This window comes from Pan paniscus, chromosome 14 (genome assembly GCF_029289425.2).
Source record: "Pan paniscus chromosome 14, NHGRI_mPanPan1-v2.0_pri, whole genome shotgun sequence".
NCBI lineage: Eukaryota > Metazoa > Chordata > Mammalia > Primates > Hominidae > Pan > Pan paniscus.
Genome location: NC_073263.2, coordinates 6,964,043 through 7,036,131, shown reverse-complemented (window position 1 = coordinate 7,036,131; position 72,089 = coordinate 6,964,043). Strand labels below are relative to the sequence as shown.

The following is a 72,089-nucleotide window of genomic DNA, read 5'->3' as shown; positions in this document are numbered from 1 at the left end:
TCCTGGCTGCTTTCTGCCCTTGAACATAAAGTCCTCCTCAGCTGGTCTATGGTCTACCTCTTGGCAACCAAGAATCCTGCAGTCCCATACAAGCCCTGAGGCATGGACTGGAGCCCCAAAGGCAGTGCACACCCTGCTTCTGAGCTTGCTGCTCATTTCCTCTGTGTGGCTCCATTTTTAGCACAGTTGTTGCATTGAGGCTTGTGTATGCCGGGCAAGGCCAAGCTGGCTCAAAAAGCAACCAGCCACATTTGCAAGGGTGTGCTTGAAGTGGTTGGACTAGCAATCAACGTCGCCCACTCAAGGAAGCAGGAAATGCGTGTTTGTACCATGCATTTCACTACAGGTACATTTCCCCTGAGGTTGGTGGCTTAGGTTTTCTTCTAGATTTTTTACGGTTTTAGGTCTTACTTCTAACTCTTTCATCCATCTTACTTAATTTTTGTTTAAGGTTTATGGGTGTGGCCAGTTTCAGTTTTCTGCATTCGGCTAGCCAGTTTTCCCAACACCATTTATTAAATAGGGTATCCTTTACCCATTGCTTGTTTTTGTCAGGTTTGTCAAAGATCAGATGCTTTTAGATGTGTGGTGTCATTTCTGAGGCCTCTGTTCTGTTCCATTGGTCTATAGATCTGATTTGGTACCAGCCCCATGCTGTTTTGGTTACTGTAGCCTTGTAGAATAATTTGAAGTCAGGTACTGTAATGCCTCTAGCTTTGTTGTTTTTGCTTAGGATTGTCTTGGCTATGTGGGCTCTTTTTTGGTTCCATATGAAATTTAAAGTAGTTTTTCTAATTCGGTGAAGAAAGTAACCGTAGCTTGTTGGGGATAGCAATGAGTCTATAAATTACTTTGGGTGGTATAGCACTCAGGCACAGAAATGTCCTTGTGTTAGGCAATACCATTCAGGACATAGCCATAGGCAGAGCCTTCATCACTAGAACACCAAAAGCAATGGTTACAAAAACCAAAATTTACAAATGGGATCTAACTAAACTTAAGAGTATCTGCAGCGCAAAAGAAACTATTAGAGTGAACAGGCAACCCACAGAATGGGAGAACATTGTTGCAATCTATCCATCTGACACAGGGCTAATATGCAGAATCTACAAAGAACAAATTTACAAGAAAAAAAAAACCATCAAAAAGTGAGCAAAGGATATGAACAGACACTTACCAAAGAAGACATTTATACAGCCAACGAACATGTGAAGCAAAGCATATCATCACTGGTCATTAGAGAAATGGAAATCAAAACCACAATGAGATACAATCTCACACCACTTAGAATGGTCATCGTTAAAAAATCAGGAAAGAACAGATGCTAGAGAGGATGTGGAGAAACAGGAAAGCTTTTACACAGTTGGTGGGAATATAAATTATTTCAACCATTGTGGAAGACAGTGTGACAATTCCTCAAGGATCTACAACCAGAAATATCATTTGACCCAGCAATCCCATTACTGGGTATATACCCCCCAAATTATAAATCATTCTAATATAAAGACACATGCACCTGTCTGTTTATTGTGGCACTGTTCACAACAGCAAAGACTTGGAACCAACCCAAATGCCCACCAATGATAGACTGGATAAAGAAAATGTGGCATATATACACCATGGAATACTATGCAGCCATAAAAAAGGGATGAATTCACGTCATTTGCTGGGACATGAATGAAGCTGGAAACCATCATTTTCAGCAAACTAACAGAAGAACAGAAAACCAAACACCACATGTTCTCACTCATAACTGGGAGTTGAACAATGGGAACACATGGACACAGGAAGGGGAACATCACACACCAGGGCCTGTGAGGGTGGGGGGCTAGGAGAGGGATGGCATTAGGAGAAATAACTAATGTAGATCATGGGTTGATGGATGCAGCAAGCCACCATGGCATGTGTATACCTATGTAACAAACCTGCATGTTCTGCACATGTACCCCAGAACTTAAAGTATAATTAAAAAAAAAAGAAATGTGCTTTTAATTAAGCTTTTAATCATAGAACTTGTGAAGAAAATCCTTTTGAATCTTTTATTACCACATCATAGCTGGGACAAACTGCTGACACTTTAAAAGTAACACAAATATCAAACAGAAAGAACTAGACTTAGGAACCAAACTCAGGTTTCTGTAGTGAACAGGGCAGAATCTTCACATTGGGACACCACCACTACTCCTTCAGTTTGGCCTTGGCTAGCAAAAGGATGACCTTTTTATGTAGATGAGACCACTTATGTAAAAAAAAAGGTTTAAAAAATAATTTCTGCTAACTGGAATGCTTTTTGTTGTTGTTTATTTGTTTGTTTTTTTGCAGCCATAGGAGTTTTAGCCAATTCAGAGGCCTTGCTCCCCACAATTTGGAACATTCCTTTGGATTTGACGAAGTCAGGAAGAGATGGGAGAAAAGTGAAACAACAATAATAAAACCCCAAGCATAAACAAACAAAAAGAGTTAAGCAAAACAACAAATGCACAATTCATATGATTACTGAGTGTTCTAATGGTAAGGAGAAATTAAAAGCAGAAATTAAAAGCAGCTGGTGAGTAATCTTAAATTTTAGTCATTAAGGAAAAATTTTAAGACAAAACTCTAATTCAGCTACTTACCTGGAAATAAGGCTCAGGCTGGTGATCGTTCTCTGCCATCTTAGAAGCTGGAAAAAACTTACACTCACCTTCCCTGTCAGAAGCAAGCTGAAACTCAGGAAAGGAGGTGCCTGCTCTCCATCATCATGGAAGCAGGAAAACTTGCCTTCTTTGTTGGAAATGAGTAAAACTTCAGAAAAGGAGTTGTACAGCAAAATCAACCTTAGATCTCAACCAGATTTTGGGAGATCAGGGAACCTCTGCAGGGGAGAAGCTCCACAACCTCAGCAAATTATCCTGTTGATTTGGGCAATAAAGATAGCCCAGGTTGGTATCAAGCAATAATGAGATTTATCAAAGGTCAGGACCACCTTTGTATGTCTTTCTCTGTCTTTTTTTATCTTTATTGGTATATACGTTTTGTCAAAACTAGGAGTGCAACACGTGCTTTTTTCTGTTTTCCGTTTGCTTGAAAGATTTTTCTCCATTCCTTTATTTTGAGCCTATGTATGGCACCGCATGTGAGATGGGTTTCTTGGAGATGGCATACTCAAATGGGTCTTGGTTCTTTATCCAGCTTGCCCCCCTGTGTCTTTCAATCAGAGCATTTAGCCCATTTCCATTTAAGGTTAGTAATGGTATGTGTGGATTGGATCCTGTCGTCATGCTGTCAGCTGGTTATTTTGCAGACTTGTGCATGTGGTCGGTTTTTAGCATCACTGGTCTGTGTACTTCGGTGCATTTTTGTAGTGGCTGGTGATGGTCTTTTCTTTCCATATTTAGTGCTTCATTCAGGAGCTCTTGTAAGGTAGATCTGGTGATAATGAATTCTCCCAGCATTTGCTTGTCTGAAAAGGATCTTGTTTCTCCTTCACTTATGATGCTTAATTTTGCTGGACATGAAATTCTGGGTTGAAATTTCTTTTCTTTTTTTTTAACCATTTAACTCTCTAGCTCTCATTTTAACCATTTTAACTCTCTAGCGGCCTTTAACACTGTTTCTTTCATTTTGACCTTGGAGAATCTGATGATTATATGTCTTGGGGATGATCTTCTCGTGGCATATCTTACTGAAGTCCTCTGGATTTCCTGAATTTGAATGTTGGCCTGTCTGGCTAGGTTTCGGACATTCTCATGAAGGATATTCTGAAGTATGTTTTCCAAGCTGGTTCCATTCTCCTTATCTCTTTCAGGTACATTAATCAGTCATAGATTTGGTCGTTTATATAATCCCATATTTCTCGGATGTTTTGTTCATTCCTTTTCCTCCATTTTTGTCTGCCTGTTGTATTTCAGAAAGCCAGTTTTCAACCTCTGGGATTCTTTCCTCTGTTTGGTCTATTCTGCTGGGTGGTCTTGCACACGAGATGGAGCTGGTCTGACCTCAGCCCTCCTTAGACTGCTTGCCTCTCCAAGGACCCCAGCCTGGCCACACCTGCCTACAGGACAATCTCTGGTGCCCATACACACTACAATAATTTTCATAATGCAATCACACATAATCACCATGTGACTCCATTATGAAAATTCTTGTAGTGTGCTTTTCAGCTCTGTTAGGTCGGTTATGTCTTCTTTATACTTGCTATTTTGTCTGTTAGCTCCTGCAATGTTTTACAATGATTTTTAGCTCACTTGTATTGCATGACAACATACTTCTTTCACTCAGTGAACTTTGTTCCTACGCATATCCTGAACCCTGCTTGTATCATTCCAGACATCTCAGCCTCAGCCCAGTTTTGAACACTTGCTGGAGAGTTGATGCAGTCATTTGGAGGAAAGAAGGCATGCTGACTTTTTGAGTTTTCAGTGTTCTCACACAGATTCTTTCTCATCTTTATGGGCTTATCCACCTTCCATCTTTGAGGTTGCTGACCTTCGGACAGGGTATTTTTGTTTTATTGTATTTGATGATCTTGAGGGTTTCATTGTGGTATAAGGTGGAATCAACCAACTGGCTTTGTTTTTGGAGGATTTTGGGGGGGCCAATGTGCAGCTCCCAATTCCTGGACTGTGTGCTTTAACCCTAGGGAACTTGTCTTAGGCCCCAACTTTGTTCTCTGGCTCCTCGAGGTTTGGAGTCCACTGCACTGAGGGGACCGAAGTGTGGCAACTGTGGCGGAATGCTAGTGGATGCAAAATTCCCTGCCTCCCTGCGGGCGTTCACCCAGTGGTGGAGGCAAGACAGCTGGGGTGTGGGCCAGGGCTCCCCTGCTGTGTGTGTGTTGCACTGGAGGTAGTGTTGGTTCAGGGTGAGCTGCTGGCCAGTGCAGACCATGGTGCCTTCTCTGTGACCCTCAAAGAAACAGTGGTCGCTCAGGGTATAAGAAGGTCCCTTTTTCTCTGCACAGGATTAGCTCAAGGGTGAGGTGCTGGCAGAGGTGGGGTTCTTGGTTCTGTGCCCACCAAGGCTCTGTCTTCAATGGCAGTTGGTGTGGGTTGGTGTGTGTGCTGCACTCCTGTGTGCTGTCAGGGCAAGTACAGCAAAACCCACCTGTGTAAACACACACAGCAAAGTGATGTAGGAAGTTTCCATATAAAGGGCTGCAGTATGGAGAGGTAATGTGCAGACTGGTGCATGGCTGTTGGGGCCACCTTGCTGCAGCTCTCCACTGATCAGCTACGGTCCACTAGCACGGAAGCTATGCTGTGGGCATCCGAGAGTGCCCTGTAAGCAGGTGTGGCCAGGCTGGGGTCCTGGGAGAGGCAAGCAGACTAAGGAGTGCTGAGATCAGACCAGCCCCATCTCATGGGCAAGACTGCTCAGCAGAGATCAAGTCTCAGAGGAGAACTCTCTCAAAAGTGAACCCCCAGCACAGCATAGCTGCTTTACACAAACATGGCCAGGCTTCTTTTCTAAGCAAGTCCCCCTTTTTAAGAGGGGAACTCTCGGACCTGATCTCTGCTGGGCAATCTTGAACATGAGATGGGGCTGATCTGAGCTTAGCATTCCTAAAGTGCTGGGATAAAGTGTCTCACAAGGGCAAGTGGAGCCTAGAGAGATAGCTGTCCCTGCCCTCTGGGCTCCACATCACCTGACTTGCTGCTCCACCACTCTGCTTGTCTCCTGGGTGCTCCATCCCAGAGAGATGAGAGTTAGCAATCACTTAGCGTAATCAGCCCAGGATGGAGGGTCTGTGTTGTAAGCCCAAGCCAGGGTTCCCTCTCTGGTGATGAGCAGTGTGGGGTGTGTGGTACCCGTGGGAGATGGACTGGCTTGTTCGTTGGGTCAACTGCAGCTTATTGGAGGTGTCGATATGGCACTTAGGGTCTTTGCTCTCTTGATATTCTGAGGGTAGCAAGGGCAGTTCCACTGCAGAGACAGTGGCAGAGGGAATTTCATTTGCTCCTGGAAGCTCTGTCAAGGGAATTGCTGAGTTGCTACTGGCTTGATAGCTCCAATGGTGGACTGGCTGGAGACCCAGACCAGGAGAACTTGTCCATCAAGTAGACTGTCCGGCCACTTTTCTGTCAGGCTGCTGTGGTATGCTGGGGGTCCCTCCAGTCCCTATTTGCCTTGTATTTTCCAGGGAAGATGATAGCCTGCCCCTTCCTCTGGGAGCTCTGGGCCACTGAGGTACGAACTTGTTGCCGATATGAACACACCTATAAGATGTGACTGGAGGCAACTTGAGAAGTCTTATCTAGTCAGGAGGAACAAGAACAGGGACTTGCTTAAAATAAAGTCTGGCCACGTTTTTCTAGAGCAGCTGTGCTATGCCGGGGTTCACTTCCACTCCTTGTCGCCTCAAACACTCTGAAGCCCTAAGGCTGAAATGGCTGAGTTGCCCCAACAGCAAAGATGACAGTCTGGTCCTCCCCCTGGGAGCTCTGACTCAGGGAGGCCTGAAACCTCTGTCGGCCAGAGAACAGCAGTGAAGGTAGCTGGAGACCCTGGTTGAAAGGCTTCACTCACTGATTAGAAATGTGTTCGGGGACTGACTTAAACAAGAGTCTGGCCACGTTTTTGTAGTGTGGCTGTGCTGTGCTGAGGTTCCTCTTCCACCCCTTGTCACCTTGGGCTTTCCAAAGCCCGCAGTCCAGAATGGCTAGTCACCCAAACAGCAAATGTGGTGGCCTGCCCCTCTCTCTGGGAGCTCTGTACCGGGAACACTTCAAATTTCCATTGGCCAAGGAATGCTGGTGGCCGTAGCTGGAGACCCCAGTTGGGAGGTCCTTTCCAGTGACATGCAACAGGGTCAGGGGCCTGCTTACAGAAGCAGTCTGGCCATGATTTGGTAAAGCAGCCATGCTGTGCTGTGGGATCTCTTCTGCCCCTGGTCGGTTTGTACTCTCCAAAGCCCTCAGGCTGGAATGACTAAGTTGCCTGAACAGGAAAGATGGCGGCCTGCCCCATCTATTCTCTCAGAGTTCATCTTGTTTGATGGAGCTTAATTTTTAGCCTGTTCATTTTACTGTCTACATTAGACTTGTTCTGAAAGAATCTGTTATCTTTTAGGTTAGATATATGAGAATTCATTGTTTTCTGTAAATAAATCTGTTCATGTCTTGTTCTCTGGAAAGAAATCTCTTTCACCTCTCTGACTTTGGTCACAATCATGTAGAGCAGTAGCCAGTCTACAGTGACATAATTGAATTTCCATTTCCAGTGTTTCATTTTTGTGTCTTACATTGTACAGTTCAGAACTGTGCACTTTATTCCCAACTGTCAAAATGCTAAGCTGTCCACTGTACTGAAATTCTGTTTTTGTTAATTCTTCGTCATTCAGTTTTTTTTAAGATGTGCACTTTTATCCAACTTTTCTCAAGGCAGAGTACAGGTAAGCCCTGGCTGCCTCGAGCCACTCTCAGGGAGACCAAAACCCTTCATACATTCCAAGTTGGAGTACAAAAAAGTGGGGCCATGAAGGCTAGTCATTCAAAACAAAACAAAATTTAAAAGTATTAAGGCAAAGATTTAAAAAATTTTACATTACATAATTTACACAAAAGCAATGCTATCGCCTACCATGTGTGAACTCGGGAGAGAACTGGGCCATTCTCCTTAGAGAGAAGTAGGGAGGCTTTTAGGAGGGCAAGGGGCTTCCTGAAACAATGCATCTCACAATATTTGGAATGACTATTGAAAAGAAAAACATTGTACAATCGAAGTCCTTGGCGACATTGTAGAACTAGCAGGTGCTGACCCCTGAGCCACAACCACAGTTCTGGGTTTGGGGTTTGGTAAAACCACCCCAAGGACAGAGTTCTGGGGCCGGGCTTTGGAGGAACCAAGGCGCCTCCCAGGGATGGTGTGTCACTCCTGCTTGCCATGAAATGTGCACACAGGCTGTCCCCTTGCCCATCCCATCCTGCTGGACAGGATGGAGGAAGTGAGGGAACAGGCAGGGTGGACAGCTGGAATTCAGGGAGAGGCAGGTGCATGCTGGGAGGTCAGGACCTGTGAGGGCTGTGGGGGCATCAGGTGGAGTGGGCTCCAGGTGCACCCTCAGTGCACAGGGCAGGTCTCAGGCCAGGCTCCCTGGACCCCGGCTGGGTGATGTGGTCACTCCCTGGTGACTGCTGTCAGACCCTTGCCACCCTCCCTGGGCAGCACCGTCCCATCCCAGAACTGGACTTTCTGAGTCCTAAAACAGGACAGTGCTGCCCAGGCCTGACAGACTGGGAGGACCTGTGAAGTCCTCCATCCCTAGACCAGCCTCCCAACAGCAGGGACAGTCTCCTACCTTTACCTTCAGGGCACTGACTGATACATCTCATTCTAAGGCAACCAAGGCAGAGCTGAGGACCTGTGCCAGGCTGGGAGCCAGTCCTCTCCCTAAATGGGCCTTAGGGAAGCCTCATCCCTGTCCCAGTGCACTGCAAGTTTCAGCCCAGGAGACACATAGGGAAGGGAGGACGGGGCCTCCCTACTGGCTGACCCTGGAAAAGCGGGACCTGGGAGAAGAGGGAGTGCAGGGCTGGCAGGGGATGCTCCAAGCCCATGAAGAGCTCAGGCTGCACCAAGGGGCTGCCCCTCCTGGGCTGGAGGCTGTGCCCTCTACAGTATCTGAGGAAGTCCAGTCCTGAGATGGGACAGTGCTACCCAGGGTGGGTGGCCAGCACCTGACAACAGTCTCCCAGCAAGTGACCACATCACCCGGCCAAGGTCCAGGGAGCCTGGGCCAAGACCTGCCCAGTGCGCTGAGGGTGCACGTGGAGCCCACACCACCTGACGCCCCAACAACCCTCATAGGGTCTGACCTCCCAGCATGCACCTGCCTCTCCCTGAAACCAAGCTGCCCACCCTGCCTGTTCCCTGGCCTCCTCCATCCTGTGCAGACCATAGACTGTGACTATCTCTCTGACCACTCTGGCCCTTCCTTTACCTTTGTCCTGTCAGAATCTCTGAGCAAGATCTCCCAGGTCCATCCAAACACCTGCTTTGTCCACTTTTGACGGGCCATTGAACACCACTGGGCCACCCCAGCTGTCCACAGGCTCCTCGATAACATGCATTTGCCCTGACATCTCCCAGCAGTACTCAGCAGCCCCCACTGACCAGGTCCCTGGTGACCAGATCCAGCATATCACTTCCTCCCTGACCACACCCTCACTGATTAGAGCCCCATCACCAGGCCTCACTAACTAGATTCCCGCTGCCAGGCCCACAATGACCAGGACTCCACTGACGAGGACCTTACTGGCAAGGCCTCACTGATGAGGTCCTTACTGACAAGGCCTCACTGATCAGGTTCCACCGATCATGACCCCATTGTCTGGTCCCACAGACGAAGCCCCACTGACCAGGCCTGCAGGGAATAGGCAGCCAGTGACCAGGCCCCTGCTAACCAGGACTGAGGTGACAAGATGCCCCTGACTGGGACCCTAATGACTACGCCCCACTGAACAGGCACACACTGCTCAGATCCCCGCTGATCAGGTCACCCCGTAGACCAGTGCTACAAAAGCCACCAATGATCAAGTCCTCTCTGACCAGGCCCCCACTGATTAAGTTCCACGGACCAGCCTGCCCTGACCAGGGCCCCACTGACAAGCGTCTCTGCTGACTAGGTCCCAAGGTCTCCACTGACCAAGTCCCACAGCCCAGGTAGGCACTGACCAGACACCAAACATTTGTCTACCACTATCAACCCACTCACCAATACATGCACTACTAGATCCCTCTAATGAGACCCACTCCAAGCAGACCCCTGCTGACCACCCCCCACTAAATAGGCCTCACTGACAAGTCCCAACTGACTAGGTCCACTGAGCAGGCCCACACTGATCAGGCCCCTCCTAACCATATCAGAAGACCAAGAGGCAATGAGATGTTTCATATGGCAGGAGTAGGAGCAAGACAGAGAGGGGAAAGAGATGTGACATCCTGTTAGACAACCAGATCACATGAGAACTCACTGTCAGGAGATCAGCATCAAGAAGACTAACCAATGGTGAAGGATTCTCCAACCACACCACTGCCCACTTTTTCCAGGCAGAAGCCTCCTGCAGAGGCAGAACCTCTTATGAAACTTCCACTATGGCAGTGCAGAAGGAAAATATAGGCTTTCAGCCCCCACACAGGAGGCCACGATCCTCCAGACTCCAGATTAATAAGCCCACCAACAACTCACACTCTCAGTATGGAAAAGCTACAGGCACTCAACACCAACTCAGCCCATGAGAGCAGCCATGGGGGCTACACCCTGCAAAGCCACAGGTGCACTCTCCTACTAGAGGTTTCCCATGAGCCTCTGCCTCTGGAGCAGGTTACTCCCACCCTCCCACCACTCTACTGACAACCTACTCCTCCCCACACTATCCCTCCTTTTCCTTCCACCCCAACCCCCTCCCATCCAAGATTAAGTCACCTCCCACCTGGCCCACCTCCAACATTAAGGATGACACGTGAGTTTTATACGGACACACAGCCAACCCATATTATTCTGACCCTGATTCCCCAGAACCTCATGTCCTTCTCACAGAGCAAAACACAATCATGCCTTTTCAAAAGTTTCCAAAAGTCTTAACTCATTCCGAATGTAAAAATTTCAAAATCTCATCTGTGACAAGGTTACAGTCCCTTCTGCCAATGAGTCCCTGAATTTAAAAGGGATTTCTTTTCCTTCAAGTTAGAACAGGCATTGGGTAAGGTTTCTCAATCCAAAGGGAAGAAGTTGCCCAGAAAAATAACACAAATGCAAGTCCAAAACCCAGCAGGACAGTATTCACTCAATCTCACAGCTCCAAAATCATCAAGAGAACTCACTGTCATGCGGACAGCATTAAGGAGATAGTGTTTACTCATTTGTGAAGAATCTGTCCCCCACCCTCACCTTTCACTCCCACTCACAAAATAATCTCTCCCATTCTCCCCACAACCCTACCTCCAACACCCACTCTTCTCCATGATTAAATCACCTCCCACCAGGTCCCACCTTTAACATTCCCCACTACAATTCCACATGAGCATTGGTAGGGACACAGAATCAAATCATATTATTCTGGCTCTTGCTCCCCAAATCTTGTATCCTTGTCACACTGCAAAGTACACTGATGACTTCTCTACTGTCCCCCAATTACTTAACTCATTCCAGCATTTACTGAAATGTACAAGGACTTACAGACCCCATGCAAGTCAAAAACCCAGCAGGCCAGTCATTGAATCCTACAGCTCCAAATCATCTTTTCTGAATCTACATCTCACATCTAGAGCACAGGTGTGTGATGCCTGGGCTTCCAAGGCCTTGGGCAGCTCTGCACCTGTGGCTGTGCAGGGTCTGTACCCCACAGCTGCCCTCATGGGCTGGGCTGATGTTGAGTGCCTGTAGCATTTCCATACTAATGGTGCCAGCTGTTGGTGAGTCTATGAATCTGGAGTCTGGAGAATGGTGCCTCCATATTTAGGGACTCCAGCCCTAAATTCTCCTTCTGTACTGCCCTAGTAAAAGTTTCCCATGAGGCTCTGCATCTTGGAAAAGATTCTGTGTGAACACCCAGGTTTTTCCGTACATACTCTGGAGTCTAGACAAAGGCTTGCAAGCGTCTAGTTTTGTGCTGTGTGCAGCTGCTGGCTTAACACTATGTGGAAGCCACCAAGCCTTGAAGCTTGCACCCCTGAAGCAGTGATGCAAGCTGTACCTGTGCATCTTTCAGCCAAGGCTGGAGCTGGAGCTTCAGGAATGCAGCCAACAGTGTCCTGAGGTTGGACATAGCAGCGGGGCCATGGGGCTGGAGAAGGAAACCATTCTTTTCTCTCAGGCCTCAGGGCCTGTGATAGCAAGGGCTGCTGCAAAAGTCTCTGAAATGCCTTCAAGTCCTTTTTAATATTGTATTGGCTATTAGCACTGAACTCCTTTTTATGCACATTTCTGAAGACTTTTTGAACTTTCCCACTGATAATCAGCTTTCCTTTTTGGCCACTTGGCCAGGCTTCAAATTATCCAAACTTTTAAGCTCTCCTTCTCATTTAAATACAAGTTTCACTTTGAGGTCATTTCTTTGGTCACATATAGGACCATAGGCTGTTCGACACAGACAGGAAACCTCTTAAGCTTTGCTGCCTAAAATTTCATTCCACCAAATACACTCTAAATTATCACCCTGATGTTCAAAATTTCACAGGTCTCCAGGTTAGGGGCATCGTGCAGCAACATTCTTTGCTAAGGAAAAAACAAAGGTGACCTTGACTCCTGTTCCCAGCAAGCTCCTCATTTTCATGTGAGACCTTCTAAGCCTGGTGATCACTGTCCATCCTTCTGTCACCTTTTTAATTATAACTATTTAACAAGTCTCTACACTGATCCAAACTTTTCCTCATCTTCCTGTCTTCTTCCAAGACCTCCAAACTCTCCAACCTCTGGCCATTACACACGTCTCAACCTGCTCCTACATTTTCAGCTACGTTTGTCACAGCCTGGCAATGTGGTAAAGGAAGAAAAGTCCATTTCAGGAGAAAAATTAATGCAGGCTTCAGACATTTGCCTGAAAAGAAGCTGAGTGCTGATTGCCAAGAGAATAGGAAAAAGGCCTTGAAGGCATTTCATAGTTCCACTTTATAGCATTATTTTTCTGCATAATCAGAAAGAAAAGAGGTTGAACTGGCTCATGGTTCTGCAAGCTTTAAATAAATCATAGAGGCTTCTGCTTCTGGGAGGACTCAGGAAGCCTCCCAATCATACCAGAAGACCAAGCAGCAATGGGATGTTTTATATGGCAGAAGTAGAAACAAAACAGAGAGAGGAAAAAGGTGCCACACGTTGTATAACCCTGTTATACAACCAGATTTCCTGAGAACTCACTATCACAAGGTCAGTATCAAGAAGATGTTGCTTAACCATTGGTGAAAGTTCTGCCCCCTACCACCCACACCCCTCGCTGTTTCCAGGCAGAAGCCTGAGGAAAAGACAGACCCACTAGGAAAACCTCTAATAGGGCAGAGCAGAAAAAGTATATGGGCTTGGAGGCCCCACACAGGAGGTTACCATCCTCAGACCCCAGAATCATAGACTCACCAACAGCTTGCACTCTCAGTATGGAAAAGCTACAGGCACTCAACAACAACCCAGCCTATGAGGGCAGCCATGGGGGCTACACCCTGCAAAGCCATAGGTGCACTGCCCTGGTGGAGGTTTTCCATGAGGCTTTGCCTCTGCAGCAGGCTACTCGCGCGTACTACTGCCCACAAACCTCTCACCACCCTACTGCCAGCCTACTCCTCCCCATCCTACCCATTTGTTTTCCCTTCCACCCCTACCAACCTCCCGTTTGTGATTAAATCACCTCCCACCAGGCCCAACCTACAACTGTCAGGAATACAATTCCCCATGAGTTTTTGTAGGGAAACACAGCCAAACCATATTATCCTGACCCTGACACCCCCACATCTCATGTACTTCTCACACAGAAAAATACAAACATGCCTTTTCAAAAGTTTCAAATAGTCTTAACTCATTCCAGCAGTAACTCAAATGTAGCAAGTTCAAGTCTCATCCAAGACAAGGCTGCAACCCCTTCTGCCTATGAATCCCTGAATGTAAAAGACAATTCTTTTCTTTCAAGTTACAATGATGGCACAGGCACTGGGTAGGCTTTCTTAAACCAAAGGGAAGGTTTTCCCAGAAAAATAACACAAATGGGACACAGGCCCAATCCGACTCCAAAACCCAGCAGGACAGCATTCATTTATCACGAGAACTCACTATCACACAGACTGCATTAAGGAGATAGTATTTAACCATTTGTGAAGGATCTGCCACCCATCCCCATGTTTCACCCTCACCCACACCATGAACCTCCATTCTCCCACATCCCCCTTCCAACCCCCATTCTCTACCATGATTAAATCACCTTCTACCAAGCCCCACAGTTAACATTCCCCATTATAATTCCACATGAGTTTTGGTTGGGACACAGAGCCAAATCATATTATTCTCCCTTTGGCCCCCCAATCTCACATCCTTCTCATACTGCAGAATACAATGATGCATTCTCTACAGTCCCCCAATGTCTGAACTCATTCCAGCATTTACTCAAATGTCCATTTGTGAAGGATCTACCCCCTACCCCTGCCTTTCACCCCCAACCCCACCACAATCGCCCCAACCCTCCCCACCCCTTAATCCCCCCAACCCTCCCCACCCCCCAACCATCTAACCTCCACTCTTCACCATGATTAACTAACCTTCCACAAGCCCCCACCTTTAACATTTCCCATTAAAATTCTACATGAGTTTTGGTAGAGACACAGAGCCAAAACATATTATTCTGTCCCTGGTCCCCCAAAGTTCATGTCTTTCTTACATTGCAAAATGCAATGAGGCCTTCCCTAGAGTCCCCCAAATCTTAACTCATCCCAGCATTTACTCAAATGTCCAAAGGCCAAAGTCTCCTCTGAGACAAGGCTGCCATATCTTCTGCCCTGAGACTCTGAAATACAAAGCAATTTAACCACTTCCAAGTTACAATGGTTGTACAGGCATTGGGTAAGCATTCCAAGCCAAAAAGAAGAAATTTCCCAGAAAGAAGCACAAAACACAGATGGGACTTACAAACCCCCTGCAAGTCAAAAACCCAGCAGGCCAGGCATTCCATCATACAGCTCCAAATCATCTTTTTGGAATCTATGTCCACATCCAGAGCACAGGGTTTTGTGATGGCTGGGATCCCAAGGCCTTGGGCAGCTCTGCCCATGTGGCATTGCAGAATCTTCCCCCTACAGCTGCCCTCATTGGCTAGGCTGGTGTTGAGTGCCTGTAGTTTTCAACACTAAGGGTGCAAGCAGCTGGTGGGTCTATGATACTGGGGTCTGGAAAATGGTGCCTCCCTGTATGGGGACTCCAACCCTATACTTTCCTTGTGTATTGCCCGAGTAGAGGTTTACCATGAGGCTCTGCCTCTTGGAAAAGCTTCTGGCTAGACACTCAGGATTTCTGATATATCCTCTGGAGTCCAGACCAAGGCTCTGAAGCTTCTAGTCCTGTGCTTTATGCACCTGCTGGCTTAACACTATGTGGAAGCCACCAAAGCTTGGAGCTTGCTTCCTCTGAAGCAGTGACGCAAGCTGTACCTGTGCATCTTTCATCCATGGCTGGAGCTGGAAAAGGAGCTGCAGGGATGCAGGCAGCAGTGTCCTGAGGCTGCACACAGCAGTGGAGCCATGGGGCTGGGCCAGGAAACTATTCTTTTCTCTTAAATCCCAGGGCCAGTGACAGCAAGGGCTGCTACAAAGGTCTCTGAAATGCCTTCAAGGCCTTTTTCCCATTGTCTTGAATTATTAGCACTGGGCTCCTTTTTATGCAAATATCCGAAGGCTTCTTGATTTTCCCCCTGAAAATCAGCTTTTCTTTTTGGCCATTTGTCCAGATTACAAATTTTCCAAATGTTGAAGCTCTGCTTCTCATTTAAATATAAGTTCCAACTTATGGTAATTTCTTTCATCACACATAGGAGCACAGGCTGTTCGACGTAGGCCGGACAACTCTTCAGCTTTGCTGCTTAGAATTTCATTCCACCAGATACACCCTAAATCATCACCCTAAAGTTCAGTTTCACAGATCTCCAGGGAGTGGTCACTGTGTAGCCAATTACTTTGCTAAGGCAAAAGAAAAAAACCTTGGTTCCTTTTCCCAGTAAGTTCCTCATTTTCATCTGAGACCTTACAATCCTGGCCTTCAGTGTCCATCCTTCTGTCAGCCTTTTAATCATAACTATTTAACAAGTCTCTGCAATGGTCCAAACTTTCCCTCATCTTGCTATCTTCTTCCAAGCTCTCCAAACTCTCTAACCTCTGGCCATTACCCGATTTGGAACCTGCTTCTACACTGTCAGCTATCTTTGTTGCAGCCTGGCAATATGGTAAAAGAAGAAAAGTCCATTAGCAGGGGAAACATCAAGATGGCCTCCAATATTTGCATTGTAAAAAGCTCAGCGCTAATAGCCAAGAGAATGGGGGAAACGCCTAGAAGTCATTTCATAACTTCACTTCACAGCATTAATTTTCTGTATCTACATAAAGAAAAGAGGTCTAATTGACTCACAGTTCTTCAGGCTGTAAAGAAAGCATAGTGGTTTCTGCTTGTAGGAGGACTCAGAAAGCCTCCCAATTATACCAGAAGGCCAAGCGGCAATGAAATACTTCATATGGCAGGAGTAGAAGCAAGACAGAGAGAGGAAAGAGGTGAGACATCCTGTTATACAACTATATCTCATGAGAGCTCACTATCAGGAGATCAGCATCAAGAAGATTGTGGTTAACTGTTGGTGAAGGATCTGCCCACCTCCCCATATCCACCACCCACTGTTTCCAAGCAGAAGCCTGAGGCAGAGACAGATCCCCGTGGGAAACCTCTACTAGGGCAGTACAGAAGGAAAATATGGGCTTGGAGCCCCCACGCCACCATCCTCCAGACCCAAGAGTCATGCACCCACCAACAGCTCACACCCCCAGTGTGGAAAAGCTTCAGGTACTCAACACCAGCCCAGCCCATGAGAGCAGCAGCAGGTGCTAAACCCTGTAAAGCCACAGGTGCAAAACCACGGGTGCACTGCCTTAGTAGAGGTTTTCCATGAGCCTCTGCCTCTGTGGCAGGCTACTCCCTTCCTGCTACACACCACCCTACAGCCAGCCTACTCCTCCCCACCTTACCCACCTGTTTTTACTTCCAACCCCACCCCTCTCCCATCCATGAATAAATCACCTCTCACCAGGCCCCACCTGCAACATTCGGGATTACAATTACATGTGAGTTTAGGTAGGGACACACAGCTAAACCATATTATTCTGACCCTGATCCCCCAAATATCATATCCTTCTCACAGAGTAAAATACAATCATGCCTTTTCAAAAGTTGCCAAAAGTCTTAAGTCATTTCAGCATTAACTCGAATGTAAAAAGTTCCACGTCTCACCTGAGAAAAGGCTACAGGCCCTTTTGCCTGTAAGTCCCTGAATTTAAAAGGGAGTTCTTTTCTTTCAAGGTACAATGATGGTACAGGCATTGGGTAAGTTTTCTCAATCCAAAGGGTAGAAGTTTGCCAGGAAAATAACACAAATGGGATCACAGGGCCAATGCAAGTCCAAAACCCAGGAGACCAGTATCCATTACATCTCACAGCTCCAAAACCATCACGAGAACTCACCATCATGAGGAAAGGATTAAGGAGATGGTGTTTAACTACTTGTGAGGGATCATCCCCCCACCTCCACTTTTCATCCCTCACCCCCAGCATAATCCACCCATCCTCCCCAATCTCCACCTTCCAACACCCAGTGCCCTCCATGATTAAATCACCTTCCACCTGGCCCCAATTTTAACATTTCTGATTACAATTCCACATGAGTTTCCATAGCGACACACAGCCGAATCTTATTATTCTGTCCCTGCCTCCCTAAATCTCATGTCCTTCTCACTTTGCAAAATACAGTGATGTCTTACTTACAATTCCCCAAGCCACTATGCTTTTTTTTTACAGCCTGCAGAACCATCAGCCGATTAAACCCCTTTTTGTTATGATCATACAGAAAATTAGTACTGTGAAGTGAAGCTATGAAACGCCTTCAATGACTTTTCCCCATCGTCTTGGCTAAGACCTCAAAGGTCTTAACTCATTCCAGCATTTACTTCAATGTCTGAAGCCCAAAGTCTCATCTGAGAGAAAGATGCAGTCCCTTCTGTTCCTGAGCCTCTGAAATACAAAGCAAGTTACCTATTTCCAAGGTATGATTGTCCAGGCCTTGAGTAAGAATTCCCACCCTAAAGGAAGATTTTTGCCAGAGAGAACAACGAAACACAAACGGAACTTACAGGTCCCAGGAAAATCCAAAACCCAGCAGGCCAGTTACTCAAACTTACAGCTCCAAAGTCATCCTTTTTTAATCCCTGTCCCACATCCAGGGCACAAGGGCATGAGGGCTGGACTCCCAAGGCCTTGGGCAGGTCTGCACCTGTGGCTTTGCAGTTTTCAGTCCCCACAGCTGCCCTCATGGGCTGTGCTGGTGTTGAGTGCCTGTAGTTTTTACCCACAGAGTGTACAAAGCTCTTGGTGGGTCTATGAGTCTGGGGTCTGCATATGGTGGCCTCCAGTGTGGGGGCTCCAACCCCATATTTTCCTTCTGCACTGCCCTAGTAGAGGTTTCCCAGGAGGCTCTGCTTTTTTGGCAGCCTTCTGTCTGGACATCCAGGCATTTTCATACATCTTCCAAAATCTATATGAAGGCTCTGAAGCCTCTGGGCTAGTGCTCTATGGACTTGCTGGCTTAAGACTATGTGGAAGCCGTGAAGCCTTATAGCTTGTACCCTCTGAAGCAGTGATGCAATCTGTACCTGTTCATCTTTCAGCCAAGGTCGGAGCAGGAGCTGCGGCTGCTGGGATGCAGGCAGCAGTGTCCTGAGGCTGCACACAGCAGCAGGGCCATGGGGCTGGCCCCAGAAACCATTCTTCTCTCCTAGGCCCCAGGGTCTGTGACACCAAGGGCTGCTGCAACCATCTCTGAAATGCCTCCAAGGCTTTTTGCCCCCATTGTCTTGGCTGTTAGCACTGGCCTCCATTTTATGCAAATTTCTGGAGCCTTCATGAATTTTCCCCCTGAAAATCAGCTTTTCTTTTTGACCGCTTGGCCCGGCTGCAAATGGTTCTAAACTTTTGAGCTCTGCTAGTCATTTAAATATAAGTTCCAACTTGAGGTCATTTCCTCAGTCACACATAACCTCGGTCACACAAGAACACGGGCTGTTTGATGCAGACAGGATCCCCCTTGTGCTATGCTGCCTAGAAGTTCATTCCACCAGATTTGCACTAAATCATCACCCTCAAGTTTAAAGTTTCACAGATCTCGAGGGCAAGGTCGCCCTGCAGCCATGTTCTTTGCTACAGCAAAACAAAAGTAACCTTGGCTCCTGTTCCCAGTAATTTCCTCATTTTCATCTGAGACCTTGTAAGCCTGGCCTTCACTGTCCATCCTTCTGCCAGCCTTTTAATCACAACTATTCAACAAGTGCCTACGATGGTCCAAAATTTCTTTCATCTTCCTGTCTTCTTTCAAGCTCTCCAAACTCTCCAACCTCTGGCTGTTACCCACTTCTGAACCTGCTTTACATTTTCAGCTATCTTTGTTGCAGCCTGACAATGTAGAAGAAAATGAAGTCCATTTTCAGGGGGAAACTTCAAGAAGGCTTCAGATATATGCATTAAAAAGAAGTCCAGTGCTAACAGCCAAGACGATGGGGAAATGTCATTGAAGATATTTCATAGCTCCACTTCGCAGTACTTTATTTTCTGTATGATCATAATGAAAAGGGGTTTAATTGGCTCATGGTTCTGCAGGCTGTAAAGAAAGCATAGTGGCTTCTGCTTCCGGGAGGACTCAGGAAGACTCCCAATCATACCAATAGGAAAACAGCAATGAAATATTTCATACGGCAGGAGTAGGAGCAAGGCTGAGAGAGGAAAGAGGTGCCACACCGTTATATAACCAGATCTCATGAGAACTCACTATCACTAGGTCAGCATCAAGAAGATGGTGCTTAACCATTGGTGAAGGAGCCGCCCCACAACACAGCTCCACCTCCTAGTGTTCCAGACAGAAGCCTGCTGCAGAGGCAGAGGCTCTTGGGAATCCTGTACTGTGGCAGTGCAGAAGGAAAATAAGGGCTTTGACTGACTATGCAGGAGGCCACCATCCTCGAGACCCCAGATTCATAGACCTACCAACAGTTCACACCCTCAGTATGGAAAAGTGATAGGCTCTCAACACCAGCCCAGCCCATGAGAGCAGCCATGGGGGCTAAAGCCTGCAAAGCCACAGGTGCACTGCCTTGGTAGAAGTTTTCCATGAGCATCAGCCTCTGCAGCAGGCTACTCCCCATTCCTACTATCCATCACCCTCCCACCGCCCTACAGCCAGCCTATTCTTCCCCACCCTACCCACCCCTTTTTTCTTCCACCCCTACCCCTCCCATCCATGATTAAATAATCTCCCACCAGGCCCCATCTCCAAAATTTGGGATTACAATTCCACATGAGTTTTTCCAGGGGCACACAGCCAAATCATATTATGCTGACCTTGACCCCCCAAATATCATATCCTTTTCACAGAATAAAATACAATCATGCCTTTTCAAAGGTTTCCAAAAGCCTTAACTCCTTCCTGCATTAACTCAAATGTAAAAAGTTCTAAGTCTCATCTGAGACAAGGCTACAGTCTCTTCTGCCTATGAGTCCCTGAAGTTAAAAGGGTGTTTGTTTCTTTCAAGGTACAATGATGGTACAGGTACTGGGTAAACTTTCTCAGTCCAAAGGGAAGAAATTTCCAAGAAAAATAACACAAATGGGACCACAGGCCCAATGGACATCCAAAATCCAGTACGTCAGTGTTCATTCAATCTCACAGCTCCAAAATCATGAAGAGAACTCACTATCAGAAGGACAGCATTAAGGAGATGGTGTTTAACCATTTGTGAAGGATCCACCCCCACTCCTGCCTTTCACCCCCAACCCTACCACAGTCTCCTCCAACCCTCCCCACCCCCGATTCCCTCCAACCCTCTCCACCCCAGAATCCCCCCCACCCTCCCGGTGCCCCCAACCATCCAACCTCCACTCTCCACCATGATTAAATCACCTTCCATCAGCCCCCACCTTTAACATTTTGCATTAACATTCCACATGAGCTTTGGTAGAGACAGAGAGCCAAAACCTATTATTCTGTCTCTGGTCCCCCAAAGTTCATGTCTTTCTCACATTGCAAAATGTAATGATGCCTTCCCTAGAGTCTCTCAAATCTTAACTCATTCCAGCATTTACTCAAATGCACAAAGCCCAGAGTCTTATCTGAGACAAGTCTACAGTCCCTCCTGCCCATGAGCCAGTGAATTATAAAGCAAGTTTACTACTTCCAAGGTACAATGATTGTACAGGCAGTGGGTGACTCATAGGATACATAAGTGTCCAAAACCCAGCAGGCCAGTCACTTAATGCTACAGCTCCAAAATCACCATTTTTGAATCCTTGTCCCATATCCATGGCACAGGGCTGTGAGGGCTGAGCTCCCAAGGCCTTGGGCAGATCTGCACCTGTGGCTTTGCAGCGTTCAGCCTCCGCGGCTGTCTCTCATGGGCAGGGCTGTTGTTGAGTGCCCATAGCTTTCCCACACTGAGGGTGCAAGCTGTTTATGGGTCTATGAATCTGGGGTTTAGAGAATGATGCCTCCCTGTGTGGGGGCTTCAACCCTATAGGTCCCTTCTTTGCTCCTCTAGTAGAGGTTCCCCATGAAGCTCTGCCTCTTGGAAAAGCTTCTTCCTGAACATCCAGGATTTTCTGTACATCTTCTGGAGTCTAGACGGTAGTTCCCAAGCCTCTAATCTCTTTCTCTGTGCACCTACTGGCTTAACACTATATGGAAACCATCAAGACTTTGAGCCACCTCTGAAGCAATGACCCAAGCTGTACCTGTGCATCTTTCAGCCATGGCTGGTGCTGGAGCTGTACGGATGCTGGCAGCAGTGTCCTGCGGTTGAGCACAGCAGCAGAGCCATGGGACTGGCCTAGGAAACCATACTTTTCTCCTAGGCCCCAGGGCCTGTGACAGCAAGGGCTGCTGCAGACATCTCTAAAATGCTTTCAAGGCCGGTTTCCCACTGTCTTGGCTTTTTGCACTGGGTTCCTTTTTATACAAATACCCTAAGCCTTCTTGAATTTTCCCCCTCAAAATCGGCTTTTCTTTTTGACCACTTAGCCAGGCTCCACATTTTCCAAACTTTAGATCTCCACTTGAAGTTCCAACTTGAAGTCACTTCTTAGGTCACCCATAAGAACACAAGCTGTTCAATGTAAGCAGGACACCTCTTGTGCTATGCTGCCTAGATGTTCATTTCACCAGATACATCCTAAATCATCACCCCCAAGTTCATAGTTTCACAGATCTCCAGGGCAGGGTCCCCATGCAGCCAGCTTCTTTGTTAAGGCCAATCAAATGTAATCTTGTCTCTTGTTCATAGGAAATTCCTCATTTTCATCTGAGAACTTTTAGGTCTGGACTTCAGTGTTTAAACTTTTGTCAGCCTTCCTATCACAAGTATTTAACAATTCTCTATAGTGGTCCAATATTTTCCTCATCTTGCTGTCTTCTAAGCTTTCCCAACTCTTCTGACCTCTGTCTTTTAACCACTTCTGAACCTGGTTCTACATTGTCAGCTATCTTTATCACAGCCTGGCAATGTGGTAAAACAGAATAGTCCATTTTCAGGGGGAAAGTTCATGAAGGATTCAGATATTTGCATGAAAAGAAGCTGAGTACTGGTTGCCAAGACAAAGGGGAAAGGGCCTTGAAGGCATTTCATGGCTCCACTTCATAGTACTAATTTTCTGCATGATCATAAAGAAAAGAGGTTTAATTGGCTCACGGTCCAGCAGGCTGTAAAGGAAGCACAGTGGCTTCTGCTTCTGGGAGGATCAGATCAGGAAGCCTTCCAATCATACCAGAAGGCCAAGGGGCAATGAGATGTTTCAAATGGCAGGGGTAGAAGAAAGACTGAGAGAGGAAAGAGGTGCCACCCCCTGTTATATAACCAGATCTCATGAGAACACACTATCATGAAGACAGCATCAAGAAGATGTTGCCTAACCATTGGTGAAGGATCTGCCTCTCACCCCCACCTCCCACTGTTTCCAGGCAGAAGCCTGCTGCAGATGAAGCATTCTTGGGAAACCTCTACTAGGGCAGTGCAGAAGGAAAATATGGACTTGGAGCCCCCATGCAGGGGGCCACCACCCTCCAGACCCCAGATACATAGACCCACGAACAGCTTGCACCCTCCGTGTGGAAAAGCTACAGGCACTCAACACTAGTCCAGTCCATGAGAGCAGCCATTGGGGCTCAAACCTGCAAAGCCACAGGTGCGCTTCCCTAGTAGGGATTTTCCATGAGACTCTGCCTCTGCAGCAGGCAACTACCCCTTCCTACTACCCACCACCCTCCCACCACCACCCTCCCACCACCGTACAGCCAGTCTACTCCCTCCCACCCTACCCACCCCTTTTTCCCTTCCACATCCACCCCCACCCATCCATGATTAAATCACTCCCTCCCACTCCCTGTCATAATCTAATCCCTCCAAACCCTTCCAATCTTTGTTTGCTACCCACTACTGAGCCTGCTTCTACTTTTTCAGAAATCTGTATAGCAGGTTGGCTATGTAGCAATAACAAAAATCCCATTTAAGGGGAAACATTCAAGAAGATTTCAGAAATTTGCATATAAAGAAGCCCTGTGCTAATAGCCAAAACAAAGGGAAAAAGGCCTTGAAGGCATTTCACAGCTCCTCTCTGCAGTTCTACTTTTCTGTATTATTGTAAATAAAAGAGGTGTAATTGACTCATGGTTCTGCAAGCTGTGAAGGAAGCATTGTGTCTTCTGTTTCTGGGAGGAATCAGGAAGCCTCCTCATTATATCAGAAAGCCAAGGGACAATGAGATATCTCCTAAAGCAGGAGCAGGAGGATGAGATCTGTTAAACAACCAGATCTCATGGGAACTCACTCATTATCAGGAGGATAGCATCAAGGTGATGGTTCTTTATCATTCGTGAAGTATCTACCTGCACCATTTTATGACTAAATCTTTTTCCACCTAGATCTTGCCTGTAACATTACAAAATATAATTCCACATGAGTTTTGGTAGGGACATAGACAAAAACCGTATTATTCTGTCCTTGACCCGATGAATCTCATGTCCTTCTCACATTGCAAAATACAAACATGCCTTGCCAGCAGTCTCCCAAAGTCTTAACTCATTTCAGGATTAACTCAAAGTTACAAAGTCCAAAGTCTCATCTGGGTCAAGGCTACAGTCTCTTTTGCCTATGTGTCTCTGAAATAAAAAGCAGGCATTGTGTAAGCTTTCCATATCCAAAAGGAAGACATTTTCCAGAAAGCTTCTTATTTCTCTCTGAGACCTCCTCAGCCTGGCCTTCACTGTTCATGTTTCTGTCAGGATTTTTGTCACAACCATTGAACCAGACTCTAAGATGGTCCAAAAGTTTTCTCATCTGTCTTCTTTTGAGCCCTCCAAACTCTTCCAACCTCCATCCATTACCTGGTTCCAAAGCTGCTTCCACATTTCCAGGTATCTGTATAGCAACGCTCCAGTCCTCATTTGCCATTTTCTGTATGATTTATTTTGAAAAAGAGGTTTAATTGGCTCATGGTTCTAAGCACAGTGCTTCTGCTTCTAGGCCTCAGAAATCTTTCAATAATCATGGAAGGCAAAGAAAGAATCAATTGTCTCACATGGCAAGGGGAAAACACGGAGAGTGGGGAGGTGATATAGAGATTTCAGTGACTACATCTCATGAGAAGTCACTCATTATTGTGAGGATGGTACAAGGGGATGGTGCTGAACCATTCATGAGAAATTTGTCTTCATAATTCAATCACCTTATACCAGGATCCACCTTCCACATTAGGAAATATAATTCAACATGAGATTCGGTGGGGACACATATTCAAATTGCATCATCAATCTTTGAATATAAAGACATCCACAGCAGGCTTTATCCAGCCAACTTCTTTGAGACTCTTTAAGAGTTTGAAGTCTAGAGCATATACACTAAAATATTCATACTTCAAAAAGCAATAAAGTGGTATTATCATTTTTCCAAACGTTACAGCAGTAGTTTAGGCATTCATAGTATGATTTAGTTCACGATTGCTACTGTTTCTATTCTATCACCATATTAACTGTTTCCTATACAATTCTGTATTCAGCTGATTTCAGTTGAGCACAAAACCATCCTTGTACTAGCTCTTTGCTAGTGTTATTATTCTGCTGTAGAAAGTATCCTTGAACTGGAAACCGTCCACGATCGAGTATCGAGTCATTCAACACTATCAATTCCTGGGTGACTTTTTGAAAAAGTAGTATCTCTTGTTGCAAGAAATGCTGCATCTGTGAGTCCATGTCTCTCACTGGAATTGGATGGAAGTGGTGAATTTCAGCCAAAGTGGCCAAAGAAATCCTGTTCCTGTGATTCTGAAGTCATCAGCCTCTGCACCTCTGTCTTCCCTTCTGCCACGTGTTGCCTGCTCTCCATGACTTTGGTAAGAGCTTCCTTGTGTATGTGGATGATGTCCAGGATGTTGGTCTGGTGTCCCTGAGACAGCACTAACAGGTCCATGGCTGGGTCCAGGTCCTTCCTGGACTGACCGGCAAAGAGCTCACTGACAGAGTGGAAGACATCTATACTGAAGTGGATGGCCTGGTCCAGCTCCAAGGCCTGGCTGAGGCTGAAGGAGAACTGTCAGGCTTCTGATGCTCTTTCTCAAAGCCTGCCACCACTCATTGGCTGTGAAGTTGAGCTGAGTGCCCTGTTGTCCATCTTCTTGGTGAAGCACTTGAAGCCATCAATCTTGCTCTCCCACTCCTAAAAGTTGAGTGTCACACTGGGGGTGGGCTCAGGGCCAGGAAGAATCTGGCACTCACCATCTCATCCTTCTCAGCCTTCCTCTTGCCCTGTCTCCAGGCTATCTCTTCAGTGCTGGTGGGGCACATCAGGAAGTGACAAAAAATGTGGCACTGCACCTGCATCCAGAAGCTGGCTGTATGCTTCATCTACAAGATTGGGCCCTTTCTGCACTTGAACATAGATCCACTTCACCATAGATGCCTTCCACACTGTCAGTGAGCTCTTTGCCCATCAGCCCAGGCAGGATCTGGACCCAGTCATGGACCTGTTAGTGCTGTCTCAGGGACACCAGGCCAACATTCTGGACATCATCCACATACACAAGGAAGCTCTTACCAGAGTCCTACTCAAGATGGCCTGTGGTCTGCCTCTTGGCACCTGAGAAGCCCACAGTGCTGTAGAAGCCCCGATGCTTGGACTGGAGCCCCAAAGGTGGCACACACCCCAGTTCTGAGCCTGCTGCTCATTTCCTCTATGTGGCTCCATTTGCAGCACATTTGTTGCACTGAGGCCTGTGCATGCCAGGCAAAGCCAAGCTGGCTCAAAGAGCAACCAGCCACCTCTGCAAGGGTGTGCCAGGAGCCAGTGGACCAGCCACCAACGTCACTCCCTGCCAGTCAGGGTAAATCAGTTATTCTGCCCTGGAGGTGGAGCCCCAGTGCCATCTGCTTTTCCTCAGGCCTCCACTCCATCAGCTGTCAGGTGGTGGTCACTCAGACTGTGGGAAACTGGCCATCCCTGTTTCCTTGAGTGGGTGAGGTTGGTGACTGCTCCACCTGCTCCTGGCACACCCTTGCAGAGGTGGCTGGTTGCTCTTTGAGCCAGCTTGGCCTTGCCTGGCATGCACAGGCCCCAGGTACTGAGAAGCTGCTCCGAGTAAGTTTGTCTTGGGCCAAATTCTAAGTCTGGCCAGGGCCACAGAAGGCCGAGTCCCCTGGGTGGTAATCCTGGCTGCTGCAGGGGGGCCCATTGTGCCCCTCCCCTCCCAGGGCTCAGGATTAGGTCCGACTGGGGCAGGATGCTTTAGGTATGGGACTTGTGCCCCAGGAGGGGACCTCTGTCACACACGTTGGGTGAGAATATGTATGGCATGCTGCTGGCTGCCAGGGCTGTTGGGATGCACGTTCACCCTTCCCTTCAGGGACCTCAAAGTGACGAGCTTCCCCTTTATGAATGACTTCCCAAGGCCCAGGAGTCATTTGGGGCTGCAGAGCAGCTGGCTGCATGCTGCCCTGGCTTTTTCCATTTTGTGCTGGTCACTACCTACCAAGGGGGGTCAGTTGCAGGCACAATGTAGGACGATTGTCTCTGGACCTGTGTCTTGGTTATCATGGAGCTAGACTGGGCCTGGTGACAGGGCCCTGATGGGGTTGCCCTCTGTGGTCACGGAGGTGATCAGAAAAGATGCAGAATGGAATTGCTGCGAGGATGAATGAGATGACTGTCAGCACATAACAGGCAGCTGGTGAGTGTTCAGCGATTACCCTCAGTAGCTGCCCAGAGGCCAAAACCACCCACCTGATAGTGACTTTTCCCAAGCCAGGAGGAAGAGAAAAGAGCAGGTCCCACTCACCTGAATCTGATCAGTGAGCTGTGTTGAGATGTGCCTCTCATCTAGAAAATGGTCCTTCACGCAGAGCTACTCACAGACACTGCTGTGTGTCTCTAACTGCTCCACAACACAGAGGCAATGGGGACTGAGCAACAGTGACATTGTGGGGTGACACAACCCACCACCATGGGAGTCTGCTTGGGTCAACAGGGTCCAGAGTCAGTGTCCTCTATCCCCTGAACTGACATGTGTGTATGCAATGTATTTGTGTATGCATGTGTGCCTGTGTGTGTGTGTGTGTATGCGTGTGTTTGTCTTGCTTCTCTGGACAGGCCTAGCTTCTCCACTCATGGGTGCACCCAAGTCCTCATCACTGTCACCTTAGAGCATTAGAGCCTCTATAGGTGCTCCCCAATCTCTGCCCACTCCACCCATGGTGGTCCTGGGGATGCAGACAGAGGAGGGGCACTGCATAATGCTGAGAGGGCTGGCACCCTCTCTAGGTGGAACACAGGTCATTTGTAAAGTTGTAAGTCTGCCAAGCAGTATTGGATTCAACACATCTTCTCACCTTCTCTTTCCAGCCACCCTCCAGGGTGCCCTGACTCACTTTCCCTGCAGATGGAGGCAAGGAGGCTCCACAGACAACCCCCCGCCTGAGGTCACATAGTGGCCAGCAGGCTAGGTACTGACCAACTGCCCCTGACCAGGTTCCCAGTGATGAGTGATGAGGCCCCTAATGACCACTCCTCCATTGACCAGGTCCCACTGATCAAGTCCCCACTGACCATGTCTTCCTAACCAGGCCCACACTTAATAGGCCTCATGGGCCAGACCCCACTGACCAATTTTCCACTGACCTGGTCCCCATTGACAAGACCGGGTTCCCACTGACAAGACCACAATTTACCAGGTTGCTGCCCACCCGATCCCCCACTGAACAATTCTCCATGAACGAGTACCCAGCTGACCGAGCCCTCTCTGACCAGGCCCTCACTGACCAGGCTCCAAGCCACTAAGGCCCCACACTGCCCAGGCCCGTGATATATTGTGTATGCCCCACCAACCAGTTTTTCATTGTTTATGTTCCAACAGATCAGACCCCACTAAAAAAGCCACCACTGACTAGGTCCCCCCACTGACTAGGCTTCCAATGACTAGGTCACCAGGTCCCCACTGATGAGGCCTTTACTGAGGAGGCCGCCACTAACTAGGCCCCTGCTGATCAGGTCCCAAATGACTAGGTCCTGATGACCAGGTCATTTCTGACCATGGTCCACTGACCAGGCCCCGGAGCAACGGGGTTCAAAGTCTCATTACAATGTCCCCCTCAGCTCATAGACCCTCCCTCCCTGCATGTGTGCCCAGAGGTCAGGCCCTGGGGTTTTTTTTGGGACATGGCCTTTCCTCCAAGATACAGGGAGAGACAGTTGGTCTCAGGCTCCAGGTTCCCAGCTCCACACTCACCCCAAAGGCCCTCTGGGCCCGTCTCAAAGGAGAAAGTGAGGTGGCCTGACACTGCCTGGACACACCATCTACCCTATTCCTGAGTGTCAGAGTGTGAAGAAGGGAGGGACATTTGGCAGATAAGGCACGCTGTGCTGTTGGGTCTCTCAGGGCCCTTCCCACAGAGCCCCGATCTAAAGACACAACACAGAGGCTACAGGAAGACTAATCCAGAACCTCTGAGACAGCCAGGGTCCACATGAGGACTCTCCCCAGACAGCCAGAAGGCCCTTTGCTAGTTTCTTGGTACCTCAGTGGATGTGGCAGTGGTTCTTCTGTTGGGGACCAGTGAGTACACACTGGGGAGGGCTCACCTGTGCTTCCTCAGTGGCTCCACCTCTGCTTCTAAAAAAAATTACTCATTCCAGAGCTGGAGCAGAGAAAATACAAGCTGAGCTTAGAACATCTTCTGCCAGAAAGTAAAAAAGTGCCGACAGAGTAATGGAGACAAATCAAAGAGACATAAAGTCAGCTTGGAATGTCTACTACTGGCCTAATCTTGGGGAATTGGAGCATCAGAATCATGAGCTTTCCTTCTCCCTTATTTATTGGTTTTATTTCTCCATGTAGAACAAAGAAGAGAATAAGAAAATAATCATCTGGTAACCATCATAGTAATAATTGTTCAAACACAAGTCATCCATGAAATGCTAAATCTAGTGGGTTCTGAGGAGTAACCAGATATTTACAGAGCCTCAAAGTATCTCCATACAAAATACAGTTGAACTACAGAAAGAAAATTGTAACATTAGCATGGACAAACCTGGCAGGTACTCCTTAACTCTCCTAAGTAATAAAAACTGTGAAATGCAAATAAGCCTTCGATGACCTTTACTAACCTTTACTAAAGTATCAATGATGACTTGGTTGTTTAAACAGCTGACATTTGGGCAATTTGAGTATGTCAAACTCAATAATACTGGTTTTCATTTGCAAGATCCACTTAAAACTTAAGGAGGCCAAAAAACATCATTTAAAATACCCTATAAATTATAATCATACATATGATACAAAAATATCCTACTTCAGTAAATATTGGAATGTTATATATTTTATGAGAAACAATTAAAATGTGTAAATAGCCCAGTAATAAAATTTTATAATCTTTTAAATCATCATACAATTTTTCCTTAAGACTTTATTGTTAAATATTCTCTTCATTAGATGTGGCTTACCCGTGGATTCTAGAGAAGAAAGTAGATGGGAGCAAGTGTCCAATACAGCAACAGCTGGAAAGAAAAATAAAGAATTTTGTTCTTTACCTAAAACACTTCAGTTAACTAAGTGTGAGTTTAAAAACTAAAGACTCGAGAACTTTATCAGAGTTAATAAGAATGAGAAATATGTATGTACATTTACAATACAAAATTACTATTTAATAATTTACACATGGTGTTAATTCTAATTGTGTTTAAATATCAGAGCTTTTTCAGTCTTCATTCATGTAATCAACAGCCACATGCTAAGGTACTAGAACCAGCACTGGAATTACAAGATGAAGATGGCATGGTCCACCTCTCAACAGTCATAAGCTATAACCTAAAAAACAGACAGGCAGGCAATGTCCATATAGAGTCATAGATACCATGACAGGTATACAGCAGGGCACTACTGGAACACAGAGAAGGGACATCTACCCACTTTTATGTCAATATCATGGGCTTTCTGGTGGAGGAGATAACATAGGTTGATACCTGAAGGACAAGGAAAAGCTTCCCAGATAGAGGGAAGAGGCAAAGGCAAAGAGCCTGAGGTGAGGAAGAGCCCTGCAGAGTTCCACTCCATCCAGTTTGGTGCTAGAGCAAAGGGCAGAGTGCAGTAAGTGGTGAGAAACAAGGCTGAGTAACTTGACAAGAATTACATTGACATGGGTGTTTTTATTTCATGGTGAAAAATTTGGAACTTTTCCTGAGAACAAGTGTAAGCCAATGACACAGTAAATTAGAGGAGATTTAAAATGTCACCTGTCAAGTGACTGCTTATGAAGGGTTATTGCTCAGCTAAGTATTTCTGAATGAGTCTTAGGTCTGTTGGCCTTCAATCTCTACTGAAACCCTGAGAACTTGATGATACATTTGTTTTCTGAGAATCGTTTCAGTGTGCTGGCTGACAGTTCCATGAGGATGGCAAAACTTAAGAAAGTGTAGAGCCAGTGAAAAAGAGATGCACAGACTTCTTGGGAACTGTTTAAGCTTTGGAACATGATGAATTTATGGTGCATAAGTACAGTCTTCTCTGTGAAAGTTTTTGTTTTCACATCTTTCATTAGATGTGTGTAAGAAAAAAATATTGATGTAGTATCTACTAACCCAAGAATGAAAAGGAATGCCATTTGCTATTTACACTTTATTTCTAAAATAAACCTAAATTTAATTAATAAATTTTGTCAACGTACTTCTCTTTGTTTCTCTAATTATTTATTCTACACAGTCCGGCCCCATCTAAAATAAGTAAAAAAAAAATAATGTCTAAATTAAACAAGAAACATTATCATGAAAATCATGTATCACTTACAAAATGTGGCCTTTAGTATTTTTAGTGACTAGACATAACTTGAAGTTTGCTTAAATAGAAAAATAATCACATAAATAAAATAAAATTTCTACTCATTTTAAGTTTAGATAACAGAGGATGTATATGTGTAATGCTGTTTAGAGTAATCTGACAAAAATGCAGTTAATATTGATCTATTGCATATACATGATTTTAGAAAGGTAGTGTTTTATTAGTACAAAGGTTAAACAATGGCCAGACATGGTGGTTCATACCTGTAATCCCAGCACTTGGGGAGGCCAAAGCAAGCAGATCACAAGGTCAGGAGATCGTGACCATCCTGGCCAACATGGGGAAACCCCATCTCTACTAAAAATACAAAAATTAGCTGGGCATGGTGATGTGCACCTGTAGTCCCAGCTACTTGGGATACTAAGGCAGGAGAATTGCTTGAAGCCAGGAGGTGGAGGTTGCAGTGAGCCAAGACTGCACCACTGCACTCCAGCCTGGTGACAGAGTGAGACCCTGTCTCACAAAAAAAAAAAAAAAAAAAAAAAGATTAAGTAATTAAAGCCATCTTTTGCAATGAATGGATTGCTTTGAAATTCTTAGAAAACTCTGCCTTTATAAAAGTTTAATCCATTTTTTAGTTCAATAAATTTTATCTTAAAAAGAAATTTCTGTTCTCTACTTATAGTAAACTTTTCTTTTTTTTTCTAGTTTGTATTCTAAATTAACGTGGTACCTCTGTAAGTTTCTTCCAAAGGCATATTGAGGGATACCGAGGTTTGCAGTACAATTAAACCCATCACACAGGTTGTGAGCATAGGACCCAAGAAGTAGTTTTTCAACCCTGGCCCACTCTGTCCCTCCCCGTTCTTATTTCCCAGTGTCTATTATTCCCATCTTTATGACAATGTGCACCCAATATGTAGCTCCCACATGAGTGAAAACATGAGATATTTGGTTTCTGTTTCTGCGTTGGTTTGCTTAGGAGAGTGGATTCCAGCTGTATTCATGTTGCTGCAAATGACGTGATTTTGTTCTTTTCATGGCTGCATAGTATTCCATGGTATATATGGAATTTTCCAATCTACCTTGGATTTTCAATCTACCTTGGATGTACCTGGATTGACTCCACGTCTTTGCTATTGTGAATAGTGCTGCAATGAACATACATGTGTATACATCTTTTTGTTACAATGATTTATTGTCCTTTCGGTATACCCCTAGTATAGTAATGGGGTTGCTGCATCCAACAGTCATTCTTAGTTCTTAATTTCCAAACTGCTTTCCATAGTAGCTGAATTAATTTACATTGCCACAAACGGTTTGTGTTCCCTTTTCTCCTCAGCCTCCCCAACATCCTTTTTTAAGTTTTTATTTATTATTTGTTTTTAACAAAAGTCATTGTGACTGGTGTGAAATGGTATCTCATTGATGTTTTGTTTGGCATTTTTCTGATGATTAGCAATGGTAAGCATTTGTTAATGTTTGTTGGCCACTTACGTGTGTTGTTTTGAGAACTGTCTGTTCATGTCCTTTGCCCATTTTTAATGGTCTTATATATTTTTCGCTTGTTGATTTGTTTAGGTCTCTTATGGATTCTGGATAATAGGCGTTTGCTATATCCATACTTTGTGAATATTTTCTTCCATTCTTTTAGGCTGTCTGTTTAATCCCGTGATAGTTTCTCATGCTGTGCAGAAGCTATTTAGCTAAATTAGATCACACTTGTCAATTTTTGTTATTCTTGCAATTGCTTTTGAGGACTTAGCCATAAATTAATTGACAAATATGATAGCCAGAAGAGTATTTCCTAGGTTTTCTTCCAGGATTTTTATAGTCAGATGATGTACTCTTATGTAAGGAAAGCACAAACCTTTTTTTTTGTTTTGTTTTGAGACAGAGTCTGCATCACCAAGGCTATAGTGCAGTGGTATCATCTTGGCTTACTGCAACCTCTGTCTCCTGGGTTCAAGTGATTCTCCTGCCTCAGGCTCCTGAGTATCTGAGATTACACCTGCCTGCCAACATGCCTTGCTAATTTTTGTAATTTTACTAGAGACAGGTTTCATCATGTTGGCCAGGCTGGTCTCAAACTCCTGACGTCAGGTGATTCACCTGCCTCGGCCTCCCCAAATTTTGGGATTACAAGTGTGAGCCACCATGCCTGGCCAAGCACAAAGCTTTTAACATAAAAATGGAAATGAATATTCTAGTGTTTTGTTTAATTCATAAAATGCAATTATTTTGGATTCTACTAAATAATAAACATCCATATGTGGCAAAGTGTTTGGATGCCAATCATTCAGTTGTGATTATGAGTGGGAAGAATTGAGATGGTGCAAATAAACTTTTTTAAATTTTTTTTAATTTTCAAGATGGAGTCTTGCCCTGTCACCCAGGCTGGAGTGCAGTGGTGCAATCTCAGCTCCTGCAACCTCCGTCTCCCAGGTTCGAGCAATTCTCTGCCTCAGCCTTCCTAGTAGCTGGGATTACAGGTGCCCACGACCACACCAGGCTAATATTTTTTTTTGTACTTTTAGTAGAGATGGGGTTTCACCATCTTGGCCAGGCTGGTCTTGAACTCCTGACCTCATGATACACCTGCCTCAGCCTCCCAAAGTGCTGGGATTACAGGCATGAGCCACCACACCTGGCTGGTGCAAATAAACTTTAAAAGTGGCATGGGCCGGGTGCGGTGGCTCATGCCTGTAATCCCAGCACTTTGAGAGGCTCAGGCAGGCAAATCGCAAGGTCAGGAGTTCAAGAAGAGCCTGGCCAATATGGTGACACCCTGTCTCTACTAAAAATGCAAACATTAGCTGGGTGTAATGGTGGGTGCTTTTAGTCTCAGCTACTCAGGAGGCTGAGGCAGGAGAATCACTTGAACCCGGGAGGTGGAGGTTGCAGTGAGTGGAGATGACACCAAGACACTCCAGCCTGGGTGACAGAGTGAGACACTGCCTCAAAAAAAAGAAAAAAAAATGTGGTATGAACCACAGCTAAACTACAATCAATTAGAGAGTAAGCCAAAGCATCTCAAAGTATATCATCAGTTATCAGGCAATAACATGCAATTTTTCTAAAACCTAACTTAAATGCAGCTTTTAAAGACATTTCAAACGTGTCAATTTAGTCACATTTATTGAATAAAGTTAGCAAATGGATATCTCTTGAAAATGAGAGCTCCAGGGAATTAAAAAATGTAAAGTTCCCATTTCCTTTCTGTGTTAACACAGCTAATTATGATCTTTACTTCACATGCAAAAGTCAACAGAACAACTCAGTATTTCTCCAAATTATAAACAAGAATTACGCTAGAGAAATGAAACCCTAAAGAGAAACGGTCATATAACTAACCTCAGTCAAGTAGTTCTGGCAGTTATTTGATGTCTGAGGTTTGAAGTAGGAATTCTTACGGGCATTTGGGGAATATATTTTCTCTTGAGTCCTATACTAGTAAGATTTTCAACACAAGGTGACTCTCGACCTCGCCTTGTAGGAAGAGTGCTGAGAAAATATTTCACCTGCTCTTTCTCCATAAAGAGCTGATACTGATCATTGCTATTTTCTTATTCGATCTGTAAAGATAGCAAAGACAAATGCTTAATATTTCATTTTTCCTTAAATGATTCTTAATGACTTGCAGTTTTTAAAAACTTACCCTGAGAGTAAACCAAATTACCCACTAAATAGTGTTTTCACACAGAAGATGTGTGTAAGAGCATACCTGTTGTAAGGAATTATAATTTTAAAATCGTTCTAAAGAAGCACCATTGTTTCTAAGGTGATTTCTACTGAACAAGCAGTTCAAACAAAGTAGACAGGGAAGAGAAATGGCTATCAGTGATGTATGGCTCAACAGGTAAAACTTCCTGCCTTCTAAAATGGCTCTACTTGTAAGATTCTGAAGATTCCATTAGAAATACTTGTATTTAAAGGGTAATAATGTGGGAAAATGAAGATGTTGATTTGCTTGATTATAAGAACCACTTCACTAGAAATAATTATATCAAAACATCATGTTGTACTCCTTAATGTAGGTTAAGAAAACTAAAATGAAAGAAAAAAAAAATCTAGGAATACTTGTGTTTAGTAAACCAGTTTTAGATTTCACTCTTGTACATTTCACCCATTATCTAGGACCAATTAAACATTTGGCACTGAGGAATAATTCAGAGCAACAACTCCTAGGGGAGAACTAGATTGTCTGGTTGGTGATCAAAAAGAACAAAAGCATCTCTGAAGGCAATTAGCCCCCAACACTGTGACCAAGGCCCTGGAGGTGGGGCATGTTCTTTCTGCCTTCCACACACCGCTTCAGGCTGAACAAGGTGTTATTTTTTAACCGCTTTGTGAATTACACTTCTTTAAATTCCTGTGATATTTATTCCCTATTTCACAAGGGTGCCTTTTTGCAACATCTTGAATATGTTACACAAATAGTCTTTCGTGAGGCACCCTCTGGTGATGATACTAAAGATCACAATCAAAAACAATTGTGCCCAGAGTAGCAGTACCACTTTGCATTTAGGTTGTGATCCACTGAAAAGTAAATTAAACACATTAATATTTCTATTTAGGGAAATTCTGACAAGTAATTTTATAACAAGATCACTTCATTAATTATAAAGCTTCAAAAATACTTAGTGAAAAAAACTAACAGATCAGGTTAATTACATGAGACTTTTCAGGAAAAAAAGCCATACAAAAGCAAAAAAAAAAAAATGAGAGGAGAGACAAAAACTATCTTTGACTAACATTTTAAAGGTAAAATTATTTACTAACATTATTTTTCAAAATTACATTGTCAAATTAGCATTCACTTCCTTCTAATCTCCTGAAGCCATCTCACTAAAAATTATGCTTTTGAAACAAATTAATGAGCTTAATTCATTTTCTATGAGTGTATGTTTTGACTTAGTTAGTTAATTTTTTTGACATGGAACTGTTAGCTTTCAATGCTGCTGCAAAGGCTTCCTTATATTCTTCTAACTCAGTTGTAACCTCTTCATAAGCAGTTTTCATTTTGTAGAATTTACATTCCACATCTTTAAGTGTGAGTTCCTTCTTATTTAGTGAAGCTGTATTATATCCTTGTTTAACTGCTCTAATTGTTTTTTATATTGTGCTTGTTCCTAAAACAGAGGAAAAGAATACACTTTTAAAACAATTATAACCTAATTATTATGTTTGTTGCCTTTCATTTTGAGTCAGTGATTCAAAGAGTATTTTTGAATATGTTAAAAAAGAGGATGAAGTTTAAAATATTTCAGCAATATCAAAACTAATAACTGAATTCAGAATTAAGTCTGATTTGTAAAAATTTGAAATCGTAATTATGCTAGTATTAATGTAATCTGGTCATATAAAAAGTAATAGAATCCATTCATAGTTTTAAAAAGTGATCAATGAACACTGTAGCTTAAGACCAATTCATAATTATCACATAATTTCTAAATCACAATTTTTTCCTATGCCAACTGGTCTTAATCATCAAATGACTCCATAATGAGAATCATTACTCTGAAAGATTGATTTTGTTATAATAATAATAATGGAAATTTAAATATTTAAAAGAAAAAACAGATATCTTTTTTTTCTAGAACTCTACAAAGCAGATTGCTACAAGAGAGGCAGAGGAAACTATATATATATATATATATATATATATATATATATATATATATAATCTCCAAAATATAATTTGCAGTGAAATAAATGAAAGCACATTACAAGTAAACTTACCTGATTTAAACAACTTACCTGTAAATGGATTTCTTCTAATTTTTCTACTGCCTGCATTGCCCTTTCATCTAGCTTTGATTTATATTCTTGTAGTTTACTAAGTTCTACCATACTGTTTTCCATATGTGTCTTAAGATTTAATATTTCTTCTTCCAACATCTTTTTATCCTCCTCAAGTTTTTCACATTCCTGTTGTACTTTTTTCATAGATAATAACTCCTGTTGAAAAACTTGATTCTTTTTAGCCAAATTGACACATTTTGAAGATACAGCTTCCTTCTCCGCCGTAAGATCATCAAACTGCATGAATAAAATAGTATAGCTTGATAATGAAGTAGGCTGAGAATAATCTAATACAAAACCAATAGCAAATTTTGAAATGCATTTACTTGCAATAAAATGTTATCTGTAATGCAGCAGATTCTTCAAATGTGAACCCTTAAATTACTCAGAATTTTAAGAACAAAGTTAAAGCTACCATGAGTCATAAAAATATATTCTTTACTATCATCATCTTTGCCACAGAATTTTTGTACTTCATTTTACTTTTATTTTTCTGATAATTCATTTTTGTTCCTCCTTAAATGGCACAAAGTTATCTCCTAGTAAAAAGTGTCTAACCCCCTTCCTTCATTATCATTCCCCACAGTATGTCAAAAAAAGTTTCAGAGATATCATATTGAGTTATTTAGGCCAAAGTCAATAAATGGGTCTAGGAATAAGACTTTGAAAATGATATTACACTCTATACTAGGCATGGTGGCTCATGCCTGTAATCCTAGCACTTTAAAAAGCTGTGGCAGAAAGATCACTTGAGGCCAGGAATTTGAGATCAGCCAGAGCAACATAGTGAGACCCCCATCTCTAGAAAAAAAAAATTTTTTTAATTACCCGGGCATGGTGGTTCATGCCTGTAGACCCAGCTAGTTGGGATACTGAGGTGAAAGGATGGATTGTAACCAGAGTTCAGGGCTGCAGTGAATTATTATCACTGCACTTCTGCCTGGATGACAGACAAAGACCCTATCTCAAAAAAAACCACAAAATAATGAAATCTATGATTAAGAACTCTGATGCTATAAGCCTTTCCTTAAACTGCAAATGTTTCATGCTAATTTGAATTGCATTTTAAGAAGTAATGATTCTTGGGGTAAAGACCATAGAATACGGCACCCAGAAATAAATCCACATATTTCCAGCCAACTGATTTTGGACGAACATGCCAAGAATATACGCTGGGGAAAGGACAGCCTCTTCAAATGAATGACACTGGGAAAACTAAATATCCATATGGAGAAGAATGATATTAGCTTCCTATGTAACACCATATAACAACATAAACTCAGAATCGATTGAAGACTGAAATATAAGGCCCAAAATTATCAAACTACTCTAAGTAAATATAGGGAAAATGCTTGAGGACGTTAGTCTGCACAAAGATTTTTATGGGTAAGACATGAGAAGCATAGGCAAACAACAAATCATAGACAAAAGACACTACATTAAGCTAAAGAGCTTCTGTCCAGCAAACAACTAAGTGAAGAGAAAACCTGTAGAATAGGAGAAAATATTGTCAAGCTATTCACCTAATAAGGGACTAATATACAAAATATACAAAAAAACTCAAACAACTTCACAGTAAAAAAAATCTCAGTTTAAAATTGGGTAAAATATCTAACTATACTTTTTTTTAGAAAAAGAAATACAAATATCCAATAAATAAATTTAAAAATGCTCAGTATCACTAATCCTCAGGGAAATACAAATCAAATCTACAATGTGATATAATCTTGCTTCAATTTGAATAAATTGCTGTCATTGAAAAGACAAAAAAATAACAAATGCTGGTGAGGCTCCAGAGAACAGTAAACTCTTACATGCTGTTGGTGGGAAGGTAAATTAGTGCAGCCACAATAGAGAACAACAGGAGGTTTTCTCAAAAAAACTAATAATGGGACTGCCGAGGGATCCAGCAACCCCACTACTGGATATTCAGGCAATAGAAAAGAAAACAATAGATCAAAAGGATATCTGTCCTCATATGTTTACTGTAGCTCTATCCACAACAGCTTGTGTATGGAATCAACCAACATGTCCATCACCAAATGAATGGACGAAAAACTGTGGCACACAAACACAGTGGAATACTATTCACCATATAAAGGAATTAAATCCTGTTATTCGTGGCCACGTGGATCAGTCTGACGGATGTTATGTTAACTGCAGACACAGAAAGATAAATACTGCACATTCTTACTCATGTAAGGGAGCTAAAGGAAAATTGAAGGCTGGGCAATATGGCTGATGCCTGTAATTTCCTAGCTCTTTGTAAGACCAAGGCAAGAGAATCATTTGAGGCCAAAAGTTCCAGAGCTCCCTGGGCAACATAGGGAGATATCTCTACAAAGTCAAAAATCAGACATGTGCAATGGTGCATGCCCATAATGCCAGCTGCTTAGGAGGCTGAGGTGTGAGGATCAGATGGGCCCAAGGGTTTGAAGCTGCAGTGAACTATGATCAAACCACTGTCTCCAGTCTGGGTGACTACAGTTGCCCAGAGCCCAGACTACACTAGCAAGACCCTGTCTCTTAACAAAAAAAAAGCTCACAGAAGTAGGGGAGGGGAGGCTGGTTAATGGATACAGAATTACAGTTAGATAAGAGGAGTGAGTTCTGGTGTTCTGTGGCATTTTAGGGTGAATATGGTTAACTATGACTTATTGTATATTTTTAAAAAGCCAGAAAATTTTGAATGTTCACAATTCAAAGAAATGAAAAATGGTTGAAGTAGTAAATGTGCTAGTTAGCTTGATCATTACACACTATAAACATGTATAAAAATATCACTCTATAGCCCATAATTATGTATATATGTGTCAATTAAAACAAAAGAGAAGCTACATTCATCCCATTTAAAAAACAGAATATGGGCCAGCCTTACTGACTTCCTTCTAATGAGTAGAATGTAGTGAAAGGGATACCATGTGGCTTCCCTATCTCAGACTGTTTTCCCTTGGAACCCAGCCCCAATTGTGAGAGCCATCAGGCCACAAAGAGAGCCTGAAAGTGCCTGTGTCAGTGTTCATGCTGCCTGTCCAAACCAAGTTTACAGCCGATGGGCAGCATCAACCATCAAACAAGTGGGTGACCAAAGCTTCAGAGGATTCCATTTCCCCAACTGATCAGCTGTTCCTAGGGAAGCTGAAGGGAGCAGAGACAAGCTGTCCTGGCCAAGTTTTTCCCAAACCACAGGTTCATGAGCAAAATAAATGTTTTTCTTTCAAGCCACAAGACTCTGGGTAATTGTTAGGAAAATAAGTTTTAAAAAGAGACAACAGGAAACATAACTTATGCAGCAGAAAAGAGTCTCCTTTAAAGCAGGATCTAATAAATGTTGATATTTATTTATTGATGTCAAACATTATTGAGAAGCAGTAGATAACCAGGAGAGAGACATAAGCTGCTGAGGAGGAATTTTCCTAAAACTCCTTCAATTATGAACTCTGATAACAAGGCAAGGGTGTCTTCTTACAATTTCCCCTCAAGTTAGGAAGTAAGACTGGGAAGCAAGAAGATGTATGATTTGAAAAACACCTAGAAATACTGGGTGACATAGGCAAAATCAGACATTTACCTGATTTCAATTAACTAAAATTCTAAAAGAAGAAGTTTTGAGTATTTATTAATCAACCTAGTATTCAATTTTCATTTTCTTTTCTAAATGAGGAAATAAGGAGAATATTATGGAATGATTTTTATTCTTCACAGAAGTAAAATAAGCATAGTGTGTTTTTGAGTGTTAAGACACAAATGCAATTTCTCCTTTACCTTACTCCAAGCTTGTTTGTATGGAGAAGTTAAGACCATCCCATCTCTATGTTATGCCACAATGCTTCTCTATAGCACACAACTTGGCTCTGAAATTTTGAAAGTCAAAATACTAATCTACTATGTGTCTCTGATAAATTGCCTGAACGTTATCTGATTTTGAAGTGCTGCACTCCTAAGACTTTTTCTTGGAATGAGTTAAACGTTTTATTCCAAGAATCCTCTACTGAGCTAGAAAGCAGAGCTGTGCATCTCTGTTTCAGTAAAGGGAGGTCAATAAAGGGAACTGTGGTTTCTGAGAATGCAAGATCTGCACTAAGAAAAGGATTAGCCACAGTGCTACCCAAGAGAACTAGCTACCAGGAGGAAAGAGGGTCTGTAAACTGCAAGATGATGACTTCACTTGATTTCCACTGAGAAAAGCTGGTGGCTCAGACTTAAACATCTCCTTCCTAGATGGTAAACATCTATGGAAGGTTCTATGAATTATAATGAGTTAGTAAAACATAATGCACTGAATATTAGACTATGTCAGCAGATCCTGTAACCAAAACTTACTGAAAATATAACTATAGTGGGAGGCAATGGAAAAGAGACTAAAGGCTTGAATGGAGAAAAAAAGAAATTAAGTGTGTCTTGTAAGCCTGGCGTCTGATCATGTCTTAGAGGAAGTAAGGTATAAGCTGGCCAGAGACTCCTTTGTGACACAAAAGGTGAAGTTACAGACATTCCACTAAATTTAATTTTTATTATGATATAAGACAACTGGTAATATGCAACATGATTGAAAAAAGCTTCTCATTCAATTCGATTGGGCCTTGACATAAGAATAGACATAAACAAGCTAAGAATTGACAATCTAAAAATAAGCCTGCACTTTTACAGTCAATTGATTTTATACAAGCTTAACAAAAGAACAAAATGGGAAAAGAATAGTCTTTTCAACAAATGGTGCTGGGACAACTGGGTATCCATAAGCAAAAAATAAATAAAGTTCGACCAAATATCTTATTTAATAATTAACTCAAAATAAAATAGTTAACTGTAAAAGCTAAAACTATAAAACCCTCAGAAGAAAACCCTGGCATAAATCTTCGTGACTGCATTTGCCAGTGTTTTCTTAGCTATGACTCCAAAGGAAAAATGGATTCAATGGACTTCAAAATTGAAAACTTCTGTGCCTCAGAAGACAGTATGAAGAAGTGAAAAGGTAAGACGCCAAGTAGAAGAAAGTATTTGAAAAGCCTGTATCTGATAAGGGACTTACATATATAGGAAATATAAATAACTCTTGCAATTAATAAATAACAAGATAAGCCAATTTTAAAAAATGGGCAAAGATTTTGAATAGATATATCTGCAAAGAAGATATAAAGATGGCTAAGCACATTAATAGATGCCTAATGTAATTAGTCATTAGGAAAATGTAAATCAAAACCACATGTGGTATCACTTCACACCACAGGATAAAATCTTTGTTCAAGAAAAAAGAGTGTTAGGAAAAATGTAAAGAAATTAAAACCCTTATCTAATGCTGCTGGGAATGTAAAGTGATGCAGCCACTTTGGAAAACAAACTGGCAGCTCCTTAAAGGGTTAAGCATGAAGTTACCATATGACACAGAAATTCCAGTCATAAGTATATGTTCCAGAAAAGTAAAAACATACGCATGCACAAAAACTCATACATAAATGTTTACAGCAGCATTATTAATAGGAGTCAAAAAGTGGAAAGAACCAGAACGTCTGTCACCTTTGGGTGGGAGAGAACCCAAAGGTCCATCACCTGGTGAATGGATAAATGAAATGTTTGATGTATACATACAGTGGAATATTACTCAGCAATAAGAAGAAATTAAGTACAGATACCGTATTAGGAGGAGACAGCAAAATGCCTAGGCAGATACAGAAGGGTCCCCGGAGAATCTCCAACCAGCCCCACAAGTGTTTACACCAGATATTATGTGCAGATAAGGGAACCTGGACTTGTCTTGCCTGGACATGCCCACAGCAGACCGGAGGCCCACATGCAGTGGGGGGATGGGGTGGAGTCACCAGGAATTCACGCCTTATGCAGAGGAGGAGCCTGGCCGCTTCAGCTCATGTGATCCTGGTATTCAATTGTGAGGTGGAAACCTCTTTGCAGGACCCCTCTCTTTGCTGAGAGCTGTCCTTTCACATAATAAATTCTGCCCTCCTCAATGTGTCTGCATGCTTAATTTTTCCTGGTCACGAGAGAAGAACCCAGATGTAGCTGAACTAAGGAGCAAAAACCCGGCATGAATACCTGCTACAGCACAGATGCAGCATGAAAAATTATGCTAAGTGAAATAAGCCAGTCCCAGCAGACCACTTGCTTTTTATTTCAGAGACTTATAGGCAAATGTATACAAAGAAGGTGGGTGGTTCCCTAGGGCTGACGGAGGATGAGAAAACTGGTGAAGATGGCTAAATGATGTGGGGTTTGTTTTTCGGGTGATGAAAATGTTCTAAAATTAATTGTAATGATGACGGCATAACTCTCTGAAAATACTAAAGTTAATGAATTCTATACTTTAAATGAGTGAATTGCATAGCCTGTTCATTATTTCTCAATAAAACTGTTACCCCCCACCCCAAATTAATTTGGTACTAGAGATTTGGAGATAGGTACTACTTGGTTTCAAATCACTGGCCAGGGTTCAAGGTCTAAGAGAATCAACAACGTGTCCTTTTTATAGAAAAAGAGATTTATATTTTACAAGCTATCCTTTTCATTAGTATCAAGTCTGTAAAATTAAATGAAAAATCTTTCTTTCACTGCTTAAAGCACTGACAGATTTATATAGAGGAATAAGACCTTGTTTTCTTTGGCCCCAATTTCTATCTAAAGTGTCTGGGAAACACACCCTTCAAACTATCAAATCTCATCAGATGGGTTTTATTAACACTTATAATGTGGCTTCCTTTCTAATCTGATTCTGGTGCAGCATCACAGAGAGAAGAAGCTGAAGGAAATCAAAATATTTTACCCCCAAATATATTTTTTGATGTATTTTGAAATGGCTGCTGCAGGGCCAAGAGATTGAAATGGCCCTCATTAAGGTAGCCCAATCTCGCCCCTTCTAGGTCTTCCCAGATCTGGGGAAGATTAACTAAGAGCCTGAGGCATTTAAAGTTTGAAAAGATATATTTACCCTCTATTTTCTCAACATATTTTGGCAGAATTTGGATTTTTCCATTATCAATATTTTCCAAAATGCATGATTTTTAATACCAAAACTGATTTAAAATTACCATACGTTGGAATATAAATTATTCTATTATAAAGATACATGCATTTGCATGTTCACTGCAGCACTATTCACAATAGTAAAGACATGGAATCAACCCAGATAGACATTATCAGTGATAATGGGATAAAGAAAATGTGGTATATATACACCATGGAATACTATGGAGCCATAAAAATGAATGAGATCATGCTCTTTGCAGGGATATGGATGAACCCGAAGCTGATATCTTCAGCAAACTAATGCAGGAAGAAAAAACCAAACACTGCATCTTCTCACTTATAAGTGGGAGCTGAACGATAAGAACACATGGACTCGGGGAGGGGAACAACAAACACTGGGGCCTGTTGGGGTCAGGAGGGAGAGCATCAAGATCAATAACTAATGTGCACAGGGCTTAATATCTAGGTGATGGATTGATAGGTGCAGCAAACCATCATGGAACACGTTTACCTATATAAGAAACTTGTTGGCCAGACTGGTCTTGAACTCCTGACCTCATGATCTTCCTGTCTTGGCCTCCCAAAGTGCTGGGATTACAGGTGTGGCCACCATGCCTGGTGGCTATTTCTCTTTTTAAATTCTCTCAGGACTCCTAAAATCTCAAAACTTTGACCTAGATTCCCTAATCTACATTTCCAGCTCTGACCATTTTCTTGAGGTCTCTTCCTTCTAGTACACATATTATAGAAAATATTCTCAACCACATGCTCATACATTGCTAATTGGTGCAGATTACTTTTGTAGATAGTGAATGTTGTCTATTTTATGTTCGTTCTCATTAATGTTACTTTGAGTATACTGTTATTTTCTAATCTCAAAGGGGGACTATCTCACTGTTATGATAGTAACCAGTATACTTTGTCCTTTTTTTCTTGCTTTCTTCTTTTTTGGACCAGTATACTTTGTCTCTTTTTTGTTTTTCTTTTTTTCTTTGTTTTGAGATGGAGTCACACTGTGTCATCCAGGCTGGAGTACAGTGGCATCATCTCAGCTTACTGCAACTTCCACCTCCTGGGTTCAAGTGATTCTCCTGCCTCGGCCTCCCAAGTAGCTGGGACTACAGGTGCACACCACCACACCTGGCTAATTTTTGTATTTTCAGTAGAGACAGGGTTTCACCATGTTGGCCAGGCTGTTTTTGAACTGCTGACCTCAGGTAATCCACGCACCTCGGCCTCCCAAAGTGTTGGGATTACAGACGTGAGCCACGGCACCCAGCCCTCTTTTTCTTTTATGATGAAAACTTTCCCATGAGAATCATATTATCAATTGTTTGCCTTTGTTTTCTTTTAAAGAAATTCCTTTTCCATAGAGATATGGCATGATGAAAGTCTTGTTCTAAAGTTTCTTTTGGGGGACACTTAACTATGTCATTGGGAAGCTTCAGTAAGTAGAGATCTCCCTTCTTCTCACTCAAGATTCTTCATCTCAAAATGGTGTCCACCAAATGTCTTAATCCAGGTAGTCTCTTGTTTAGAAATTCATGAAATAAGAACCTTCTCGAGAAGTTGGAGGCTATTGATTGAGATGGTTTAACGCTGCCCCTTATTATATGTTTTACTCCCAAGGTAGACATCAAAGTGGCTAATAATTCTATGACTGATGTCTAACTCACTTCTATGGGAATCTATACAAAACGTTTTATTTATGAGACAGAGTCTCCCTCTGTTACCCAGCCTGGAGCGCAGTGGCTTGATCACTGTTCACTACAGCCTCAATATTCCAAGCTCAAACGACCCTCCTACCACGGCCTCCCAATGTAGCTGGGACTACAGGCGTGCACCACCATGCCTCAGATAAGTGTTTAATTTTTTTTTTTTTTTTGAGACAGGGTCTCACTATATTGCTCTGGCTGGTCTCAAACTCATGGGCTCAAACGATCCTCCTGCTTCAGCCTTCCAAACCAGGTGTTTAACTGGGGACTAACATGAAACACTTAGAAGACTACGTGGAACATAGTGAGCTACATAAAATATTTGCTATTAGCATAATAATTTTATTGTATATCTTAACAAAATTGTGTATTTTAGGCAGGTGGCATGCCAATGGAAGTACTCTCCTATAGCTGCACTGAATCATTCTTACCACTGAGAGTTGCAGCAAATGGGGGACATAATTTATAACTTACTTTTCTCTCTGTATGACTCATTAGGCAATGACTATGTATGTACTACAATGTAAACAGCACTTCCTGGATTGAATAGTACATAACTGACATGACCAGCAGAGACAGGCTAAAGGCACTGAGCTGAAAACCCTGGACTCTATTGCTAAATCAAGGCTCCTGAATCCGTTCCCTCTGAGCAACTGTTGCTGTGGTGCTGCCTTCACAAGCACTCTGCTGAGCACTCAGATTGAGGTGCTCTGCTATCTGTCATCGGACAAGCTGCACCCAGAACTGTTCAGCTGACAAACTGGTAGCAGTCCAGAAATACAGTTCTGCTGCATAGTGAAAAAAGGCCAATTTAGATTCTTTTTCATAGAGAGAAAAACATAAATATGTGATTTAACAAGTCTCCTGTATTAAACTAATTGGTTTAGATTTGATATATAATTGCTAAAAACACACTTAGAATATAAACCTTACTGTGTCAAGGTCTCAAAGAAGAAATAATTGGTATGGTATAAAGTATTGAATTGTATGCTACAAACTTCTAAGCTAAAATATTTTCAATGTATGCAAGGATAGGTGGCATACATATTATATATTATTCCCCCATTAAGCAAATTTATAATGAGAGAAAATTATCTTCCATAAAAAAAGCCATGTAAAATTAAGAACTAAGTTTTTCTGCACAGACTAGACAATGATTGCTAACACATAAGGTCAATGAGAGAACAGTCAGAGAAAGCTTCATGAAAACAATAAATTGTCTGCCACGTCTGAGTGAATGAGGCTAGATGAACAGAAACTGAGAAGGTAGAAAGAATAGCATGAGCAAGACAAGTGCTGAAATCTGCCCACTTAACTCTGAGGATAAAGTCCAATGGCAGAGCAATAAAAACCCGTGTCCACATAATAACCTGTAAGTGAATGTTCACAGCAGCATTTTTCATAAAAGCTAAAAAGTGGAAACTAACCTAAAGGTCCATCAACTGATGAAAGAATGGAAAACCAGTGTAGCCATGGAATAGAATATCATTTAACTATAAGAAGAAATAAACTACCAATGTGTGCTAAAACATTATGCTAAGTGAATTCTGAAAACATTATGCTAAGTGAAAAAGCCAGTCACAAAGGACTACGTATTGTATAACTCTATGTATATGAAATAAGCAGAACAGGCAAACATATGGAGACAAAAGTAGATAGATGGTGGTCGCCTACAACAGAGGTAGGTGGAGGGACATGGAGGAAGGCTGCAGTCATGCCTAGGAGATGTAGGGTTGCTTTTCAGGGTGATGAAAATGCTGTGAATATACTAATAGATACTGCGTTGTACATTTTAAATGGTTGAACTCTCTGAAATGTGAATGATATCTCAGTGAAACTGTTTTTAAAATCCAAAGGCAGGATCAAGATAATTTTCTCAACTCTCAATTTTTGATGTACATGTTATCTCAAATTTAAATATTTCCACAGTTTTATAGTATATTTTAAATAAAAGATAAATAAAGAAAATGCCTAACTTTTCAAATAGTTTGTAAATTAACCTAAAACATGCACTTTTAAAAGAATAGTATAATGGCCTTTCTGTACAAGTTAACCTAGAATCTGTGAAATAAATAGACACAGATTCTGTGTCCACTCACAAAAGTGAAGAAATAAGACAATTTTCTGGAACATTCCATGAAACATTCTTCTCTGATTTAATCTGGCCTGCCTCATCAGAGCAATACAAAAATTACTTAAAAATACTGTTTTAACAGGACAAAAGTCAGTTTTCTATGAGGAATGATGTATAATTCTCAACTTTTCCAAGGGTACATATTGTAAGAGAAAAGGTATGCAATGGATTTTTCAAAATGGTAGAATGAAAGTCACTATATAAAAAAATAAGTACATTATAGAGATAGTAAAATGGAAATAATTCATTGTAATGAAAATAAAAAATCAAGCTTCTGCCATAATTAGTATCCTAAAACATGTTATGTAATTCAACTAGCTACAGAATAACAGTTGACATGCTAAGTTCCATACATACTTGACTTTCCACTTGAAATAATTTCTTCTTTGGGACCTGTGTCTCATCCAAATTAATGTGATAATGTGATATACCTTCCAGTGGAGACTCTAACATAGTTAATTTTTTTAGGCTGTCAGCCGCTTCTTGTTGAAGTTGTCTCACAACCACCTGAGAAAATATTTTTGTTACTGATTTTATAAATTGCCTTATTATTAAATTATGTTAATAATATTTAACTCTAACATACCTACTTTGAAAATTATCACCACACATATCAATTCACCTTCTTTTAATCACATGTACACATTTGTATTTATTACTGAATTCAGTGAGGGATGCACAATATGTTCTCTTCCTGCCAAGTTGGTATTCTCTTACTTACATAACAGATTCATCCCACCATTCAATCATCTTAGAAGCTCAACTCAACCTCAAAGTTCCTGACATATTCAATCACCTGTTCAAATCCTTCCAACAGATTCCTATCTCAGAATAAAAGTAAAATTCCAAAGGCCTTTGAGGTCCTAGGTAAACAGGTCTCTTCCTCCCTCTCTGACTTCAAAGCTCCTACAACTCCCTCCTATAATTACTCCATTCCCACTGTACGTGAAGCCTGCCACCCCTCAGTCTGAAAATAGGGATCTAATGCCTTACTCATAAATCACAGGCAGCTACAAGTATCTTTGTACTGAAGAAAATTATATTCCAATGATAGTCATTGAGCCTTGAAATAAAAATTAGGAGCTAATTATTAATATAAATATTCAAAGTAAACTATAAATACCAGTGGGAAGACTAAACCAAATATAGTTTTGCTAAATATTACCACATGTATCCTAAATTATGATTTTATAACAATTAGGTGCCTTTAAAACATTACATAGTCAAAAAAATATGTAATTTGACATATTTTCAGATTTGTTAAATTAATATGATTAATAACAAAGATATACCAACTAAAATACATAAAAAGCTACTTAAAGCAAGGTATTACAAGACACAGCAATACACTTCAGTTCATCTGGGAAATCTAGAATTAAGTGTCAAAGAAAATCAATTAAATTTTAATTTGAAAATACTCATTTCAGGTGTAAACATTTCCATTTATACTTACATTATGGTCTTAACATGTGGCAACATAAAGTCATTAAAATTATTATTTCAGCAGTACAGAACTATCTACCTTAAAATATGACTCTGTGCCTAATAAAATTTCATAGGTGACACAATGTCTTTTCTCAAAGTAAATCATCTCTCACCTCTACCTTTTATTTCATAGAAATGAGGCACGTTTCTAAGCTGGTATAGTAAACACGGTTTTCCTTTTTTTTAAAATTAAAACAGCTTTGTTGAAATATAATTTACATACTATAGAATGTATCTGTTTTAACTTAAAGTTAAAAGATTTTTTAGTCCATTTACTGAGTTGTGCAGCCATCTCTACAATCCAACTTTACAGCATTTCCATCACTGCAAGATCCCTCACGCCCATTAGCAGTCACTACCAGCTTTCAGCCCCAGCCCTTTGCAAACATTAGTCTACTTTTTGTCCCTATACGTTTATCTTTTCTGGATGCTTCATGTAAATGGAATCATACAGTATGGTAAACACACTTTTTATCCATTGATTTTTATATTCAACTAAGTTCAACATGTATCCAGAACCAAATGTTTAAATTTTCTTTCTAAAAGTTTGAAAATATTTATCTTCCTTGATACTTACTACTCTTTCTGCTTTCTTTCTCTCATATTGAAAGAGACTTTCTTTTAAATGATCACATTCATTCATTACCTTCTTATTTTTCTCTTCTAGCATGAGGTCTTTCTTTCCACTCTCAATAAAGCCTCTTTGGATATTAGTTACTATCTCTTTATGATCCTCTTTCTGATGAACATCATCTAGTTGCTGTTCAATGCACGGATTTTCATGTTGGAGTTGACATATCCTCTCTTCTACACAGCTCCACTTTCCAGTGGAATTATTCACTTTAGCTTCTGCATTTTCATACCTCTCTTTCATTTCCTTTATTTGCTGCTGTGTTTGGCTTAGGTCGTTTGGAGAGTTTCTAAAGCCAATGACTTTTTTCTGAGAGTATCTCTTTTCTTACGGAACTTATCTTTTAAGGTATTGAATTTAATTTGCGTTTTAGAAAGTTGTTCAGTAAGAAACTCATTCTTATCTTCTACTTCGGAAATATCAGAACTCATTTTTACTTGTACGGAAACATCTTGTGTTCACTCTAATGCAAGTTTTAGGTTTCTTTCTGTTTTCACATTTTCACTGTGTTTACTTATAGCAGCAGTCAGTCTAGACTGATGATTCAATTTCAGCTTCCAGTCTTTTGTTGCTTTCTTCTTCCTTCAACAGTTCGGAATTGAGCCTTGTATTCTCAGCTTTGAGATCATTAAGCTCTTGTTGATACCGGAATTCTGTTTTTGTTATCAATTCCTCATTGAGTTTTATATACTTTTCAAGGGCAGCATTTATTTTTTTTCACAATTTTAACGTCCTTAAGATATTTATTTTCTTTTTCCAGGTTGTCATTTTTCATTGTACATATTTCCTGTCTGAGTATAGCAATATCTGTCTTCAAAATGCAATTTTCATCCATCAGATCTTTCATTTCTTCGTGATTATGAAAATCCTAAATAAAACAAAAGAAAGTTTTAGCTAGTACTCAATAAAATAACATATCATGATTACCTATGAAGTTAAAGAATAACCTGCACATCCATATACTAAAAAGGTTACTGTAAGTGGATATCCAACTGGAGAAAAAGTTGAAGCAAAACTTTGAACCTTATAGAGCATAAGTTCCAAAAAGTTCAGAAATTTATTTAAAGTCAATGAATTTATAAAAGTAAACACACACACACACACATGCACACCAGAGAATTTTTAAGAATTTCAGAATTGGAAAAGCCTTTCCCTGAATTACAACAAACTCAAAAGCATAAATTAAAGCATTAACAAATTTGACTAAATTAAAATATATCAAAAAATTGCATTTACACTTTGATATCTAACCCATACACCACCCTATAGTAAGAACCTTACTTCACACGTACTTGGACAGATAAAATTTCCCAGAGTTACTACAGTTCTGTTTCACTGATAACATTCTATTTCAATTTGACTCTTTTAACACTTTTATAGTCAGTTGTAAGAATTACATTTACTAAATCATAAATCTAGACATTATACGAGTCACTCCTATATACATTCATTGATGAACTCATCTAGTTACCACAATTTTGAAAAAGAAATGTTAAAAATATAAGCAAGCTACAGGATTTTCCCCAGGACTTCTGACTCTACTTCTAGTTCTCTGACAGATCACAGTTACTTCTGTGGTGTAAATGTATCAATACGAAAGAAAACTTTTATTTCAAAACACCAATGGTAAATAAGATAAAATTTATAGAGCTCTTCTTAGAATATCATGAGATTATTTGTGATTGCAATAATTTGTTTCCTCTTTATAGTATTAGGTACAGTAATCAATATGAAATAGCGGGAAGTACAAGGAACAATTTTACTGGGAAAAAAATCTTTATCAATAGGTTATCACTAAGTATATATTATGGCATATTATTGTTTTCAAAAGCTCTTTGTAATAAAATAATATCCTATGTGGATGCCAAGATTTATAATAAATATTAATAATTGTACCTGTAAGTGTCATCATTCATTTTTTGAAAATGAGATAACATTTCTGGTTTGTTTTATACCAAAATATTATATATTACATCAAGAGGATATTATAAGTAACATTGATAAAATAAAGTTTAAAATATAGAATTTTTACCAAAGATTGATTTATCTGATTTGGAGTATTTCTTGTAGTCTTCAGTTTCATCTCTAGTGATTGAACAGTTGGTTCAAGTTGTTTTGCTTCAACTTCTTTCTTATATTGTTTCTCTTTCCTTTCTAATTCTTCTCTATTTTTTTGTACAGCATATTAACATTTGTTTTTTCTTCACTTTCTTGTCTTAAGATGCATCTGCAGATAAAGACATTTATCTTAAAATTCATTTTGTTAAAAAACAAAGAGATCATCCTGTGATCTACCTCTGCAGATGCTCTTTATCATCCTAATAAAATTTCTATGTTCTGGATTATTTATCCTTTGTAGTTCTCAGATATTTAATTTCTCACTTCAACATCTTCAAACTAATGCATATACTTGAAAAGTAGTAAGGAAAGAATATTCTGCTAAAGTTTTTGTTACTAGTCACTCTAGTATGTATTATAAAAAAGGATACTGGAAATAATTCAGTATAGTTAGAAGTTCAAAATTACCTTTTCAAATCACACAGTCATAATTACTCCCCGATTAGAAAAGATCATTTACAATCAACTCAATTTTTTAAGTTACTATTTATTGACAAGCGTATAAGTTCACTAGAAATAAATTTTCATCTCTATGAAATATTGTAGGTGTCTCTCCAAATGATTTACAGAGTAAGATGTCTCTCACACAAACTATATCTGCAGATGATTGTCATCTAAAACTAGGCTAAAGAGTCTAACATCTGTTACCCCACACTTTTTATAATTCTTTCTTAATACTTCCAATTCACCTTCTTATTACATATATTTTATATATTTATTAAGCTGTTGTTCATTATGTGTAATATATAATTAATGCCCTTAATAAGTATGTGTATGTTTACACAAGTTATGTTTTCCTGTGAAATCTAGTCCCAGAAGTGGAGTTGTTGAGTTAAAGGGATGTCAGGTTATTTGAAATTTTGATACACAGCACTAAGTTACCCTTCAGAAATAATTTACCAATTTCATATACCAGCAGTGTATGAGAATGCCTTTTTCCTCACATTTTCAATGGTAGTAATTACTTTTTCAATATCAGCATGACTTTACAAAATATATCTTATTTTAAGTTAATTTGCATTTTTCTGATTACCAGGCAGGGCTAAATATCCCTGGTAAAACTATAAAACTTGTTAATCATAAGGAACATTAGTCCAATTTTGAATTAGTTTATAGCACAATGATAATTATCTGCTGAGAAATGCTGCTATAGGTGGCCAGGCACGGTGGCTCACTCCTGTAAACCCAGCACTTTGGGAGGCCGAGGTGGGCAGAACACCTGAGGTCAGGAGTTCGAGACAAGCCTGGATAACATGGTGAAACCTCATTTCTACTAAAAATACAAAAAATTAGTTGGGCAGGGTGGCACATGTCTGTAATCTCAGCTACTAGGGAGGCTGAGTCAGGAGAATCACTTGAACCCAGTATGCATAGGTTGCAGTGAGGTGAGAACACACCATTGCACTCCGGCTTGGGCAACAAGAGAGAAACTCCATCTCAGAAAAAAAAAAAAAAACAAATAAAAAAACAAACAAAAACACACTGCTATAGGCTTACTTACTTATCATGCTCTTCCTTCAGTTTCTTGGGAAATTGCTGAGGATACGTTTTCCCAACCTTTCTCTTTTTGGTTAATCTGTCAACAGCAGCAGAAGACGTACTATGACATACATTTTCTGATAGTTGTAGTTTTTCACTTTTGTTTGTATTATTTCCTTCTTTGACCTTTAATAAAAGTAATATGAATAATAATTATTATTTTATTCAATAAAAAAACTTTTTCCCTGATTTTTTCACTTGATTCAGGTTAACTATCACCATTTTAATGATAAAAGTATTTTGTGCTTACTTTAATTTTATCATTATACATAATAATTATAAGATACTTATCATTTTATCATTGAAATTTTTGTCAAGTCTGCTCATTTCTGTTTGAGTGAATGGAATAATTTTCCAAAATTTCAAAAAGGACTCTTCTCCATTTTGTGCTTTTATTCGCATCCACTCTTTGCTATCTGATATAAACGTTTATGCTATCTGACTGGCAGAAACAGAGAAATAAAAAGACACAGGCATGACATATATGTTCTGTCATTGCCACCTGGATTTTACATGAAATAGCCAGATTAAGAGGATGTGACCTTGTAGGCCTTCAGGAAGAGTAAAGAAGTTATCCCTTTTCTGCACTGAGCTATTCTTTTCCCCACTGCCTTTTATCTCTTTTTTTTTTTTTTTTGGATCCTGGGATATCAAAAAAGTGAAAGTTCTCCCTGAACTATGGGAACCAATGTTTGCCACAACACAAGAAGCAGAGTGAAACTGCTGAGTTTCTAGTGCAGAATTCTGGAAAACGAGATGCTTCCCAGATTTCACATTCAATTACCACAAACATTTATAGGTAGAAAACATACAGTACTGTTATCTACTTTAGCCCCATTATCTACTGAAAATGGGAGTCAAACCAACCAAGACATATGAAATGTTTCATCCAGAGCTCTTGAGGTGGCATTCCCCAGCATTTCACGGCACCAAATAGCGTGATACAATTCCATATTGCTGAATTACATAAATTACCAGATAAATTTATCAAATTAGTCAGATATATTAAAAGTCTAACTTGAGCAAAGCAATTTAACACCTCAGAGGGTGGGAAAAGGCCTCATCTGCTTTTACTTTGAAAGAAGAAAATCTCTCGATTTTTGTCTATCTTTAGAACACCATGTACAGAACTCAACTTTCTACTAAAGAGTCAAAGGCTAAATTTTTAGCCAAGAAATTATGCTTCTTTCTTACATGATAAAAATCATACATGCCAAAACTTAACATACTTTATTAAACAACATAATGTAAGGTCTGATTCAACAGAAATATTGGAGTGGTGATTTTTTAAAATATGTGGAAGTATATATTTGTTTTCAAAATATTGGAAATAAGCATGATGGAACTATACATTCAAACAGTTTGAGCTAAGCAGATAAACTGGCGTGCATGAAAACACATTAAACAGACTCATTTGGCTGGGAATATTCATTGCAACTCTCAAGGCTAGACGTGTTTTTGTGGCTCATCTCAGTCATTGCTTCCCTCCCATTGTATTCCCATTCTATCATTAAATAAATGTAATTCATCCCTAAATGAATACAGAAAAAAGAATCTAGAATCTAAAGCTTATTTCTTTAGCAATTTCTTTATGTTGATCTGGTTCAGAAGGTCACATGGTATATGGCTGAATTAGTTTCCCAGCTCATATGCCACTTGGAAGACTGAGAGTGAGACTTAGGTTGATTAATGAAGAAACATTATGAGAACATTCTCCAGAACCGTTGTTTAGATAGCAGGACTAATCTACTTTGACACATAATTACACATTTAGAAAACCCCGCTGTAACTGTACACATGAGATTTTCTTGAATAGAAAATTTGACTAAATCAAATAATTGATAAAGAGAAAAAAGAAGCAGCAAGTGAACCTCCGTCTTTTTGAAGTTGGACTTTCTCTTTCTCCAAAGCCAGGAACTCTACTTGTAACATGCCTACCTCATTCTTTTTACTATTATTATACTTTAAGTTTTGGTACATGTGCACAGTGTGCAGGTTTGTTACATATGTATACATGTGCTATGTTAGTGACCTTGGAATATCTTGCTGTAAGTCTTCTAGCTATATTTTTGATGTTCTCTCACTATGTGGCAAAGAATAACCCGCATTTTATAATTCAAGATTCATACTTTTGTAGTTATTAACACTGGGATTGTCATACAGCGGCTTCTGGAATAAGCACTGTGTTGGTTTTCTGTTTTTATAAGTATCTGTAGGAGCAGAAATACTGTGACTTTCTATCTGAATCATACGCTTCATTTCTTTGGGGTGGGTAAACCACAAATCAAAAAGACTTTCTGGATCTCTAGACTGAGACCAATGCCTAATGTCTAATTTCCAATTAGTGGTATTTGGGTTTATATATTTTTCCTTTTGCATGTCAAACTCTTAATCATCTTTCATTTCAATCATAATTACTGCGTTCCTTACTTTTTCAGTTTCTATATCATAACAAAAATTTTCATCATCTGTGTTAGAAACAAGCTGTGTGTCTGGTTTGTTATCATTTTTATAGTCTGATTTATTTTAATTTAAATGAAGCTTAGAAGATGACTAGTAAGTGTATTTCAGGGACCTGGAGTGTGAATGGAATAAAAAGACATTTGACATGGGCTTCTTCTGTTCAGGCGCTGCCTGGACTGCCACAGAGCTAGACCCTCCAGATACATTTTTCTCCTCACAATCAGGGACATGATTCATCAGACTAGAGGGCACTCCTTTTTTGTTCATCCCTCTTTAGAGTTACCATGTAGGAGCTCTTCCTCGGGGTAAGCAGTAATTTTGGAGTTTTCAGAACTTTTACCAATATTCAGCTTGAACTTGTTTGTAATGAATTTTAAAGAAAGTCATGAATATATAGATTGAGTCCCTTTATCACTGTTCTTACCCAGTTCTGGTTCTTGAGACTTTTTGGGGGGGGGGGCAGGTGCAAAATGGAAAACAAATTTGCTTATTTTGTTTCTCAGATGTCTTTTCTGTCAGAGTGTATGTTTTAAAATTAGCTTTAATCAAGTATAAACAAAGAAATATTAGAAAATAGTTAAAATTTAACTGTGAAACTTAATCTATGTGTTGCTACTCTTAAATTATGGGATTGTAACTAAAAAGTGAAAAATAATTTGCCTTGGCTTAACATAGGACAGAAACATGAACCAGCAAGCTGAACTCTCAGTGTCTGTTTGGACTAAACTTAATGCATTTGTGTAAAATCTACCAGAAATGAATTCGAAGATGATAGGTAGTATTATAAAAGCTTCCTCTCTTACGAAGACTTTACCTAAGCATACCAGAAAGAGTGAGCCCTTACAGTGCATGTTTATTTCTGAAGATTCACTAGAGCACTAGGCAAACACTAAATTATTAAGAGCTAAACTGAACACCAATAAGAAAGAGAAGCAAAATTTTAAATTCTAATTCAAATGATATACTACGATAGTGTTATGTATCTAGATAGAATTTCTGCTTATATCCACTTCTAATATATTTTAAGTTCCGGTAGTGATAGGGTTTGGATTTTTTAAATTTTAGTAATGTTTACTATGTATTTATGTTGAAATAAAGTTATTGTTCACACCCTGACACCAAAGGTCCCATTCTGCAAGGTAGGATTCTCGTAATAGGCAACTGCATTGACTTTTATGACCCCATTCACTCCCTGAACACAGACACAGAAGTCAACTGGTGACCACAAAACAGAATAAATCTTTAACCTCGGCACTGGTGACCAGAAATATAAAACTGCAACATTTGAAGCACTGGCAATGATGACTCCTTTAATACTACTTTAACTCAGTGGCCATTGTTGTTAAACTGTTCATAATTTCTATTCCTCAGTAATATGACCCAATACTTCATGTTACCTTGTGTATTATGAGTAAGGTTATATAAATAAAACAGCAAGATAATTCTGAAAATTTCTTGCCTCAATTCCAAGGGTAAAGACAGCTATGAGTTACTAGAGATACTAAGAATTACTAGAATAACTAATAGTTACTAGAGATAGTAAGAATATCTTAAGTTTCATAACTGGTTAAGATGTTTTAAAAATTAAATATAAAATTATGATCTATTGGATTCTAAAGGTATAGTCTGAAAGGTCATGTCATTTGGACTATGCTTTGTTAGTAAAGCAAAAAAAAAAACCCTAATATTAAACAAGAACTTAAATTTTCATATACCTGTGATTGCTTCTTTTCACTTCTTTCACACTTTTCTTGCTCTTCCTCTAAAGCCACTGGTAAGGTTTGTTCTGTTGACAAATTCATTGATTTAGTTCAAATGAACTAAGAAGAGTTAGATAAAGACTATAATCTTTATAAAAATAAATAGAGAATAACATTTCTTTGTATTTTATATTTTGAGAGTTTGAATGAAACAATGTTTACTGAAATATTTACTTCTGTAAGAAATACTTCTAATTATCCAAAACTTCAACAAACCACTTGGGGAGACACCAGATATCACCAGATTCAAGCCATGCAAAATCTCAGGGTCACTCACAAATTGTTCCACCCAACATAAGTCAACAAAACTGTTGGAAACAAAACAGAAATTTGAAATACAGTCAAAATATACAATGTAATGCTTTACTATACTTTGTAACACTATCTTTTTAACAAGACACTAATTGAGTTGGCAGTTACTAATAATTTGCAAAATTATTGTTCTTTATACCTCAATTAGTGTGCACCCGATTTTTTACATCACAAATGTTTTCCCCTGCTATTCTGAAAAATTTATTTTCATCTTTTAAGACTCAGAAAGTAGGCTGGGCATAATAGCTCACATCTGTAATCCCAGCACTTTGGAAGGCCAAAATGGGAGAATTGCTCAAGGCCAAGAGTTTAAGACCAGCCTGGGAGCCATAGGTAACCTTGACTCTACAAAAAATTAGACAGGTATGGTGATATGTTCCTGTTGTCCCCGCTACTCAAGAAGCTTAGATGAGAAGATCCCTCAAGCCCAGGAGTCTGAGGTGTCAGTGAGTCTCAATCATGCCATTGAACTCCAATCCTGGGTGATAGAGTAAGAACTTGCCTCCAAAAAGAGGAAAAAAAAAAAGGCTCAGAATGCTATGTGAAATCTTCCTTGATTCTAGCTATCTTTCTCCACACACACAGGTGTCTGCTTTGTTGGGGTCCCTTAGTACCTTGTCAATTTTTCTAGTGTCACTTTACCACCTGACCTGCACATCATGTCTTTACATGTTGACCCCCTTTGCTGCTAGACGGTAGAGGACAATCTTTTGAATCATCTTTGTATAAACAGTCTTAATTTTGCTAAATAATTACTTATTGAGTTCCTGCTAAGTGTTAGGCACTGGGGAATAAGAAAGGAAAATAGAAGCTGTCAGGGATGGCTTTCCTAAAGATCATCCATGAGCTGAGACTTAGAGAGTGAGGTTAGCCAGATTAAGCGAGGCAGAGGGCAGGAAACGGTGAGCACATGCCAGGCAGCAACAAGAGAGGAAGATAAGCCTCCAAGAGAGTATGCATTTCTCTGCAGAAGAGGAAGGGTGAGGGGGCCATTACCAGCAGCTCAGTAATTCCAGAGAAAAAGGCAGATGGGGAAAGGGATACAGATGGAGATTTGGGCAGAAATCAGTTTCCTTTTCTTTTCTTTTTTGGGACAAGGTTATACTCTGTCTCCCAAACTGGAGGGCAGTGGCATGATCTCAGCTCACTGCAACCCGGCCTCCCAGGTTCAAGTAATTCTCCTGCCTCAGCCTCCTGAGTAGCTGAGATTACAGGCGCGTGCCACTACCACCTGCTAATTTTTGTATTTTATTAGAGATGGGGTTTCACCTTGTTGGCCAGGCTGGTCTTGAACTTCTGACCTCAAATGATCCACTTGCCTCAGCCTCCCAAAGTGCTGGGATCACAGACATGAGCCACCGTGCCCAACCCAGAAGTCAGTTTCTGAAATCCTTATAAAAACCTTTAAGATGCTTGGACATTAGGTATTCAGGAGTGGTTCACGGATCTATTTGCATTAGGGATAATTCACTCTAAATACTGCGAGGAGCATAAAATTCTGAGGCATATAAATCAATGAACAAAGATAAAATATAAGGCAATGTTGCAAAGATGATGCAGGCCTGAGGAGATGTTTTCAGAAATATTTAGGATATAGGTATCAGTGGCCATTATAAGAATGAATTTCTATTGAATAAATAAATGTATATATCTGGGTCCCTGGAGAAATATACTCTGCTCATTACTTTATAAATTTTATCAAATGAGAAGTAAAATAATATACATAAACTCTTTCAGTTACTTGTATTTACTTTACACTTTTTCTGTTTCAGTTTTACTGTGCCAAGGAAATGCATTTGGGTTTTGTGGTGGTTGTTGTGGTTGTGGTTGTTTTTGTTTTTTGAGATGGAATTTCACTCTTCCTGCCCAGTCTGAAGTGCAGTGGTGTGATCTCAGCTCATGGCAACCTCTGCCTCCTGGGTTCAAGTGATTCTCCTGCCTCAGCCTCCCAAGTAGCTGGAATTACAGGCATGTGCCACCATGAACAGCTAATTTTGTGTTTTTAGTAGAGATGGGTTTCTCCATGTTGGTCAGGCTGGTCTCAAACTCCCAACCTCAGGTTATCTGCCTGCCTCAGCCTCCCAAAGTGCTGGGATTACAGGCACTAGCCACCGCACCCAGCAACATATGGGGATTTTGTTTTAAAAGTTCTGTTTCCTGGATCTACCAAGCTCATGAGAAAATAGAGCAAACAAGTCATTTGCATAGGTAAGAAACTTTGGATTTATAGCTTGTCCTCACTACTCTAGAAGATTATGCATTCCTTCCCGCCTGAGGACCCGCCTGGCCGTGACTCCCGCCCCTCTCCTCCTCCGAAGAGAGATCGGGGCCACCCCAGGGGTCGTCTGCAGCCACCGGGGACGGGGCTGGGGGTCGGTTCCTGCCCCGGTGCAACCGCCCCTGGGCAGACCGCCTGGCTCGGTCGCAGCCACGGCGACATCTAGCCCCGGTTCTGCGAGGCTGGGCGCGCCAGCCAGCTTGGGAGTCGCCCGGCGCCTGTAGCTGGGCGCCCAGGTGGTGGAGCATGCCCTGGGTGGCCTCTGGATCGCGGGTGCCCCTGGCCTGAGAGCCTGCCAGACCCTGCCCCGGCCCGGCTCCTCCTCTGTCAGAGCTCCAGATCTCTATCCAGGGGCCCTCTGCAGCCACCGGGGATGGGGCTGAGGGCCGGTTCCCGCCCCTGTGCAGCTGCTGCAGGACAGACCGCCTGGCTTGGCCACAGCCACAGGGACATTTGGCCCTGCTTCCGAGATGTGGGGAGTGTGGGCGGGCTCGGGAGTTGCCTGGAGGCTGCTGCCTGCACGCAGAAGGCGGCTGCAGCTGGGGTGCCCAGGCGGGCTGGAGGTGCATGGCCTGGTCGGCCTTGGGATCGCCAGCGCGCCCAGCCTGAGGGCCCCCAGGCCGTGCCTCCCGACCACTCCTCCACCTGAGGCAGATCGGAGCCGTTTGTATGGGCACTCGGCAGTCACCTCGTGTGGGGTTGAGCGGTGGTTCTCAGTTCTCACTCCTGTGCAGCTGCTGCCACAGGGCAGAATACCTGGCTTGGCTGCAGCCACTGGGACACGTGGCCCTGCTTCTGTGATGCTAGGAGCGCGAGCGGGCTCGGGGGTTGCCAGGCAGCTGCTGCCTGCACTCAGAGGGCGATGGCAGCTTGGGCGCCCAGATGGCGGAGCATGGTTTGGGTGGCCTCTGGAATGCGTGTGCGCCAGGCCTGAGGGTCACCCTGGTGGGGCCACATACCCCGGTCTTCCTCTGCTGGAGCCTGGAGCAGCTGGAATGGCCACTATTCCGTCACAGGGGATAGAGTTAAGTTTTCTTATCCCACCCATGCACACAAAAAGGTGACTATTCTGTGAGGTAATAAACGTGTTAATTGACTTCATTCATGCCACTCTGCATCCACAAGTAAGGCTTTCATAACAATGACACAGAAAATAAATGTTGCTAAGGAGGTGGAGAAGTTGGAGCCCTCATTATCTGGCTGCTAGGAATAGAAAATGATGCCCTTGCTGCGGAAAACAATTTGGTTGTTCCTCACAGAATGAGCATTGGGTGAAAAATGAAATCAAGATGGAAATGTAAAAAATTTCTTTGAACTGGATGACACAACCTATCAAGACCTCTGGGATACAGCAAAGGCACTGCTAAGAGCAAAGTTTGTAGTCCTAAAAACCTACATCAGAAAGTCTGAAAGAGCACAAACAGACAATCTAAGTTCACATCTCAGGGAACTAGAGAAGCAGGAACAAGCCAGACCCAATCCCAGCAAACACAGGAAATAACAAAGATCAGAGCAGAACTAAATGAAATTGACACAACAACAACAACAACAAATACAAAACATAAATAAAACAAAAAGTTGGCTATTTGAAAAGATAAATAAAATTGATAGACCATTAGCAAGATTAACAAAGGAAAGAAGACAGAAAATCCAAATAACCTCACTAAGAAATGAAACAGGGGATATTACAACTGACACCACTGAAATATTAAAGATTATTCAAGGGTACTATGAACTCCTTTTGGCACATAAACTACAAAACATGGAAGAGTTGGATAAATTCCTGGAAAAATACAACTCTCCTAGCTTAAATCAGGAAGAATTAGATACCCCAAGCAGACCAATAAAGCAAGCAGCAAGATTGAAATGGTAATTTTAAAATTACCAGCAAAAAAAAGCGGAGGGCCAGACAGATTCACAGCAGAATTCTACCAGACATTCAAAGAATGTCTTCTTTCATTCAAGGAAGAGATGATACCAATCTTTTCATACTATTCCACAAGACAGAGAAAGAAGAAACCCTTCCTTATTCATTCTATGAAGCCAGCATCACCCTAATACCAAAACCATGGAAGGACATAACCAAAAAAGAAAACTACAGACCAATATCCTTGATGAACGCAGATGCCAAAATCCTTAACAAAATACTATCTAACTGAATCCGACAACATATCAAAAAATAATCCACCATGATCAAGTGGGTTTTATACCAATGATATAGGAGTGGTTTCACAGATGCAAGTCAATAAGTGTGATACACCAAATAAACAGAATTAAAAAAATCTAATATGATTATATCAACAGGTGCAGAAAAAACATTTGACAAAATCTAGCATTGCTTTATGATTAAAGCTCTCAGCAAAATAGGCATACAAGGGACATATCTTAATGTAATAAAAGCCATCTATGACAAACCCACAGCCAACATAATACTGAATGGGGAAACGGTGAAAGCATTCCCTTTGAGAACTGGAACAAGACGAGGAGCCTACTCTCACCACTCCTCTTCAACATAGTACTGGAAATCCTAGCCAGAGCAATCAGACAAAAGAAGGAAATAGAGGAAATCCAAATCGGTAAAGAGGAAATCAAACTGTCACTTGTTGCTGATGATATAATCTTTTGCCTAGAAAACCCTACGGACTCCTCTAGAAACCTCCTAGAACTGATAAAAGAATTCAGCAAAGTTTCCAGATACAAGATTAATGGACACAAATCAGTAGCTCTTCCATACATCAACAGCTACCAAGCAGAGAATCACATCAAGAACTCAACCCCTTTTACAATAGCTGCGACAAACAACAACAACAAAAAAACAAAACTTAGGAATATACCTAGCAAAGGAATCAAAGGACCGCTACAATGAAAATTACAAAACACTACTGAAAGAAATCATAGATGGAGCCAAGCACGGTGGCACATGCCTATAATCCGAGCTACTCGGGAAGCTGAGGCAGGAGAATCGCTTGAACCCGGGAGGCAGAAGTTGTAGTGAGCCGAGATCACACCATTGCACTCCCACCTCAGCGACAAGAGCAAAACTCCCTCTGGAAAAAAAAATAAGAAAGAAAAGAAGTCATAGATGACACAAACAAATGGAAATGCATCCCCATGCTCATGGATGGGTAAAACCAATATTGTGAAAATTAACATTCTGTTAAAGGCAATCTACAAATTCAATGCAATCCCCATCTGAATGCCACCATCATTCTTCACAGAATTACAAAAACAATTCTAAAATTAATATGGAACCAAAAGAGAGCCATGTAACCAAACCAAGCCTAAGCAAAAAGAACCTGGAGGTATCACACTACTTGATTTCAAACTGTACAATAAGGCCATAGTTACCAAAACACCAATGTACTGGTTTAAAAATAGGAACATAGACTAATGGAACAGAAGAGAGAACTCAGAAATTAACCCAATTACTTACAGCCAACTGATCTTCGACAAAGTAAACAAAAACATAAAGTGGGGAAAGGACCCCCTTTTCAACACATGATGTTGGGATAATTGGCGAGCCACATGTTGGGGAATAAAACTGGATTCTCATCTCTCATCTTATACAAAAATCTACTCAAGATGGATTAAGAACTTAAATCTAATTCCTGAACTATAAAAATTCTAGAAGATAACACTGGATAAACCCTTCTAGACATTGACGTACGCAAGGATTTCATGACCAAGAACCCAAATGCAAATGCAATAAAAACAAAGATAAATAGCTGGGACTTAATTAAACTAAACAGCTTTTGCATGGCAAAGGGAACAGTCAGCAGAGTAAATGGACAACTCAAAGAGTGGGACCCCTGAACATGACCCTGACCCCTGACCCTGATCCCTAACCCCTGACCCTGACCCCTAACCCCTGACCCTAACCCTAACCCCTAACCCTAACCCTTAACCGTAACCCCTAAGCCTAACCCCTAACCACAACCCTCACCCTCACACTAATCCAACCCTAACCCCTTATCCCTAACCCCTAACCTCTCTTAACCTCTAACTCTAAACGTTGACTCTTAACTCTTAACTCTGACCCCAACGCCTATCTCCAACCCCTAACCCTAAACTTAACCCCTAACCCCTAACCCTAACACCAACCTTAACCTTAGGCTCGTTACTACGTTTGTACTATGTCAATGTTGATTATTATGATCTCTGTCTTAGGACTGCATGGCAGCAAGGGGATTGCGGATCTTATATTAATATTTTTGTATTGAGGCAGTGCATTAGCATTACAGGTGCTTGTTACATGAGCAATGGGAGTGTCATATTTTGGGTGTCATGTCTGCATTAGGAATGCTGCATTTGTCTTCCGAGGCTGCGGTGTGGATCTCGCACTGCGGCCGCCTCGGCTTGGCCGGGGAGAACCTCGGTTGGCAAGATTCAGAGGGGCTTTTGGTTTCCCTTTTCCACACTGAGCCCTTCTAACTGGTCTCTGACCCTGATTATTCAGGGCTGCAAAAGGGAAGGATTTTATTCACCGTCTATGCGGTCCCAAGTTGTCCCAAAGCGAGGCAGTGCCCCAAAGGTCTGTGCTGAGGAGAACGCTGCTCTGCCTTAGCGGTGTCCCCCGGGTCTGTGCTGAGCAGAACGCAGCTCCGCCCTCGCGGTGCCCCCGGCCCGCCTGGGTCTGTGCTGAGGAGAACACTGCTCCACCTTCGCTGTATCTCTGAAGTCTGTGCAGAGGAGAACTCAGCTCCGCCCTGGCGATACTCTCCTTGTCTGTGCTGGGAAGAACGCAGCTCCGCCCTCGCAAAGGCGCACAGCGCCGGAGCAGGCGCAGAGAGGCCCACAGCGCCGGCGAAAGGCGCAGAGAGGCCCACAGCGCCGGCGAAAGGCGCAGAGAGGCCCACAGCGCCGACGCAGGCGCAGAGAGGCCCACAGCGCCGGCGCAGGCGCAGAGAGGCAGAAGGCCCATGAGGGGAAGGTGAGACACCTGGGGCAAAGAAGAAAAAAAAATGCGCCGCGAAGCGGTGTCTGGGTCATCCAGGGAGGAAAGTTTTTTCCCATCAGCCCTTGCGCTGGGCCCCAGGGACCCTGGCATCCCTGGTTCACGCCCAGGGTGTGCCTCAGGCGACTAGGGGTACCCCAGCTTGGACAGAAGGCCCATGAGTGGAAGTTGAAGTTTGTGGGAGGAGAGGTGAGGCACCAGGGGCAGAAAAAAAAAAAAAAAAAAGAGGACCGCGTCTCAGAGAAGCGGGGCCTGGGTCCCCCACGGATGAAAGTGCCTTCCCATCAGGCCCTATGCTGGGCCTGGTGGACCCTGGCGACCCTGGTTCGAACCCAGGGTGCGACTCGGGACAGCTTGGGGTACCACAAAGCGAACAAAAGGATCATGAGGGGAAGGTGAGGCACCTGAGGCAGAGAAAAAAATAAACGTTCAGCCGAGAAGCAGTGCCTGGGTCCCCCACGGATGAAAGTGCCATCCCATCAGCCCCTTCGCTGGGCCCTGGGGACCCTGGCGTCCCTGGTTTGACCCTGGGGTATGCCTTGGGACAGTAGGGGTACCCCAAGGTGGGCAGAAAGCCCCTAAGGGGAAGGTGAGGCACCTGGGGCAGAGAAAAAAAGAAAAACTTCGCCGCGGAGAAGCACGGCCTGGGTGCCCCACAGACGAAAGTGTCTTCCCATCAGTTCCTGCACTGGGACCCAGGGACCCCAGTGTCCCTCGTTCATGCTCAGGCTGTGCCTCGGCCGCTAAGTGCACCCCAAGGGGGGCTTTGGGGACACAAAGCCCGTGAGGGAAAGGTGAGTTTTGAGGGAGGAGAGGTGAGGCACCTGTCACAGAAAAAGAAAAAAAAGAAACCCGCGCCGCGGAGAGGTGGGGCCTGGGTACCCCAAGGATGAAAGTGCCTTCCCATCAGCCCATGCACTGGGCCCAGGGGAACCTACAGTCCCTGGTTCGAGCTCAGGGAGAGCCTCGGGCCACCAGGGGTACCCCAACGCGGTGGAAAGCCCATGAGAGGAAGGTGAGCTGTGACGGAGGAGAGGTGAGGCACTTGTGGCAGAAAAGAAAAAGAAACCGTGCCACGGAGAAGTGAGGCCTGGGTCTCCCATGGAAAAAAAGTGCCTTCCCATCAGTCCCTGAGCTGGGACCCGTGGAACCAGGCGACCCTGGTTCTAGGCCTGGGTGCACCTCGGGCCCGCTAGGTGTACCCCAAAGCGGGCAGAAGGCCCATGAGGGGAAGGTGAGGTTTGAGGGAAGAGAGGTGAGGCACCTGCGGCAGAAAAAAAAAAAAAACGTGCGGAAGAGGAGCGGGGCCTGGGTCTCCCACAGACGAAAGTGCCTTCTCATCAGACCCTGTGCTGGGCCCCCTGGACTCTGGCGACCCTAGTTCAAGGACCAGAAGAGACTCTGGCATGCTAGGGTACCCTAAGGAAGCCAGAAAGCCCATGAGGGGAAGGCGAGATTTAAGGGAGGAGAGGTGAGTAACCTGAGGCAGAAAAAAAAAAATATATATAGATATATAGATATATAGATATATATAGATATATATATCTATATATATAGATATATAGATATATATATCTATATATATATATATCAGCACCTCGGAGAAGCCGGGCCTGGGTCCCCACTGATGAAAGTGCCTTCCGATCAGCCCCTGCGCTAGCCCCGAGAACCTGGCGACCCTGATTGGAGACCCGGGAGCACCTCGGGCCTGCTCGTGGTACCCCAAAGCAGGCAGAAGGCCAGTGAGGGGAAGGTGAGGCACCTGGGGCAGAGAAAAAAAACCGCAGCTTTGAGAAGCGGGGCCTGGGTACCCACGGATGAAGGTACCTTCCCATCAGCCCCTGCGTTGGGCCCCGGCGACCCTGGCATCCATGGTTCGAGTCCAGGGGGCGCCTTGGGCCGCTAGCGGTACCCCAAGTCGAGCAGAAAGCCCATGATGGGAAGTTGACATTTGAGGAAGGAGAGGTGAGGAACCTGTGGCAGAAAAAAAAAAAAGAAAACAAGCCGCGCCTAGGAGAAGCTGGGCTTGGATTCCCCAAGGATGTAAATGCCTTCCCATCAGTCCCTGCGCTGGGCCCTGTGGACGCTGGATACCCCGGTTCGAGCGCTGGGTGCGCCTCGGGCCCGCTAGGGGTACCACAAGGCGGGCAGAAATCCCATGAGGGGCAGTTGAGGTTAGAGGAAGGAGAGGTGAGGCACCTGTGGCAGAAAAAAAAAAACTGCACCACAGAGAAACGGAGCCTGGGTCCCCAACGGACGAAAGTGTCTTCCCATCAGCCCTTGCGCTGGGCTCAGGGGACCCTGGCATTCCTGGTTCGAGATCAGGGTGCGCGTCAGGCCGCTAGGGGTACCCAAAGCGGGCAGAAGGCCCATGAGGGGAAGGTGACGCACGCGGGGCAGAGAAAAAAAAACAACAACCGTGCCGCGGATAGGCGGGGCCTGGGTCCACCACAGAAGAAACTGTCTTCCCATCAGCCCTTGCACTGCGCCCCGGGGACCCTGGTATCGCTGGCTCGAGCCCAGCGTGCGCCTCGGCCTGCTAGGGGTACCCCAAGACAGACAGAAGGCCCATGAGGGAAAGGTGAGACACCTGGGGCAGAGAACAAAATAAAAAACTGCGCCGCGCAGAAGTGGGGCCTGGGTCCCCCATGGACGAACGTCCCTACCCATAAGCCCTGCACTGGGCCCGGGAGACACTAGCATCCTGGGCTCAAAACAAAGGTGCGCCTCTGGACGGCTAGGGGTACCTCAAGGCGGGCAGAAAGCCCATGACGGGAAAGTGAGGCACCTGGGGAAAAGAAAAAAAAAAACGCCACAGAGAAGCAGAGCCTGGGTCCCCAAGGAAGAACAGGACTTCCCATCAGCCACTGCGCTTGGCCCTGTGGAAGCTGGCTTCCATGGTTCGAGCCCAGGGTGTGCCTCGGGCAGCTAGGGGTAGCCCAAAGCGTGCAGAAGGCACAAGAGGGGAAGGTGAGACACTTGGGGAAGAGAAAAAAAAAAACTCAGCCGCGGAGAAGCGGGGACTGAGTCCCCCACAAGGACGAAAGTGTCTTCCCATCAGGCCTTGCGCTGGGCCTCAGGGACCCTGGAGTCCCTGGTTAGAGCCTACAGTGAAACTCGGGCCTCTAGGTGTACCCCAAAGCAGACAGAGGGCCCATGAGGGGAAGGTGAGATTTGAGGAAGGAGAGGTGAGGCATCTATGGCAGGAAAAAAAAAAAAAACGCGCCACGGAGAAGCAGGGAATGGGTCCCCAACAGACGAAACTGCCTTTCCATCAGGCCCTCAGGGTTTGAGACAGAATGAGGAGTGACTAATGTCTACAGGGTTTTTCTCTGGTCGGGGGTGATAAGACGTTCTACAATAGACTGCGAATTAAAATTGAATGTGCACAACCACAGGTATACTAAAAGCCACTCAATTCATGACTTTTAATGGGGGAATCTTATGTGGCACACTCCCATGGAGATCACGGCAGACATTGTGAGAGAGAAAAAGGTGAGTAAATATCTGAATAGGAGGCAGAAACAGAGAGAATGAAAAGTCCTGTGAATGGAAGGGAGAGGGAAAAGGGAAAATGGTCCTATTTACAAATGACAGATGTGAAACAGGGGTTCACATCAACAGTGTCACTGCCAGGAAGGAGGGTCATGCTAGCCACGTCACCGGTAGTGTGGCCCGCAGGGACGCCGACCTGCTGGAGCGTCGTGCCAGCATGGGCTCTGGCAGCCACGTGGGCCAGCAGGAGGGTCCCGCTGCACAGCTGTGGGGTGAGGATAGACTGGGTGGTGATATCGGCCATTACAGGGGCCTTTTCTGCTGGCAAGAGTGTGACAGTAGCAAGTAGATGGACAGGCCTGCGTGAGAGGACGGAATGCAGGAGGGGCCCTTGTGCGGCTGGGTGTGGGGCCCAAACCGGAAATGTGGAGAAATGGCCAGGTAACTGTGTCATGTGGGCTAATAGATTGGCAACGGCTTCGAACTGAAGGACAATAACGGGGAGTAGCTGTCAGGCCCTGGGAGTGTCTGAGTGTAAGTGGAGATGGGTTTGGGGTCACTGAGGGATGCGTGGGAGCCATCCCTATATAGGTACAGGTCATAGGAAGATAGTCTCGTGAGGCCTGTGAGTGTCCAGGGTTGTCCTGGGTGCCTGGGGCTGACTGTGGCAGAAATGTGGGGAAGGCTGGAGAGAAGCTGGGAGACCCAGGAGAGTCCCTGAAGGCAGGGGGTGAAGAGGTGAAAGAAATGGGGGAGGGTTGCAGTAAGGTCCGTGAGTTTGTAGGTGATTCCTGGGTGCGGGAAGCTGACTCCAGGTGAAATCTGGAGATGGTTGGAGAGTAGCTGAGAGAGACAGAAGAGTACCTGAGGGAGGGGGGTGAGAACATGAGGGAGACTGGGGAGTAAGTCAGTGAAATTCGTGAGTTCGGTGGTGTATCGTGGGTGCCTGGAACTGACTCCAGCTGGAATCTAGCGAAGTTTTGAGAGTAGCTGAAAGAGACACAAGAGTCCCTGTGGGCTGAGGGCAAAGACCTGAGAGAGACCAGGGAGGACCTCAGTGAAGTCTGTGCGTCTGTAGGTGATTCCGAAATGTGGGAGGCTGGCTCCCGCTGTAATCTGGGCGTGGTGGGAGAGTAGCTGGGACAGACAGGAGAGTCCCAGGGGGCTGGGGGTGAAGACATGACAGAGACTGGGGAGTAACTCAGCGAAACTGCTGAGTTTGGTGGTGATACCTGGGTGCCTGGAACTGACTCCCGCTGAAATCTGGGCATGGTTGGAGAGTAGCTGGGACACACAGGAGAGTCCCTGAGGGCTGGGGGTGAAGACATGAGAGAGACCGGGGAGTACCTCAGTGAAACTGGTGAGTTTGGTGGTGACTCCGGGGTGCCTGGAACTGACTCCAGCTGAAATGTGTGCGTGGTTGGAGAGTAGCTGGGACAGACAGGAGAGTCCCTGAGGGCTGGTGAAGACATGAGAGAGACTGGAGAGTAAGTGAGTGAAATTGGTGAGTTTGGTGCTGATTCCTGGGTGCCTGGAACTGACTCCGTCTGAAGTGTGGGCGTGGTTGGAGAGTAGCTGGGACACACAGGAGTGTCCCTGAGGGTTGGAGATAAAGACGTGCTAGAGACTGAGGAGTAATTGAGTGAAATTGGTGAGTTTGGTGGTGATTCTGGGGTGCCTGGAGCTGAGTGCAGCTGAAATGTGGGCGTGGTTGGAGAGTAGCTGGGACTGACGGGAGAGTCCCTGAGAGTTGGAGATAAAGACGTGCTAGAGACTGGGGGGTAACTCAGTGAAAGTGGTGGGCTTGGTGGTGATCCCTGGGTTCCTGGAACTGACCCGCGCTGAAATGTGGGCGTGGTTGGAGAGTAGCTGGGACAGACTGGAGGGTCCGTAAGGGCTGGGGGTGAAGACGTGAGAGAGACTGGCGAGGATCTCACTGAGGTCTGTGAGTTTGTAGGTGTTTCTGGGGTGTGGGGTAGAGACTCCCGCTGAAATCTGGGCGTAGTTGGAGAGTAGCTGGGACAGACAGGAGAGTCATGGGTGGCTGGGGGTGAGCTGCTGGATGATGGCAGTAAGAACATATGGTATATTATTGATGAATGAGGTGACTGTGAAGAATCTCCAGAGGAGGACACGGGAGAACACAATGACATGAGTGACTGTCCTGCTTGGTTAGGAAAGGGAAACGTAAAGTTGTGGAATTCTGTTGATGATGGATGTGAGAGTGGTGAAGCCCTGCGGGGTGATGTAGAGTACTTCCACATCCCTGGTGAGGAGCTGCCCCTTGGGTCTGAGTTTCTGGGAGGGGAGAGGGAGAAGCTGGGTGAGGCAGGCATGAATCTTGAGGAGTCAGGGCTGGGGGACCGCTCATATTCTCCCGAGACGTGTGAGTCTCTGGGGGACTCCTGGGTGCATGGGGCTGACTCCCGCAGGAACCTGGGGATGGCTGGAGAGTAACTGGGAGCCACAGGAGAGTCCCTGAGGCCTGGGGGTGAAGAGATGAAAGACACAGTGGTGGAGCACCGTGAGGCTCGTGAGTTTGTAGGTGATTCCCGGGTGTGGGGGGCTGACTCCAGCTGAAATCTGGGGTTGTTTGGAGAGTAGCTGGGACACACAGGAGATCCCTCGAGAGCTGGGGGTGGGCTGCTGGATGATGGCAGTAAGAACATGTGGTATATTGTTGATGAACGTGGGGACTCTGAGGAATCCTCAGAGGAGGACACGGGAGAGCCCAGTGGCTTCATTGATTGCCCAACACGGTGAGGACAGGGCAATGGGATCTTGTGGGATTCTGGTGATGACAGAGGTGAGTGTGGTGAAGCCCTAGGGGATGGTGAATGGTAGCTCCGGATCCCTGGTGAGGAGCTTCCCCTGAAGCCTGAGTTTCTGAGAGGGGAGAGGGAGAAGCTGCGTGAGGCTCGCATGGACCTTGAGGAGTCTGGGCAGGGGGACCGTTCATAAGAAGAGCCAGACAAGACCCTACTGTTCTTAGGTGCAGACATGATTAGGAAACCTGCAGCTCCCTGGGGCCCCTACTAATTTTCTAACTCGCAGAAGGAAGGAGTGTGTGTGCGTGTGTGTGTGTGTGCGGTGTGAGGTATGTGCCCCTTAAGAAAATGGAAATCAACCAACCAATGAGACAGACAGACAGACAGACAGACAGACAGACAGACAGAGATAAACTTGCCCAAGTGTTCTGTCCTGTCCTCTCAATCCGCTTCCAATTCGCAAGACGAAGTGAGCTCCAGGTTCACGCAGAGTCCGCCATAGGCTCTGGCCGCTGATCCGCTCCACGAAGATCTGAGTACAGGCCAGCCAGGGTGGGTTTAAATAGCCTCGGGCGCAGCCTAGCAGCGGAAAGGGCG

At 43.1% G+C, this 72,089-nt stretch overlaps 1 protein-coding gene across 1 annotated transcript; it reads right to left on the bottom strand.

Moving 5' to 3' along the window:
- Nucleotides 1-36,021: 36,021 nt before the first annotated feature.
- Nucleotides 36,022-57,727, bottom strand: LOC134728876 (putative ankyrin repeat domain-containing protein 20A12). Its single transcript, XM_063596031.1, has 6 exons — nucleotides 57,641-57,727; nucleotides 57,037-57,117; nucleotides 49,752-50,126; nucleotides 48,047-48,196; nucleotides 36,818-37,099; nucleotides 36,022-36,189 (listed from the first exon to the last, which is right to left on the bottom strand). Exons 1-6 carry the CDS (start codon nucleotides 57,725-57,727, stop codon nucleotides 36,127-36,129), a joined length of 1,038 nt encoding a protein of 345 aa, XP_063452101.1. The 3' UTR covers nucleotides 36,022-36,126.
- Nucleotides 57,728-72,089: the final 14,362 nt, after the last annotated feature.

Bases quoted from the DNA above. Each gene is read 5' to 3' on its own strand.
- LOC134728876 (XM_063596031.1), bottom strand. From the start codon at position 57,727: ATGAATTTGTCAACAGAACAAACCTTACCAGTGGCTTTAGAGGAAGAG. The intron at 50,127-57,036 runs GTGTGAACAATA...CCGTAAGAAAAG, and splicing joins ATGGGACCTTTGGTGTCAGG to AGATACTCTCAGAAAAAAGT. The intron at 37,100-48,046 runs GTATGTATGGAA...TTATTCATGCAG, and splicing joins TATTTCAAGTGGAAAGTCAA to TTTGATGATCTTACGGCGGA.